Source organism: Colius striatus, chromosome 17, assembly GCF_028858725.1.
Source record: "Colius striatus isolate bColStr4 chromosome 17, bColStr4.1.hap1, whole genome shotgun sequence".
NCBI lineage: Eukaryota > Metazoa > Chordata > Aves > Coliiformes > Coliidae > Colius > Colius striatus.
In genome coordinates, this window is record NC_084775.1 from 2,975,627 (window position 1) to 3,028,972 (window position 53,346).

General features: G+C 59.8%; 4 protein-coding genes across 9 annotated transcripts; 3 read left to right on the forward strand and 1 right to left on the reverse strand.

The window, feature by feature from the left end:
* The first annotated feature begins 7,760 nt into the window (after positions 1-7,760).
* Positions 7,761-11,693, forward strand: RNF215 (ring finger protein 215). The gene is given in 11 exon segments (XM_062010085.1): positions 7,761-8,018; positions 8,439-8,567; positions 8,854-8,925; positions 9,004-9,089; positions 9,835-9,889; positions 10,093-10,158; positions 10,160-10,198; positions 10,309-10,425; positions 10,946-11,083; positions 11,287-11,389; positions 11,497-11,693. Coding segments are annotated over 11 exon segments (1,086 nt in total). The 3' UTR covers positions 11,520-11,693.
* Positions 11,694-12,861: 1,168 nt separating this feature from the next.
* Positions 12,862-21,567, reverse strand: CCDC157 (coiled-coil domain containing 157). 5 transcript variants are annotated; one of them, XM_062009906.1, is made up of 11 exons: positions 21,244-21,567; positions 20,524-20,695; positions 18,255-18,957; positions 17,894-17,971; positions 17,595-17,785; positions 17,283-17,450; positions 16,797-16,965; positions 16,537-16,676; positions 15,713-15,786; positions 15,177-15,637; positions 14,696-14,780 (listed from the first exon to the last, which is right to left on the reverse strand). In XM_062009906.1, exons 1-10 carry the CDS (start codon positions 21,489-21,491, stop codon positions 15,427-15,429), a joined length of 2,154 nt encoding a protein of 717 aa, XP_061865890.1. In that variant the 5' UTR covers positions 21,492-21,567; the 3' UTR covers positions 14,696-14,780; positions 15,177-15,426. The 5 variants fall into 5 exon arrangements, with proteins under 5 accessions (XP_061865893.1, XP_061865892.1, XP_061865890.1 ...); XM_062009905.1 differs by having other exon boundaries at positions 18,255-18,960; XM_062009909.1 differs by lacking the exons at positions 15,177-15,637; positions 15,713-15,786 and adding an exon at positions 12,862-12,893 and having other exon boundaries at positions 14,629-14,780; positions 18,255-18,960.
* Positions 21,568-21,658: 91 nt separating this feature from the next.
* On the forward strand, positions 21,659-38,351 carry SF3A1 (splicing factor 3a subunit 1). Of its 2 annotated transcripts, none has more exons than XM_062010008.1 (16): positions 21,659-21,815; positions 24,620-24,732; positions 27,490-27,694; positions 29,496-29,753; positions 30,166-30,240; positions 30,942-31,092; positions 31,563-31,756; positions 32,410-32,527; positions 32,642-32,827; positions 33,184-33,305; positions 33,474-33,716; positions 34,330-34,540; positions 35,289-35,443; positions 36,403-36,504; positions 36,723-36,794; positions 37,689-38,351. In XM_062010008.1, the coding sequence occupies exons 1-16, from the start codon at positions 21,750-21,752 to the stop codon at positions 37,788-37,790; spliced, it is 2,373 nt and encodes a 790-aa protein (XP_061865992.1). In that variant the 5' UTR covers positions 21,659-21,749; the 3' UTR covers positions 37,791-38,351. The 2 variants fall into 2 exon arrangements, with proteins under 2 accessions (XP_061865992.1, XP_061865993.1); XM_062010009.1 differs by lacking the exon at positions 21,659-21,815 and adding an exon at positions 22,742-23,421.
* A 2,152-nt stretch (positions 38,352-40,503) lies between these two features.
* On the forward strand, positions 40,504-52,554 carry TBC1D10A (TBC1 domain family member 10A). The gene is made up of 9 exons (XM_062010006.1): positions 40,504-40,740; positions 43,576-43,675; positions 46,425-46,532; positions 47,276-47,382; positions 48,092-48,206; positions 48,447-48,512; positions 49,529-49,718; positions 51,024-51,178; positions 51,295-52,554. The coding sequence occupies exons 1-9, from the start codon at positions 40,535-40,537 to the stop codon at positions 51,685-51,687; spliced, it is 1,440 nt and encodes a 479-aa protein (XP_061865990.1). The 5' UTR covers positions 40,504-40,534; the 3' UTR covers positions 51,688-52,554.
* The last annotated feature ends 792 nt before the right edge of the window (positions 52,555-53,346 follow it).

The window sequence follows — 53,346 nt, forward strand, 5'->3', positions numbered from 1 at the left end:
TCCTGGTCTCTGCCTCTATCCCTGTCCCAGTGCCAGTGTTCATCCTGGTCTCTGCCTCTATCCCTGTCCTGGTGCCGTTTATCATCCCAGCCCTTGTGCCTGTCCTTGTGCCAGTCCCAGTTCTCATCCCTGTCCCTGTCCCGGTGCTGTCCCTGGCCCTGTCTGTGTCCTTGTCCCGGTTCTGATGCCGGTCACTTGCCCTGTGCCTGTCCCAGTCCAGGCTCTTGTCCCCGCCTCAGCCTCGATCCCTGTCTCCATCCCGGTCCCTGCTCCCTGTACCCTGCTCACTCCCAGTTCCAGTCCTCGTCTGGTCCCTGTCCCTGTCCTGGTGCGGGTGCTCGCCTCGGTCTCTGCCCCCCATCCCAGTGAGATTCTCGTCCCTGTCCCTGTCCCTGTCCCTGTCCCTATCCCTATCCCTGTCCCTATCCCTATCCCTATCCCTGTCCCTGTCCCTGTCCCTATCCCTGTCCCTATCCCTGTCCCTGTCCCTGTCCCCGTCCCTGTCCCTATCCCTGTCCCGGTCCCGGTCCCCGTCCCTGTCCCTATCCCTGTCCCTATCCCTATCCCTGTCCCTGTCCCTGTCCCTATCCCTGTCCCTATCCCTGTCCCTATCCCTATCCCTGTCCCTGTCCCTGTCCCCGTCCCTGTCCCTATCCCTGTCCCGGTCCCGGTCCCCGTCCCTGTCCCTATCCCTGTCCCTATCCCTGTCCCTGTCCCCGTCCCTGTCCCTATCCCTGTCCCGGTCCCGGTCCCGGTCCCCGTCCCTGTCCCTATCCATCCCTATCCCTATCCCTGTCCCTGTCCCTGTCCCTGTCCCTATCCCTGTCCCGGTCCCGGTCCCCGTCCCTGTCCCTATCCCTGTCCCTATCCCTATCCCTATCCCTATCCCTATCCCTGTCCCTGTCCCTATCCCTATCCCTATCCTTGTCCCTATCCCTGTCCCTGTCCCTATCCCTATCCCTATCCCTGTCCCTATCCCTGTCCCTATCCCTATCCCTATCCCTGTCCCTGTCCCTATCCCTATCCCTATCCCTATCCCTGTCCCTATCCCTGTCCCTATCCCTGTCCCTATCCTATCCCTATCCCTATCCCTGTCCCTATCCCTGTCCCTATCCCTGTCCCTATCCCTATCCCTATCCCTATCCCTGTCCCTGTCCCTGTCCCTATCCCTGTCCCTATCCCTATCCCTATCCCTATCCCTGTCCCTGTCCCTGTCCCTGTCCCTATCCCTGTCCCTGTCCCTATCCCTATCCCTATCCTTGTCCCTATCCCTGTCCCTGTCCCTATCCCTATCCCTATCCCTGCCCCTGTCCCTGTCCCTATCCCTATCCCTGTCCCGGTCCCGGTCCCAGTCCCTGTCCCTGTCCCTGTCCCTATCCCTATCCCTATCCCTATCCCTATCCCTGCCCCTGTCCCTGTCCCTATCCCTGTCCCGGTCCCGGTCCCTGTCCCTATCCCTGTCCCTGTCCCTATCCCTATCCCTATCCTTGTCCCTATCCCTGTCCCTGTCCCTATCCCTATCCCTATCCCTATCCCTGCCCCTGTCCCTGTCCCTATCCCTATCCCTGTCCCTATCCCTGTCCCTGTCCCTATCCCTATCCCTATCCCTGCCCCCGTCCCTGTCCCTATCCCTATCCCTGTCCCTGTCCCTGTCCCTGTCCCTATCCCTGTCCCGGTCCCGGTCCCCGTCCCTGTCCCTGTCCCTGTCCCTGTCCCTATCCCTATCCCTGTCCCTGTCCCTGTCCCTATCCCTGTCCCTGTCCCTGTCCCTGTCCCTGTCCCTGTCCCTATCCCTATCCCTGTCCCTATCCCTATCCCTGCCCCTGTCCCTGTCCCTATCCCTATCCCTGTCCCTGTCCCTGTCCCTGTCCCTGTCCCTATCCCTATCCCTATCCCTATCCCTGTCCCTTTCCTTGTCCTGTCCCTGTCCTGTCCCTATCCCTATCCTATCCTTGTCCCTATCCCTGTCCCTGTCCCTGTCCCTGTCCCTATCCCTGTCCCTATCCCTATCCCTGCCCCTGTCCCTGTCCCTATCCCTATCCCTGTCCCTATCCCTGTCCCTGTCCCTATCCCTATCCCTGCCCCCGTCCCTGTCCCTATCTCTATCCCTATCCCTGTCCCTGTCCCTGTCCCTGTCCCTGTCCCTATCCCTATCCCTGTCCCTGTCCCTGTCCCTATCCCTGTCCCTGTCCCTATCCCTATCCCTATCCCTGTCCCTGTCCCTGTCCCTGTCCCTATCCCTATCCCTGTCCCTATCCCTGTCCCTATCCCTGTCCCTGTCCCTATCCCTGTCCCTGTACCTGTCCCTGTCCCTGTCCCTGTCCCTATCCCTATCCCTATCCCTGTCCCTGTCCCTATCCCTGTCCCTGTCCCTATCCCTATCCCTGTCCCTGTCCCTGTCCCTGTCCCTGTCCCTGTCCCTATCCCTGTCCCTGTCCCTATCCCTATCCCTATCCCTATCCCTGTCCCTGTCCCTGTCCCTATCCCTGTCCCTGTCCCTGTCCCTGTCCCTATCCCTATCCCTGTCCCTGTCCCTGTCCCTATCCCTGTCCCTGTCCCTGTCCCTGTCCCTGTCCCTATCCGTATCCCTATCCCTGTCCCTGTCCCTATCCCTGTCCCTGTCCCTATCCCTATCCCTGTCCCTGTCCCTGTCCCTGTCCCTGTCCCTATCCCTATCCCTATCCCTGTCCCTATCCCTATCCCTGTCCCTGTCCCTGTCCCTATCCCTATCCCTGTCCCTGTCCCTATCCCTGTCCCTGTCCCTGTCCCTGTCCCTGTCCCCGTCCCCGTCCCTATCCCTATCCCTATCCCTATCCCTATCCCTGTCCCTGTCCCTATCCCTATCCCTGTCCCTGTCCCTGTCCCTATCCGTATCCCTATCCCTGTCCCTGTCCCTATCCCTGTCCCTGTCCCTGTCCCTATCCGTATCCCTATCCCTGTCCCTGTCCCTATCCCTGTCCCTGTCCCTATCCCTATCCCCGTCCCTGTCCCTGTCCCTATCCCTATCCCTTCCCTATCCCTATCCCTGTCCCTGTCCCTATCCCTGTCACTGTCCCTGTCCCTGTCCCTGTCCCTATCCCTATCCCGGTCCCCGTCCCTGTCCCTATCCCTGCCCCTGTCCCTGTCCCTATCCCTATCCCTGTCCCTATCCCTGTCCCTGTCCCTATCCCTATCCCTATCCCTGCCCCCGTCCCTGTCCCTATCCCTATCCCTGTCCCTGTCCCTGTCCCTGTCCCTGTCCCTATCCCTGTCCCGGTCCCGGTCCCCGTCCCTGTCCCTGTCCCTGTCCCTGTCCCTGTCCCTATCCCTATCCCTATCCCTGTCCCTTTCCTTGTCCCTGTCCCTGTCCCTATCCCTATCCCTATCCCTGCCCCTGTCCCCTATCCCTATCCCTATCCCTGTCCCTATCCCTGTCCCTATCCCTGTCCCTGTCCCTATCCCTGCCCCCGTCCCTGTCCCTATCCCTATCCCTATCCCTGTCCCTGTCCCTGTCCCTGTCCCTGTCCCGGTCCCGGTCCCCGTCCCTGTCCCTGTCCCTGTCCCTGTCCCTGTCCCTGTCCCTATCCCTATCCCTGTCCCTGTCCCTGTCCCTGTCCCTGTCCGTATCCCTATCCCTGTCCCTATCCCTGTCCCTATCCCTGTCCCTGTCCCTGTCCCGGTCCCGGTCCCCGTCCCTGTCCCTATCCCTGTCCCTATCCCTATCCCTGTCCCTGTCCCTGTCCCCGTCCCTGTCCCTATCCCTATCCCTATCCCTGTCCCTGTCCCTATCCCTGTCCCGGTCCCGGTCCCCGTCCCTGTCCCTATCCCTATCCCTGTCCCGGTCCCGGTCCCCGTCCCTGTCCCTGTCCCTATCCCTATCCCTTCCCTATCCCTATCCCTGTCCCTGTCCCTATCCCTGTCACTGTCCCTGTCCCTGTCCCTGTCCCTATCCCTATCCCGGTCCCCGTCCCTGTCCCTATCCCTGCCCCTGTCCCTGTCCCTATCCCTATCCCTGTCCCTATCCCTGTCCCTGTCCCTATCCCTATCCCTATCCCTGCCCCCGTCCCTGTCCCTATCCCTATCCCTGTCCCTGTCCCTGTCCCTGTCCCTGTCCCTATCCCTGTCCCGGTCCCGGTCCCCGTCCCTGTCCCTGTCCCTGTCCCTGTCCCTGTCCCTATCCCTATCCCTATCCCTGTCCCTTTCCTTGTCCCTGTCCCTGTCCCTATCCCTATCCCTATCCCTGCCCCTGTCCCTATCCCTATCCCTATCCCTGTCCCTGTCCCTATCCCTGTCCCTATCCCTGTCCCTGTCCCTGTCCCTGTCCCTATCCCTGCCCCCGTCCCTGTCCCTATCCCTATCCCTATCCCTATCCCTGTCCCTGTCCCTGTCCCTGTCCCTGTCCCGGTCCCGGTCCCCGTCCCTGTCCCTGTCCCTGTCCCTGTCCCTGTCCCTATCCCTATCCCTGTCGCTGTCCCTATCCCTATCCCTGTCCCTGTCCCTGTCCCTGTCCCTGTCCGTATCCCTATCCCTGTCCCTATCCCTGTCCCTATCCCTGTCCCTGTCCCTGTCCCTGTCCCTATCTCTGTCCCTGTCCCTATCCCTATCCCTATCCCTGTCCCTGTCCCTATCCCTGTCCCTGTCCCTGCCCCCGTCCCTGTCCCTATCCCTATCCCTGTCCCTGTCCCTGTCCCTGTCCCTGTCCCTGTCCCTATCCCTGTCCCGGTCCCGGTCCCCGTCCCTGTCCCTGTCCCTGTCCCTGTCCCTGTCCCTATCCCTGTCCCTATCCCTGTCCCTGTCCCTGTCCCTGTCCCTGTCCCTATGCCTATCCCTATCCCTGTCCCTGTCCCTGTCCCTGTCCCTGTCCCTATCCCTATCCCTGTCCCTATCCCTGTCCCTGTCCCTGTCCCTATCCCTGTCCCTGTCCCTCTCCCTGTCCCTGTCCCTATCCCTATCCCTATCCCTATCCCTGTCCCTATCCCTATCCCTATCCCTGTCCCTGTCCCTGTCCCTGTCCCTATCCCTATCCCTGTCCCTATCCCTATCCCTGTCCCTGTCCCTATCCCTGTCCCTGTCCCTGTCCCTGTCCCTGTCCCTATCCCTATCCCTGTCCCTGTCCCTGTCCCTGTCCCTGTCCCTATCCCTATCCCTGTCCCTATCCCTATCCCTGTCCCTGTCCCTGTCCCTATCCCTGTCCCTGTCCCTATCCCTGTCCCGGTCCCGGTCCCCGTCCCTGTCCCTGTCCCTGTCCCTGTCCCTATCCCTGTCCCTGTCCCTGTCCCTATCCCTGTCCCTGTCCCTGTCCCTATCCCTATCCCTATCCCTGTCCCTGTCCCTCTCCCTGTCCCTGTCCCTATCCCTATCCCTATCCCTGTCCCTGTCCCTGTCCCTGTCCCTGTCCCTATCCCTATCCCTGTCCCTGTCCCTCTCCCTGTCCCTGTCCCTATCCCTATCCCTATCCCTATCCCTGTCCCTATCCCTATCCCTATCCCTGTCCCTGTCCCTGTCCCTGTCCCTATCCCTATCCCTGTCCCTATCCCTATCCCTGTCCCTGTCCCTATCCCTGTCCCTGTCCCTGTCCCTGTCCCTGTCCCTATCCCTATCCCTGTCCCTGTCCCTGTCCCTGTCCCTGTCCCTATCCCTATCCCTGTCCCTATCCCTATCCCTGTCCCTGTCCCGGTCCCGGTCCCCGTCCCTGTCCCTGTCCCTGTCCCTGTCCCTATCCCTGTCCCTGTCCCTGTCCCTATCCCTATCCCTGTCCCTGTCCCTCTCCCTGTCCCTGTCCCTGTCCCTGTCCCTATCCCTGTCCCTGTCCCTATCCCTATCCCTGTCCCTGTCCCTGTCCCTATCCCTGTCCCTGTCCCTGTCCCTGTCCCTGTCCCTATCCCTGTCCCTATCCCTATCCCTGCCCCTGTCCCTATCCCTATCCCTATCCCTATCCCTATCCCTATCCCTATCCCTGTCCCTGTCCCTGTCCCTATCCCCATCCCTGTCCCTATCCCTGTCCCTGTCCCTGTCCCTGTCCCTGTCCCTGTCCCTATCCCTATCCCTATCCCTATCCCTGTCCCTGTCCCTGTCCCTGTCCCTGTCCCTATCCCTGTCCCTATCCCTATCCCTGCCCCTGTCCCTATCCCTATCCCTATCCCTGTCCCTATCCCTATCCCTATCCCTGTCCCTGTCCCTATCCCTGCCCCTGTCCCCTATCCCTATCCCTATCCCTATCCCTATCCCTATCCCTGTCCCTATCCCTATCCCTATCCCTGTCCCTGTCCCTGTCCCTGTCCCTATCCCTATCCCTATCCCTATCCCTATCCCTGCCCCTGTCCCTATCCCTATCCCTATCCCTATCCCTATCCCTATCCCTGTCCCTGTCCCTATCCCTATCCCTGTCCCTCTCCCTGTCCCTATCCCTGTCCCTGTCCCTATCCCTATCCCTGTCCCTATCCCTATCCCTATCCCTGTCCCTGTCCCTGTCCCTGTCCCTATCCCTATCCCTGTCCCTATCCCTATCCCTGTCCCTGTCCCTATCCCTGTCCCTGTCCCTGTCCCTGTCCCTGTCCCTATCCCTATCCCTATCCCTATCCCTATCCCTGTCCCTGTCCCTGTCCCTGTCCCTATCCCTATCCCTGTCCCTATCCCTATCCCTGTCCCTGTCCCTGTCCCTATCCCTGTCCCGGTCCCGGTCCCCGTCCCTGTCCCTGTCCCTGTCCCTGTCCCTATCCCTATCCCTATCCCTGTCCCTGTCCCTATCCCTATCCCTGTCCCTGTCCCTCTCCCTGTCCCTGTCCCTGTCCCTGTCCCTATCCCTGTCCCTGTCCCTATCCCTATCCCTGTCCCTGTCCCTGTCCCTATCCCTGTCCCTATCCCTGTCCCTATCCCTATCCCTGCCCCTGTCCCTATCCCTATCCCTATCCCTATCCCTATCCCTATCCCTATCCCTGTCCCTGTCCCTGTCCCTATCCCCATCCCTGTCCCTATCCCTGTCCCTGTCCCTGTCCCTATCCCTGTCCCTATCCCTGTCCCTGTCCCTGTCCCTGTCCCTATCCCTATCCCTATCCCTATCCCTGTCCCTGTCCCTGTCCCTGTCCCTGTCCCTATCCCTGTCCCTATCCCTATCCCTGCCCCTGTCCCTATCCCTATCCCTATCCCTGTCCCTATCCCTGTCCCTGTCCCTATCCCTGCCCCTGTCCCTATCCCTATCCCTATCCCTATCCCTATCCCTATCCCTATCCCTGTCCCTGTCCCTGTCCCTGTCCCTATCCCTATCCCTATCCCTATCCCTATCCCTGCCCCTGTCCCTATCCCTATCCCTATCCCTATCCCTGTCCCTGTCCCTGTCCCTATCCCTGTCCCTGTCCCTATCCCTATCCCTATCCCTGCCCCTGTCCCTATCCCTGTCCCTGTCCCTGTCCCTATCCCTGTCCCTATCCCTGTCCCTGTCCCTGTCCCTGTCCCTGTCCCCGTCCCTATCCCTATCCCTATCCCTATCCCTGTCCCTGTCCCTGTCCCTATCCCTGTCCCTGTCCCTGTCCCTGTCCCTGTCCCTATCCCTATCCCTGTCCCTGTCCCTCTCCCTGTCCCTGTCCCTGTCCCTGTCCCTATCCCTGTCCCTGTCCCTATCCCTATCCCTATCCCTGTCCCTGTCCCTATCCCTGTCCCTGTCCCTATCCCCGTCCCTGTCCCGGTCCCGGTGCCCCCGCAGTGCCGCCCCGCGCTCTGCGGCCGGTGGTGCGGTGTGTCCTCCGGGCCGGCAGGGGCGCTGCGGGCGCGGGGCGCGCGGGGCGATGGCGGCGGTGCGGGCCGCGCTGCTGGCGCCGCTGCTGGCGCTGTGCCGGGCCGGGCCGGGGCCGGGGCTCGCCGCCCGCGTCGAGGTGGCGGTGGCCGGGCCGGGGCCGGGGGCCGGGGCCGGGGCCGGCGGCGGGGCGGGGGCGGCCGCGGGGCCCGGCGGCACCTACACGCTGCGCGGGGCCGTGCTGGGCGCGGGGGGCGGCCGGGCCCCGCCGCGGGAACGGGAGCAGGAGATCCGCGGCCGCCTGCTGCTGGTGAGCGCCCGGGTGCGGGGGCAGCGGAGCGGGGCGCCGGGGCTGCGGGAGCCTGTTCCGGAGAAGCTGCGGGCGATGAGGGAGCGGGACGGGGGCAGCTGGGACAGGCTGCGGGTGATGGAGGCCACTGGGGGCATTGCGGGGCGGCAGTGGAACGAGGGGCGCTGGGGGTGGGTGGAGAGGCCGGGGCACGGGAGTCAGGGGGCTGCAGGAGGCAGCTCAGGCAGCTGCCCTGCGCCGAGGCAGGGGAGGGAGCAGGACCATGTCCCGTCCCCTGTGCCAGCCTAGCCTCTGTCCGTGTCCCCACGCGGTGCTTGGCTCCCCAGGGCACCCAGGAACACGGGGGTGCTTTGGGGATGCTCTGAGCCTCGGGGATCCATCCTGGCTCTCCTCTGCCACTGACTCTGCTGTGCTGCCCAGGTGGGTGATGCAGAGCCCGAGCTGAGTGCCGAGGACGGGTGGATCGGTGTGGTGCCCGTGGGTGAGGAGCCGGCCGAAGTGCCCCGGCGTGCCAAGGAGGAGTCCTTCACTGCCACCGTCGTCAGCAAGGTGACTCTGCCCAGCCCAGGGTCCTCTCTGCCCGGCCCAGGGGCTACTGTGGCACTTGCTGGTCACAAGCCCGCTGGGCACCTCCAGAGGTGGCATGTTGGGGGGCGTTGGCCTGTGCTTGGTGACAACGGGGTCCCTGGCAGTGCCAGCCCCTTGGGTTCCTTGTGGCACCTCAGCCAGGGCACAGAGGCGCCGGGTGCTGCTGGCTGCCTGCAGTGGGACAGGAGCTGCACAAGGGCCCAGCTGCCCGTCCTGCCCTCTGAGGCACTGCCCCGTGTCTCTGCAGATGAAGCGAGCGCTGGTGCTGGGGGCCTCAGCCCTGCTCATCCTGGCCCTGAACCAGAACGCCATCCGTGAGGTAGGAGCGTCCCGCTGGCGGGTCCCCGAGGCAGCCTCGTGCCCCCCCTCACTGCTGTTGCTTTCCTCTCCGGTGCAGCTGGATGTTTCCCAGCTTCTTGCCAAGCCTGTGATCGTCATCCAGTCCTCGGACAACGTCACCAAGCTGCTGGGAGCGCTGCTGCGGTACGGGCTGTGCAGCAGGACAGGCTCTGCACCCAGCCCCTGCCCAGCTCTGACAACCAGGGGCAGCCCAGGGGCCTCTCACGGCGTGTGCTGGGCTGGTGCGAGCTGGCGCTGTGTGGGTGCCAGCTGGGGCTGAGACGTGTTCCAGGGAGGGTTTGAAGTGGGATCCAACCCTTCCTCGAGGCTTGAGCCATTCACAGACTCTCAAGGGTTGGAAGGGACCTCGAAAGCTCATCCAGTGCAACCCCCCTGCCAGAGCAGAACCACCTAGAGCAGGGCACACAGGAACTCATCCACCTGGGGTTGAATGTCTCCAGAGAAGGAGCCTCCACAGCCCATCTGGGCAGCCCCTTCCCAGGGGTCTCCAAGTAGTGCCAGGGGCTGGCAGCAGCCTTGGCCAAGACCTTTAGGACTCTCAGTGTGAATCAGGCAGATGGGCTGTTTGTCAGCACATTCCCGCTGCCTTTGTCAGTGTTTGCCCCCAGTGCCCACAGTGCTGGGGCCCCCCAGTCCTTCTGACACACAGGAACTGGGTGTCGCTGCTCTGCTGCCAACTGAGGCACGGTGCTGGGAGGAAGAAACCTACGTGGGCCGGTCATGATGGGAAGGGGGAGCCTTGCTGTCACCTCCCTGGGTGTCCCTCTGTGTCCCTGTGGGGAAAGGGGTGCCCCCTGCCACTGGGGTGCTGTGGGCTGCATCCTGCTGTGCCCGTGGGACTGACGCTTCTCTCGTCTTTTGCTCACAGGGGGCTCCGGGCTACGGCGAAGATCACATACCAGGCGGTGCTGCTGGAGAACCTGGTACGTCGGTCCTGCTCCTCCTCCTCCTCCCTGGCCTGCTGGGAGGGCAGGGGCACGGCTGTGCCGAGCCACATGGGCAAGCTGAGCTGCAGGGAGCAGCAGCCAGGCCTGGGAAGGCCGCTGGAGCTGCGGGTGCCTCGGTTTGCCCAGAGTCGCTCCATGGGAGCGGGACAGCTGCGGCAACAGAGGCTCCTGCCTTGCAGGGGGTGACCCTCACACTGTGGTCGACCTGTGGCCTGTCCCGAGGGGGCCTCTACGGGGAGTGGCAGGGGGGTCATCTGCCCTGGGGAGAACAGCTCGCAGGTCCAGGTATGAGCGCCGTGTAGCCGGGCTCCTGGCGGGAGGGGGCGGCGATGGCGGGGCTGGGGGCAGCAGGGAGGGCTCAGGTTGGTCCCCAGCCCCTGACTGTCTCCCTGCAGAAGTACCTGCAGCAGCTGTGGAACACCATCCTGCTGATCGCCCTGCTCCTCTGCACTGGGGTGATGGTGCAAGCCCAGCGGCAGTCGCGGCAGGACCCGTCGCAGCGGGATGCTGAGGTGGGAAGGTCACAGATTCACAGGATCTCAAGGGTTGGAAGGGACCTGGAAAGCTCACCCAGTGCAACCCCCCTGCCAGGGCAGCACCACCTAGAGCAGGGCACACAGGAACTCATCCAGCTGGGTTGGAATGTCTCCAGAGAAGGAGCCTCCACAGCCCATCTGGGCAGCCCCTGCCAGGGCTCCCTCACCTCAGCAGGGAAGAAGCTTTTCCTTGTGTTTCTTTGGAACCTCTTCTGTTCCAGCTTGTGCCTGTTGCCCCTTGTCCTATCATTGGCCATCCCTGAGCACAGTCTGGCTCCAGCCCCCTCACACCCACCCTTGATGGGTTTGTAACATGAATGAGGTCACCCCTCAGGCTCCTCCAAGCTGCAGAGCCCCAGCTCCCTCAGCCTTTCAGCACAAGGCAGATGCTCCACTCCAGCATCTCTGTGGCCCTGCACTGAACTCTCCAGCAGCTCCCTGCCCTATCCTGCAGAGGCTGCCTGCTGGGCTCTGAGCCTCTGCTCTGCCTTGGCAGCTGGACCTGAAGCAGCACATTCGGCGGCGGCTGTCGGCGCTGAAGACCCGGCGGTACCATCCCGGCAAAGCACCGCGGCGATGGGCCTGCGAGATCGACAGCTGTGCTGTCTGCCTGGACCAGTTCCACAAGAGCCAGGTAGGGACTGGGGGGACTGGAATCCAGCCCAGTCACTGCATGAGGCCACCCGTGCTCGTGCCATCCCTCTGCAGCCCCGTGCTGAGCCTCCCCTCGCGTGCCAGGGCCGGGGTGTCCCTGCCAGGGAGCTGCTGGTGGAGGATGATCCCCATGCCGGCCCCTCGGGCACTGTTCTGCTCACATCGGCTGTCCCCTCCCTGCAGTGGCTGCGGGTGCTGCCCTGCTCCCACGAGTTTCACCGGGACTGCGTGGATCCCTGGCTCCTCCTGCAGCAAACCTGCCCTCTCTGCAAGCACAACATCCTGGGTGAGGCACACCAAAGTGCAGCCGTGCCCCGGGGCGAGGCCTGGGGAGGAACCAGAGCTTCCCCAGCCTTCCTGTGCTGTGACCTCCCCCACCCTTCTCCCTTGCAGGGAACTGCTGCACGGAGAGCTGAGCGCTGCGAGGGACACGCAGGGACAGACCCAGCGCTGCTCTGGGGAGAGGGAGGGCCAGGGGGTGCTGGGCACACGGTGCTCTGCTGGAGCGGGGCCGGGCTGGCTGTGCCTCACACTGCCCAGCCAGTCCCAGAAGGAAGGATTTCGGGGCTCTCCCTGTGGGGTACGAGTAGAGGGGGTGGGAGGGGCCAAACAGCTGTTTCTGGGGGGCTGGGGGAATGGGTGCTCTAGGGGCACCCATGGGTGTAGCGGGGTGGGGGCAGGGAGGCTGGAGGCAGGGGCAGCCCAGGCCTGGCTGCGCTCTTTCCCTGCTGAGAGGCATTTTTCTAAGTCCTTTTTTTCCCCCCCTCTTAGAGTGGCCATGGCAGGGTGGGCAGAGCCCTGGGGAAAGTGGGCAGAGCCCTGGGGGAGTTGGCAGAGCCTGTGGGGGGTGGGCAGAGCATGGTGGGGTTTGGGCAGAACCCCGGGGGGAGTGGGCAGAGCCTGTGGGGGGTAAGTAGAGCCCCAGGGGAACTGGGGCTGGAGCTGGCAGGGCTGCTGGGCGACCTGCAGCCTTGCTGTGGGAGGGCAGGGAGGGGGAATGCTTTATTTATACTAATTTATTAGGAAGGACAGCATGAGTCAGCTGCAGACACCAGGCAGGGGGTGTGTTTGGCTGCCCACGGGGTGCTGCAGCAGTCGGGACTCGCCCGGACCGGGCCGGGCTCGCAGGGCTGTCTCTATTAAACAGAGCAAGGACAGGCTGCCGTGTCCTGTGTCAGGCTTGTGTGGCTCCCACCACCCTCCCAGGCTTGTCAGGGGGCTCAGGGCCAGCCTGAGGGAGTGGCTTGGTGGTTCCTGGCCTCTCTGGCTGCTTGCAGGGGGACCTGCATTCCCAGGCTGGGGCTGTGCTGGTTTGTTCAGGGAAGCCAGCACTCTTCTGAGCCCAGCTCTGCCTTCCTCTTCCCCTCCCAAGCATGGTGTCCACATCCCCCTGGGGGAAGGGTTCCTGGCCTGGATGGCTCGTGCTCTGCCCAGGCTGGTGGCATGGCTGGGGCTGGACCAAGGCCTGCAGCAGCAGCTTGGCTGTGGGAAGCCGAGCTGCAGGGCCCAGGACTGTCCCTGTCCTGCTCAGCTCATGGTGCAGGGGCTGCACTTCCCTCCCTGCACAGGGACCTCTGGCCTGTGTGTGGATCAGGCCTCTGGCTGGGGAAAGCCACTCGAAGCCCCAGCCCTGCATCAGGGCTCCTGGTGCTGAGGAGGGAGAAGGGCACAGCCCAGCCCAGCCCTTGGCACTGGCACCGTTGGCCTTACCACAAGCCACAGCGTTGCCCAATGGAGCCACGAAACTGCACAGACCTGTGAGGTGCTGCAGAGATGTTTATTTGTGGTGCCTGTAAACAAAAAGCAACATCCTTGCAGCAGGAGCCAGAGCTCAGCCCACTGCTGCTGCCTGCTCTGCGCTGCTGGCAGCTGGGTGCCAGACCATGCCAGCTGAAACCCTGTGGGCAAACAAAGCTCTGGCCCTGCTTTAGCTCCTGCCCTACAGGTGGGATGCCCCACAGCTGGGAGGGGAGTTCAGCTGGGAGCAGCTCAGCACAGCCCAGGCCCTGAGCCATTCCTGGCTACAAGTGATGGAGAAGGAAGGGAGCCAGCAGGATCTCCTGCCAGCTCTGGGAGACCCCCAAGGCACAAACCCCACTGCAGGGAAGGCAAGTGCTGCTGCCCACTCCCTTCACAGAACCACAGGGATGGTGGAGGTTGGAAAGGCCCTCTGGAGCTCCTCTGTCACTGGCATCAGGAAGAGTGGCCCCAGTGCAGCTCTGAGCAGCAGCAGTGCTTCACTGCATTGCACTCCCAGCAATGAACAAACACTCCTCATGTACCTCCCAGAGAAATGAGGCAGTTCCCGCCCTTGGGGCACTGGGGCATTGCTCAAACTGTTTTGAAGTTTGTCTGCACAGTCTCATGGCTTCAGGCTCCCTGGATGCTGATTTGGAAGGCCTCCTCCTCACAGGTGTGTGCACAACAGATAAGCAAGTGCTCTTAATTACTTTTAACCCCTTGCTTGCCATTCTCTCATCATTCCTCACTGACAGTCCAAGCCATGCTTGTATGAAACAGCAAATGAGGACAGAGATTTGGGGGTCTATCAATGACAAATCTCCCAAGTCTGGTCTCATTTTCCCCCTTTGGAAGAAGTTGTTTTATTAATTGCAACTACTGCCCACGCTCTCACTTGTTTTCTTGCTGCATCCCACGCTTATGGTTAGGACAACAACAAGGATGAAGGCTCCAGCAGCATGGCTGACCTTCCTTTTAATGAGCATCCGCCCATCCATTCTTGGCATTCCTGTTTGCTTTGCTCTTGGCTCTCCTCCCCCTCTGCTCTGCCCTCCTGAGACCACATCTGGAATATTGTGTCCAGTTCTGGGTGCCTCAGTTGCAGAAGGACAGGGAGCTGCTGGAGAGAGTTCAGTGCAGGGCCACAGAGACGATGGAGTGGAACATCTGCCTTGTGCTGAAAGGCTGAGGGAGCTGGGGCTGTGCAGCTTGGAGGAGCCTGAGGGGTGACCTCAGTCATGGTTACAAACCCATCAAGGGTGGGTGTGAGGAGGCTGGAGCCAGGCTGTGCTCAGGGATGGGCAATGACAGGACAAGGGGCAATGAGGAGCTGGGGAGCCCAGAACTGGACACGGGACTCCAGATGAGGCCTCAGCAGGGCAGAGCAGAGAGGCAGCAGAACCTCCCTTGACCTGCTGCCCACACCCTCCTTGATGCCCCCAGGCTGCCATTGGCTCTTGCCCACGAGGGCACGTTGCTGCTCATGGTCGGTTTGTCACTAACCAGCACTCCCAGGTCTCTCTCCTGGAGCTGCTCTCCAGCAGGTCACCCCCAGCCTGTGCTGGTGCAGGGGGTTGCTCCTCCCCAGCTGCAGGACTCTGCACTTGCCCTTGTCGAACCTCAGCAAGTTCCTCTCTGCCCAACTCTCAAGCTGGACAAGATCCTGCTGAATGGCAGCACAGCCTCTGGGGAATCAGCCAGTCCAGTGCAGCCAGTGCACTTGCTGAGGGTCCCTCTGTGCCCTCATCCCAGTCACTGATGAAGATGTCAAATAAGACAACTTACTCTCCAGCTGCGTCTCAGCAGGGACGTGCAGCTCGGGGAAGAACACCAGGAGCCTCTCCCGCTCCTTCAGCTCCTGTGCCTCCTGCTGCAGCTCTGAGCTTCACCTGCAGCTCTGAGACAGACTGCTCCAGGCTCAGCTTCTCCTGCAGCTCCTGTGGGACACAGCACAGAGGTGAGAGCTTTGCAGAGCAGAGAGCTCTCAACCCTTGGGACAACACAGGCTGGGGAGAGTCCCACGGGAGTACTCAGACCCCCCCCAAGGAGCACTTGGGGAGATCCCTTGTGTGCCTGGGGGTCCCAAGAGGAGGTGGCCAGGTGGCAATGAGCTACTGTCTCCCAGGGCCCCTTCCTGAGGAAACTCCTGGGGGCTGGGGGAGGCTCCCACTCAGTGCAGAGCTGAGGTGCTGGTGAGGAAGCAACATCCAAACCCTTGGGCTGCACTCAACGGGCCACACAGACACCATCCCCTTCCCTCTGAGGGGAAAGGGCCACTCTGCCAGCCCAGCTTCTCTGCAGAGGGGTGGCTGGGGCTGGCTCTGCCTGCTCACCTGTCCATCAGCAGCTCCAGCGGCACCACATGGGAGTGCTGGGTGGACTCAGGGCCCTTCTCACTGTGTCGGTACCGCTGCAGCTGCACCTCCAGGCCCGGGAGGACACCTCAGTGACGGCGGCCTGCAGGTCCCTCAGGTCGGCCCGAAGGCTCCCCCTGCAGCCGGGCTGGCCCAGCAGGTAGCCGGGCAGGTAGGGGGCTGGCTCAGGCCCGTGCCCAGTGGCCTGCTCCAGCCTGCTGGCTGCTGCTCATTTGCGGAGGCCGGCGCCGGGGGGAGCAGAGGGGAAACGGGCTCTGCTCCTCCCTCTCGGCACGGGCGACCTGAAGTGCAGGGCCGCAGCCGGCAGCGGGAGGAAGGCTCCAGCCCTGCGCCCCGGCTCTGCCGCGGGCGGCTTTGGCCGTGGGCTGCCGGGAGCAGAGTGCCCGGGCTCCCCGGCACGGCCCCGGCCGCTCGGCTGCCTGCGGGGGAGAGCGGTTAGAGGGGAGGAAGGCGGGGGAAAGCTCCACAGCCCCTGCCCCCGGGGTTCTGCTCACCCTGCATCCTGCCTGCCGGCCGCCCTGCTCTGCTGCCTGCTGAGCTGAGACTGCAGCTGGGCCTGTGGGACGAGCTGCAGGAGAGGGAGAGGGGCTGCAATTTCCTTTGGCTGCAGGTGCAGACCCTGGACAGCCGTGGCACCATGGTACAAGGCCCATGGTGGGGCCCACGGAACCAACCCTGAGCACCTTGGCCAAGCCACCTTCCCAGCCAACACCACGTCAGCCAGACCCATCTGCAGATGGCACAGGAGCTGGGGCCCTGGCTCCAGTGGGCTGAGCACACCCCAGAACCGCTCCAAAGCTAACAGGGCTGAGCTGGACCCATCTGCAGATGGCACAGGAGCTGGGGCCCTGGCTCCAGTGGGCTGAGCACACCCCAGAACCGCTCCAAAGCTAACAGGGCTGAGCTGGAGGGGCTCAGGGTGTGGAGTTGCAGGGTGTGGAGTCTGGCTAGTGCAGACCCTGGGGCTGCCCAGCCCTGGCTCAGAAACCATTAGGTGGGAGCAGCCGGGACAGGGGCTCCAAGGCTGGGGTGGGCTCCCAAAAGCAGCAGCAGGGCCCAGGACAGACAAGGCTCAAGGCCCAACTCCCTGCCCTTCTGTGTCCAGCCCCATGCCTCAAGGCTGGGGAAGCAGCTGCTGAGGTGCAGCGGACAGGCTGTGAGCTGCCCCACGGCCTTTTGTCACCCAAAGCCTGCAAGGGGACACAACCAGAGAGCCAAGGACAGTGCCAGGGGCCGTGGGATAGTTTTGGAGTGTGCAGCACTCTGCTGGCATCTGCACCCCACTCCCCCAGGGCACTGAGCTGGGGTGCAGCCTCACCTGCAGCGTGCCCTGCTCAGCAGCTGCCTTCACCTTGGCAAGAGCAGACCTGAGCCGTGTGTTCTCCTGCTCCAGGGCGCTGATCCGGATGCTGTTGGCCTGCAGCTGCTTCTCCATGTCCTCGGTCAAGTTCCCGGTGCCTGTAAATGAAATGCAGCAGGAGCCAGAGCTCAGCCCCAGGACCCTCTGCCAGCTCTGGGAGAGCCCCAGGGCACAAGCCCCACTGCAGGGAAGGCAAGTGCTGCTGCCCACTCCCTTACTCTCCAGCTGTGTCTCAGCAGGGACGTGCAGCTCGGGGAAGAACACCAGGAGCCTCTCCCGCTCCTTCAGCTCCTGTGCCTCCTGCTGCAGCTCTGAGACCTTCACCTGCAGCTCTGAGACAGACTGCTCCAGGCTCAGCTTCTCCTGCTGCAGCACATCCAGCAGCTCCTGTGGGATGCAGCAGAGAGGTGGGAGCTTTGCAGAGCACAGAGCTCTCAACCCTTGGGATGGGACAGGCTGGGGGAGTCCCACAGGAGTACTCTGACCCCCAAGGAGCGCTTCCTCCCTCCTTCCCTCTCTCTCTCTCATATGCCTGGGGGTCCCAGGAGGAAGGTGGCCAGGTGGCAACGAGCCACTGGCTCCCAGAGTCCTGCAAAAACTGGCCATGGCTGGGGAGAAGGCAGTGGGAGGCTCCTGCCAGCCTCAGGGCACAGCCAGGGCAGCTCCCCTGGAGCCCCCACTGCATGCCAGGGGCCAGCACTGACCTGCTGTGCCCGGAGCTGTTGCCCACTCTGCTCCTGGCTCTCCTCCAGCTGCTCTGCCAGCCTGGCCTTGTCCTCCTCAGCCTCTCCCAGACTGGCTTGCAGCCCCTCACGCTCCTGGTCCATGCTGTCCAGCTGCTGCAGCAGGAGCTGCTGCTTGGCCTGCAGGGACTGCACAGGGCAGGCAAGTGTGTGTGTGGCTGCTGCAGCACCCACTCACCACTGCCCTGACACCAGGCAGCAGCAGCAGCAGCCACCAGCTCAGCCCAGTCCTGCAGTGTGCCACAGGGCAGGGGAGAGCTGGCTCACACGTACCTCATGGTGCCTCAGCACGCTCTCCACTTTGGCCTTCTCCTTCTCCAGCTGCACAGTGGTGGAGCTCAGCTCTTGGCCCAGGCTCTCACGATGAATGCTGAGCTCCTGCAGCTTCTCCTCCAGCTCTTCCACCCGGCTCTTGGCCACCATCGTGCTTCTCATCCTCTCCAGCAAGGTCATCTTGGTCTCCTCTGGGAAGACACAGCACCTTTAGCCCAGGCTCAGCAGGAGGGGAAGCTCCCACATCAGGTCCCTTCAGGGGGCCCCAGACCTGAGATGTGAGCCCCAGGGGTCCTTACCCAGCTCCTGCACAGCAGCCTGCTTTGCAGACAGCTCTTCCTTCAAGGCAGAGATTTGCTCTTCCAGCTGAGCAGCTCCTAAATCAGCACAAAACTCCTCAACTACCATTAAACAGCTCCTCAAAAAAAAACAGAGCTAAAACAAGGAGGCAGCCAACAGCTGCACTAGAGCTTTTTGCATCCATCCAGTGATTGTATCCTGCTGGGCTTCAGCAGGGAGGAGGCTGTGAGGGAAGAGCCTCCAGCACCCACCCAAACCACTGGTGAAAGACCTGCCTGGGCTGGTGGGACCAAGGTTTGACCAGGGGCTCTGGGCTTCTCCTGCAGACCCCCACAGCCTGGGAGGAGAAGTGCACTGTACCTCTCCGGAGCTCATCCTTGTCCTGCTCCAGCCTGGCTACAGCCTTCGAGTGCTCTTGGATCTTCGCTTTGAGTTTGTGCTCAGCCTTCTTCCTCAGCTGTGCCTGGGCCTCCTTCTCTGCCTGAAGCAACTGAGAAAATTCCTCCACCTGCTTCTGCAGCTTCTCCTTCTCTTTCCCCGACTCTGCCAGCTCAGCCTTGAGAGGTTTGAGCTGCTGCAGCAGCAGCTGGAGGTGTCTGCTGATGCGGGACAGGTCCTTGCTCTGCTCCGAGGCCCAGCAGCTGACATCCCTTGCACAGAGGGTCCCTGTCTCTGAGGCAGCCTCCACGCTCTCCTGGAAGCTGCCCAGGGCCGAGGGGATGTTCTGGCTCTGGCAGATGCCGGCGATGGCTTTGCCAAGCTCACCCAGGCCGGCCTGGGCGGCGGCACAGGCGGCACAGGCGCCCCGAGGCCCGGCTGGCGGCGGGGGGCTGCAGGGGCTGCTCAGGGCCGTGCTGCCCACAGCCCCGGGCACGGGGCTGCCCCAGGCCTCGCTGCCTGCTGCTGCAGCACCTGAGGATGGGCATGGAGACGGGCACTGGGCAGCTGCCCTGGAAGGCTGCAGCTCCAGAACGTCAGGCATGCTGTCCTTCACGGGCTGCTGCTCAGCTCTGCCAGCCTGGGCAGCGGCTTGCAGCGTGGAGATCTCCTTCCTGCAAGCTTCCTTCTGGCAGAGAGAGCACACAACAAAAGCAGGGCCCAGGTCACACCAAGTCACCTGCAAGACATCCCTAAGAGCCCAGGCACAGAGCCATGAAGAGTGGGGACAGGACACTAGCACAGCCAAGGGAAGGCCAAGGGCACCCTGGCCTGGATCAGGAACAGTGTTGTCAGCAGGAGCAGGGAGCTGATCATTCCCCTGCACTCGGCTTTGGTGAGGCTGCACCTCCAATACAGTGTCCAGGTCTGGGCCCCTCTCTACAAGATGGACACTGAGGTGCTGGAGAGGTTCCTGAGGCTACTGCCAAGCCAGGAAAGGATTTGGAGCACGTCTCAGCTGAGGAAGGGCTGAGGGATCTGGGGCTGTTGAGCCTGGAGAAAAGAAGGCTCAGGGGAAACCTTCTCACTCTCTACAGCTACCTGAAAGGAAGCTGCAGCGAGGTGGGGGTCGGTCTGTTCTCCCCAGGGACAGGCAACAGAAGCAGAGGAAATGGCCTCAAGTGTCACCAGGGGAGGTTCAGGCTGGATGTGAGGAGGAATGTCTTTGCTGCCAGGGCTGTCAGGCATTGGAAGGGGCTGCCCAGGGAGCTGCTGGAGTCACCGTCCCTGGAGGGGTTTCAGAGCTGGGTGGGTGATGCACTGAGGGCAATGGGCTGGTGGGTGATGGGGCTGGGACAGAGGCTGCATTCCATGAGCTTAAAGGGCTCTGCCAGCTTGAACTATTTTATGGTTCTATGGTGAGGGCAGCAAGCCCTTGTCTTGAGAACTTCCCAGAGCTTGGAGAACAGCACCAAGCACTCGAGTTCTCTCTTCACTTACAAAGAACTTCCTTCTCCATGACAACCAAGGCACGTGCCTAACAAGCCAAATGACTCTACTTCCCGCTCTCTGATGCGGGGCACGGGGGATCTGAGTCTGCCCAAGCTGCCAGGCAGCTCTCCAGCCGCCTCCACTTCAGTGGAGCTGTGGTTTCACAACAGGAAGCCTCAGCAGGGAAGCCTGTTCCTGCTTGGGAGCGTCCCTTCCTTCCTACCTCCTGCGCCATCTCCCGGTCATACCAGGCGAATTACCGTCAGACTTTTCTATCAGAAGGATCGTTTGGGGAAAATAAAATGCAGGGATGGAACAGTGTTTGTACCACACAGTGTTTCACTCAATCGAGCCAGCTCGGCCCCACAAACAGGGGACTGGGCAGAGCTGCAGGGGCAGCACATTGGCAGCAGGAGAATATTTTTGCAAGCAATAAGGACGGCCAGGCTTGCCCATGGTGAGGTCCTGGTGCAGGCCTGCAGGAGGATGGATCCACAGCACAGCTGGGAGCTGTGGTTAGAAGAGGGAAGGGACTCAGGTCAGGAGGGGACACTGAGGGACATGTGTCTTGTCTGACACATGTGACAGCCCTCAGAGGAGCTGGGAACTCATCAGCCACGGCCACCATGTGCGTCATGGGGATTCCCCAGAGAAGGACACTGACCTCATCGCAGTCCAAGCCACGGGAGCTGAGGCAATGGCCATTTCTGTGACCTCTGCACTCCGCTCTTGGGGCATCAGGGTCCCCCAAATGTCCTACCTCAGCCAGGAGCTGCCTGTAGGAGGTTCCCAGTTTCAGCATGCTGCTCCAGTACCTCCTCACCGTCAGCCCCGCGGACATGACGGGTCCCAGTGTCTGCACCGCAGGGATGTCTCGCTCACTGAGCAGCAGTTCTGTGTAGCCTGTGAAGCTCTGGAGCAGCAGCAGCAGCCTTTTTGGACAGAAACGAAGCACAGCTTAGAGCAACTATTTGTGGTGGGAGAAGGGCCATTGGCACTTAACAGCACAGTGAGCCCCAAGGGCCAGTGCCCAGGCAAGGAGGTTGTCCCCCATCCCCTGGATCACAGAATCACAGAATGGTGGGGGTTGGGAGGGACCTCTACAGATCATCCAGTCCAACCTCCCTGCAGAAGCAGGGTCACCTAGATCAGGTCACACAGGAATGTGTCCAGGAGGGTCTTGAAGGCCTCCAAGGAAGGAGCCTCCACAGCCTCCCTGGGCAGCCTGGGCCAGGGCTCCCTCACTCCAACACCGACACAGTTTGTTCTTGTGTTTAAATGGAACGTTTTGTTTGGATAGTGCAAGTTTGGCAAAGGAGGCCGAGGTGCTCAGGTGCTGGTGGGGAAGCAGCATCCCATCCCTCGGCCTGCACTCGGCAGGCCTCACAGCCACCATCCCCTTCCCTCTGCAGGGACGGGGCCGCCGTGCCAGCCCAGCTTCTCTGCAGAGGGGAGGCCGGGGCTGGCTCTGCCTGCTCACCTGTCTATCAGCAGCTCCAGCAGCACCACATGGGAGTGCTGGGTGAACTCGGGGTCGCCCTCGCTGTAGCCGTACCGCTGCAGCAGCGCCTCCAGGTCCAGCTCACAGGACACCTGACCCGGGAACTTCCACGAGGGGAAGCGCACGGCCCCGGCCCGGGAGGACACCTCGGCGATGGCGGCCTGCAGGTCCCTTAGGTCTGCCCGCAGGCTGTCCATGCAGGCGCGGCTGCCCAGGAGGAAGGCCATGGCGCAGCGCCGGAGCGGCCCAGGCCCGCGGCCCGGGCCCAGGAGCCGCTGAGGGGCAACGGCCGCGCTCGGTCGCGGTGGCAGCGGCGCCCCCTGGAGGCCGCGGCGGGGGCCGCTCACCGGCCCGGGGCGCCGCGTGGCTTCCGGCGCGCATGCGCACGGCCTCGCGCGCCGCCGCCATTTGCACCGCTCGCTCGCGGCTCGGCCCGGGAGCGGTTCACGGCGGGACGGGCGTCCCCGCCGCCCGCACGCAGCACCATGCCGGCCGGACCCGTGCAAGCCATGCCTCCGGCGCAGCCCGCGCCTCCTGCGGAGAGCAAACCGGTGCGGGCCGCGCTGAGCGGGGGAACAGGCCGCGCTGGGGGGGGAACAGGCCGCGCTGAGGGGAGGGGGGAACAGGCCGCGCTGAGGGGAGGGGGGAACAGGCCGCGCTGAGGGGAGGGGGGAACAGGCCGCGCTGAGGGGAGGGGGGAACAGGCCGCGCTGAGGGAGGGGAACAGGCCGCGCTGAGGGAGGGGGGAACAGGCCGCGCTGAGGGAGGGGGGAACAGGCCGCGCTGAGGGGAGGGGGGAACAGGCCGCGCTGAGGGGAGGGGGGAACAGGCCGCGCTGAGGGAGGGGAACAGGCCGCGCTGAGGGAGGGGGGAACAGGCCGCGCTGAGGGAGGGGGGAACAGGCCGCGCTGAGGGAGGGGGGAACAGGCCGCGCTGAGGGAGGGGGGAACAGGCCGCGCTGAGGGAGGGGGGAACAGGCCGCGCTGAGGGAGGGGAACAGGCCGCGCTGAGGGAGGGGAACAGGCCGCGCTGGGGGGGGGGGGGGAACAGGCCGCGCTGGGGGGGGGGGGGGAACAGGCCGCGCTGGGGGGGGGGGGGAACAGGCCGCGCTGGGGGGGGGGGGGGGAACAGGCCGCGCTGGGGGGGGGGGGGGAACAGGCCGCGCTGGGGGGGGGGGGGAACAGGCCGCGCTGGGGGGGGGGGGGAACAGGCCGCGCTGGGGGGGGGGGGGGAACAGGCCGCGCTGAGGGGAGGGGGGAACAGGCCGCGCTGGGGGAGGGGGAACAGGCCGCGCTGGGGTGGGGGGGGGGGGAACAGGCTGCGCTGAGGGGCAGAGGAACAGGCCGCGCCGGGGGGGGGGGGACAGGCCGCGCCGGGGGGTTGGGGGGGGGGTAGTACGCGCTGAGAGGGAAGCGGTGGAGAGGCCGCGCTGAGGGGGGCCTGGGCACGGCTGAGGAGGCGGGCAGTGAGCTCTAGAGCCGCTGCCGCGGGGCCTGGGCACGGCTGAGGAGGGGGCCGGTGGGTTCGGAGCCGCTGCCGCGGGGCTTGGGCACGGCTGAGGGGACGCAGGGTTTGGTGTCTGAGGCCATCCACTGCCGTGTGTGTCTGCTGCTGGGCTGCGGGACCCGGAGACATCGCCCGCGGCTCCGCTTTCCCCCGCAGCCAGGCCGCGGAGAGGGGGGTGCAGCGAGTGGCACGCTCGGGCATGAAGCCGAGTCCTCTCTTGGAAGCGGCCCAGGGCTGGGATTGTGAGCGAGCGAGGGTTTGCCGTAAGCCATGGCCGCGGCCCCACCAGCAGCTGCAATGTGTGCAGGGAGTAAAAGCCCCAGAGCACTGGCGAGAGCGCAGCAGCCGTGGGTTTCACGGTGTCTTCCTCGGTTCTCATCTGCCTTGGCCAAATTCACCTACTCGGGAACTGCTTCCCAAAGTGGGAGTAAGCTCTGATGTACCTGGAGCTGCTGGCCAGAAAGATTGATTGTAGCTAGCACAAGTAGGAGGACAACCATGATTCCTCTGGGAGCACCTCAGAACGTCATGTTGATGTATATAGCAAGGCAATCCTGCTTAAAGTCCTTCTCCAGCGTGATGTTGCCTAATCCTTCAGCTCCTCAAGATGAAGTTTGGAGGGAGTGAGAATGAAAATGAAAGACATTTATGGTATCTTTTTCTTGTTTAGAGTAGCTTTTTCTTATGTATAGTTGTATTTGACTCGAGAGTGTTTTCTGCCTCAGAGTCCGCATGAATTTTGCACAGCAGGTAGCTTTGCTGTTAACATTTCCCTGCCTGTTCATGTGAGGATTATAAACAGTTCCAGTAGCCCTGTTCTCTTCTGTAACAGCTTTTGTGGGTGTTGCTTGGTGAGGAAAGAGGAGCAACATCTTTAGAATCCCACAAAGAGCAGCAGCTGCTCTGGCTGGAAGACAAAGCCATCCACAGGGGGTTCTGGGATCCTGCTGGAATACCAGTGAGAAAAAAGTCCAGGGGAGTTTTTCGCTGTGAGACAGTTTTTGATGCAACCACAATAGAGTTAAAAATGTGGAGTTAATAATTCAGATTCTACTTTCTTATAGTCCCACAGGCTTCTGGGAACATTCATAACTTCCAGACTTGTTTAGGGATGCTGAGTTACTCCTCCATGTGGTGTTACAGACATTCCCCTACCTGTCTCTTGGCTCAGCATTTTTTTAACCTACTCAGGGTCAAGGCTGTGACAGTAAAAAGTAGCAGGAGGATTTGTTTTGTTTACCATATGGAGCCCTTCCTCCTTGTCTTGCTGTGCCTTTCACATGCAGACAAACCCTTGTCTCCCACCCTGAGGAGCTGAGGAATTTGTTTGTGGGCATCAGTATTAAACCAGGGCTTTGTGTCAGGAAAAATGCAGTGGCTTGAAGGCTGAGGAGGAGAATAGGTGGTCCTGTGTGCTGTTTGGCTTGCTGTTCGGAGTGCTTAGTTCTTGCCTAGCATTCATTAAGCACAGGATTACTGAACAATGTGTTATGGTGTGTGAGGATTGTTACTTCCAGTAAGGAAAGTGAAGGGAGGTGATCTTTAACGTAATTTCCAACCATAAGTATCTTTTGATGCTACAGGTTTTCCAGTTCAGCCACCTGGAAATAAACCTTGTCTGAGTTTGCAGTCTACCAGGCTGTTTTGTCACCCCTTGATGCTGGAATATAGCTGGTTACTCAGTGTTACTCCTTATCTCATTTTTGGCTTTGATTTAGGCAGTTTGAATTTAGTATCTTGACCAATTGCAAACATCACAATGAAAAATGTCTTCTTGTGCCATTACCCCTTCACCATTTGAATAGTACAGAGGATTGCATATATCTGTGTATGTACTTCTTTATTACAGCCAGAAGAGGAGCCAAAAGAGGAAGCAGCACCAGCCAAGCCTGTGGTAGGAATTATTTACCCACCTCCAGAGGTCAGGAATATCGTGGACAAGACTGCCAGCTTCGTAGCCAGGTAAACAACATTGCCGTTGGCTCATCCTGCTGAGGATTTTCATGCTTCTCCTCAGTTCTAGTGTCTGCACAGCTTTAGAAACTCAAGCAGATCACAGGCCAGTGGCTTTATGTGAAGGATTTTAAGGATTGAGTCTATAGCAGTGAGACTGTGGAAGAGAACAATATTGTACTTAAAAGGTGTAAGACACATTTTGCTAGAGAAACTGTGGTAGTAAATGAAGTTCTTGGCAAAAATTGTAGCATGTGCTCTGGTAACCAGGTAACAGTTCCTGTCCTAATGATCTGAAGGGAAAACAAAATTCCATGTAGAGAGGGAGCCTTGTTACAGGTGCTCCAGTGAGGAGCCATGCCTGTGTGTACAGCATGTTGGCAAACAGTGATGAACTTTCCAGTGCAATTGTGCTCATTTGCTCCCTGAGCCCTGAGGTGAAGTCCCATCCCTGTTTGTGTGCGGCTTGTGTGCTGGGACATGTCTGCCCATGCCTCAGTCATCTCTGCTTTGGTAGCCAGAGGGAGGGGAGCGTGCACCTGCAGAGCGTGGTCTGACCTTTAGGATGAGTGAGCTGCCCGTGATGTGTGTGGGATTCTGTCCTTGGCTGACTGTGGCCAATTGGTGAGCATGAGTATAGATGGCAAATTGATGAGAGGACCCTGAAGGTTGAATATATTTTACTGATTGGGGCTTTGTCCATTTGCCTAATGACATCACTCTACAAGTGCAAGCTGGTAGTGCTGCCTGGGCCATCTTCCTCTCTTGCTTTTTAATGCTTTAGTATTTCTGGCTGTCTTTTTACTACATGAACCCAGTCTTGGTCTTCCTGGCAGTGTGTGAGTCTCACAGGAGGTAAATACCCCTCAGCTGGCTATGTGAATCCTTGCCCTGCAGGGCATCCAGGCAAGCTGAATGCTGCAGACTTTCACCTCACTAACCCAGGATGGTCCTTGTTGTGGGTTTAAGACAATCACTAAATGCTGATCTAGGGAAAGACACTTTCAGTGAAAATGATCTCTGAAGTGCTGCGAAGGAGCATGGGCTTCGACTGACGATGAGGAGTGGGCTGTGTTTATTCCTTAGTGGTGTAGAGACCTCCTCTTTTGGAAGAGACAGAGTGTCTGAACAAGACTTAAAGGTATCCAGAGAATATAAAGAAAAACATGCTGTGGAAGCTCTTAACTTTCTCAAACTACCCTGAAACAAGTGGCTTGCACTTTGGAAGGGAGGAATGGACACGACCTGAACTAAAACTTAGGCCTCCCCTAAATGTGGTGCTCTGGTGTGGTCTGGCTCTGCACAGGCTGGTAATTACCTCCTTACTTCCTTATGTGAACTTTCTGGCAATTAAACTAGACTTAAAAACCTTGTTGTAGAGCAAATATACTTGGTCTAGTAAGTCACTTAAACTTCATCCATAAACTGTCTGATCAAGAAAGTGGCCTCGCATTTGGCCATGAGATTGTGGAATGCTTGGGAGTTTTTAACTGGTTTAAGAAATCCTTGCTTTGAAACATTCTAGACTTTTCTTGGCTTGGATGGGTTGACACTTTCCTGGGTGAACAACTGGTGAGTTGGTTGAGTCCAAAGAGTCGTGGTCAATGGAGTTAAATCCACTTGGGGCCAGTCATGAGTGGTGTCCCCCAGGGCTCAGTGCTGGGGCCACTATTAAACATCTTTATCAATGATCTGGATGAGGGGATCGAGTGCACCCTGAGTAAGTTTGCAGATGACACCAAGCTGGGTGGAAGTGTTGATCTGCTTCAGGGTACAGAAGCTCTACAGAGAGATCCAGACAGGCTGGATGGCTGGGCCAAGGCCAGTGCCATGTGTTTCCATAAGGCCAAGTGCTGGGTCCTGCACTCGGGCCACAAGAGCCCCCGGCAGTGCTACAGGCTTGGGGAGGAGTGGCTGCCAGGCAGAGAGACTCAGGAGTGCTGGTTGAACACGAGGCAGCAGCGTGCCCAGGTGGGCAAGAAGGCCAAGGGCATCCTGGCCTGATCAGGAACAGTGTTGTCAGCAGGAGCAGGGAGCTGATCATTCCTCTGCACTCGGCTTTGGTGAGGCTGCACCTCCAATACAGCGTCCAGGTCTGGGCCCCTCTCTACAAGAAGGACACTGTGGTGCTGGAGAGGTTCCTGAGGCTACTGCCAAGCTAGGAAAGGATTTGGAGCACATCTCAGCTGAGGAAAGGCTGAGGGATCTGGGACTGTTGAGCCTGGAGAAAAGAAGGCTCAGGGGAAACCTTCTCACTCTCTACAGCTACCTGAAAGGAAGCTGCAGCGAGGTGGGGGTCGGTCTGTTCTCCCCAGTGACAGGCAACAGAACCAGAGGAAATGGCCTCAAGTGTCACCAGGGGAGGTTCAGGCTGGATGTGAGGAGGAATTTCTTTGCTGCCAGGGCTGTCAGGCATTGGAAGGGGCTGCCCAGGGAGCTGCTGGAGTCACCGTCCCTGGAGGGGTCTCAGAGCCCGGTGGGTGATGCACTGAGGGCAGTGGGCTGGTGGGTGATTGGGCTGGGACAGAGGCTGCACTCCATGGGCTTAAAGTGCTCTTCCAGCTGGAATGATTCAGTGAAATGCCCTTAACTTGTGTGGTACAGCTGCTGCCTTGGGTGTGGATTACTTAGAGGTAAACTGCTTACACATTAGGGAGAAAATTTTCTTCTGAGGGACTGATGTATCAACAGATCTTACTGTGAAGGAAACATTTACACTTGAGGTGGTTCCCGTTCATCTAAACAGTTTCTCTTTTTCCTCCTTAGAAATGGTCCAGAATTTGAAGCTCGAATTCGTCAGAATGAAATAAACAACCCCAAGTTCAATTTCTTGAATCCCAATGATCCCTACCATGCCTACTACCGGCACAAGGTCAGCGAGTTCAAAGAGGGCAAAGCACAGGAGCCCTCGGCTGCGATTCCCAAGGTTATGCAGCAGCAGCAAAGTGCTCAGCAGCAGCTTCCCCAGAAGGCAAGTATTCCTTTCACTTTGGTCCAGAACTTGTCTTCTAACAGATTGTGCCACAGCCTGGCATTCAGCAGGAGGTCTGTAAGGCAGGGGGAATGAAGGTCATACTTGTGCCTGTGCAGAAAAGACAACTCTGAGATGCTTGGAAGTCTGGGACTTGGTTTTCAAGCAGACCTGTATCCCCCAGTGACTGGTAACTCCTAGTGATATGTTTTTCTGTTTGATCCATTCTAATTATGTTTAGTTGTTATGTTGGCTAATCTGGGATGCATCAAGGAGAGTGTGGGCAGCAGTGCCAGAGAGGTTCTGCTGCCCCTTCTGCTCTGCCCTGCTGAGTCCTCATCTGGAGTCCTGTGTGCAGTTCTGGGCTCCCCAGCTGCAGAGGGACAGGGAACTGCTGGAGAGAGGCCAGTGCAGGGCCAGCAAGATGCTGAGGGGACTGGAGCATCTTCCTTCTGAGGAAAGGCTGTGGGACCTGGGGCTGTTTAGTCTGGAGAAGAGAAGACTGAGGGGATCTCATTTATACTTACAGGAATTTAAAAGGTGTTAAGAGAACGGGGCAGCACTTTTTTCTGCAGCATCCAATGACGGGACAAGGAGTAACGGGCATCAGCAGGAACACTTAAATATAAGGAGAAAGTGATTTGATGCTGAGGTGAGGGAGCCCTGGCCCAGGCTGCCCAGGGAGGGTGTGGAGGCTCCTTCTTGGGAGGTTTCCAAACCCACCTGGACACATTCCGGTGCCCTTTGAGCAGGAGGAACCTGCTTTAGCAGGGGGTTGGGCTGGATGAACTCTGCAGGGCCCTTTCAACACCCACCATTCTCTGACTTTACTGACACTAGTGATTGCTCAGGCTTAAGCGAGTCTAGTTCTCCTACCACAAAGCAACAGTTCGGAATCCCATGGGGTTCAGTTTGGGCTTGTTGCCTGCACTATTTTGTAGAAACACTTCCTCTTTTTTTTTTCTACTGAACAAATCAACTTCCCCTGGAAATGTGGAGGACAGTGTTGCTAATCTAGTTTAGTTGTGCCCTTATACATGTTGAGTGGAAGAAAGGCACTGACCCATCCAAGTCTGTTACATGCTTTGCACGGCCACCAGTAGTTCTGTTTGGTATTGGAGAGGATCTGGAGGCTGCTACCAAGCTAGTGAAGTATTTGAAGCACATCTCAGCTGAGGAAGGGCTGAGGGATCTCGGGCTGTTGAGCCTGGAGAAAAGAAGGCTCAGGGGAAACCTTCTCACTCTACAACTACCTGGAAGGAAGTTTTGGTGAGATGGGGTCGATCAGTTCTCCCTAGGAACAGAACAAGAGGAAACGGCCTCAAGTGTCACCAGGGGTGGTTCAGGCTGGATGTGAGGAGGAATTTCTTTGCTGCCAGGGCTGTCAGGCATTGGAAGGGGCTGCCCAGGGAGCTGCTGGAGTCACCGTCCCTGGAGGGGTTTCAGAGCCGGGTGGGTGATGTACTGAGGGCAATGGGCTGGTGGTTGAGGGGGCTGGGACAGAGGCTGCACTCCATGGGCTTAAAGGGCTCTGCCAGCTGGAATGATGGTTCTATGACTATCTGGGAGGATCAGAGCAGAGTCCTGATAGTTTCCAGTTCTGCTGGAGCAACGTTTGGTTTATAGTGGGTCTAAATACAGATCTCCAGGTATGTCTCGGTACTAGTTTTTCTCAGCCTCGCGGCTACCTGGATATCTTGGCTGGTGTCGCTTTCCCACAATAGCTTAAGGGAAAATGAACTCTCCCAAGTCTTTGGTAACAATATTTTCCCTCGTTCACTGAGCCATCTCTGCTCTGCAGGTGCAAGCCCAGGTGATCCAGGAGACGGTTGTTCCGAAAGAGCCACCCCCAGAGTTTGAGTTCATTGCAGATCCTCCCTCCATCTCAGCCTTTGACTTGGATGTGGTGAAGCTCACAGCCCAGTTCGTGGCTCGCAACGGGCGGCAGTTCTTGACTCAGCTGATGCAGAAGGAGCAGAGGAACTACCAGTTTGACTTCCTTCGCCCCCAGCACAGTCTCTTTAACTACTTCACTAAGCTGGTTGAGCAGTACACAAAGGTACTCTTGGCAGATTGATTTTTGAAGGCTATTAAATCCCAACAAAACAGCCAGGCTACAAATATCTGCAGGTCCAGGAGTGTGTCCTTTAGATCTTGCTCTTTAATTCCAGTGGATGCTTTGTGTGTTCTTGGCACTGAACACAGTGGGCTGTTCCTTAAATGTGACTCTACTGTAATAGAAGTTAAAGTTGGCATTTTTTTAACTCTGGAGGATAGTTGGCAGGTCAGGAGTGCCTGCTTTTAAGTGCCAGGATGAGCAATAACTAACAAGAGGTTTGCCATAGCATTAAGTGGAATGTAGCCCCAGGGGTCTGCTGGTATTTTTGTCAGTGTGGGAAGAGAACAATTGCTTTTAAGGGGGCTTTGGCAGAAAGAATCAGTCATTAACTGTCATGTGCAATACGTTTCAGATCTTGATCCCACCTAAAGGCTTACTGCTCAAACTGAAGAAAGAGGCTGAAAATCCCAAGGAAGTCCTTGATCAGGTATTGCATGAAGACTTTGCAAAATTGATGAAGCATTTCACTTTTTCATTTGCATTTTTTTCTGTTTCTGACTTATTGGCAGCTAATACAAACATACAGACAATGAGACAGACATGTCTCCCGTAGTCACTTGAATCCAGGACACCCAGGCCTGCCTTTAAACTATTAGCAAGTGTTTGCTCTGGGAATGGTTTGCATCTGGCAGCCATAGAAGCATAGACCCTGCATGACACCCTTCCCTTCTCTACTTTACAGAGTAGAATGTTTCCTTCTCAGACAACTTCAAGTGGCACCTCAGTCCTTCCAAGCTGTTCTTTCTTACTTTGACTTGTGTCTTCATCTCAAGAACTGCTTTGGCTTTGGAAAGGTGACATTGCAGAGCTGTAGTAAAGTAACTGAAAGTTGTTTGCTGGCTGTGAATCTTTAGTGATAACTGAGTCATGTCATACCTGGATGGCTTGTTCTCATGAAATCTGCAGTTCCAGTGCAGGAGAGCACTTTACAAAGCTGGTGTGGTACATTGCTCAGTGGGCAGATCTCTATTTTCTAAAGGAAATCCAAGTATTCTTTGTTGTGCCAGGCCTCTGAGGTAGTGCTCGTGGAACTGCCCTCAGAGGGTTGTTGGCATCAACTTCTGGACACTGAGAAATGACTGGGGTGTGTTTCGTTTCTGACATTTGGTACTTGCTCTGCCTGTGCAGGTGTACTACAGAGTGGAGTGGGCCAAGTTCCAGGAACGAGAGAGAAAGAAGGAAGAGGAGGAGAAGGAAAAGGAGCGTGTTGCTTATGCCCAGATTGATTGGCACGACTTTGTGGTCGTGGAAACGGTCGACTTTCAGCCCAACGAGCAAGGTACTGGAACTAAGTGTTGTAACCTCTATGAAACTGCACCCTTGGAGCGAGAATCTGTCCTGAAATGCCCTTTTCAGGCAGATGTTGGCCTTTACAGCTGCAGGTCCTTCAAAGATGGAGAATGCTGCCTAGTGTCAGTGTGCAGGGCTGGTTTTTTTCTCGAGTCAGTAGTATTCTCCTTGCACAAAGGCCAAGACTGCACTAGTGACCTCTTTTCTCACTTCCACCAGGACTGTAGAACTTGTCCCTCTTTGTAGTGGTGCTTTCACCTGCAAGTCCCTTCAACTTCATGTGTTGTGCTGGTGGATAGACTCCACCTATTCCTTTGTACATACTGGGGCTCCCAGGGGATTTTCATGCCACTGCTTTGTGAAGAAACTGCTTTTCATTCAAAAAACTGGTATTTCTGTCTGTGCACTGAGCAATGAAACGGGACAGAGAAACAGAAGCTCTTGTTTTCTGCCTTGCAGGGAATTTCCCACCTCCCACCACTCCAGAAGAGCTGGGAGCTCGAATCCTGATCCAGGAACGTTATGAGAAGTTTGGGGAAAGTGAGGAGGTAGAGATGGAAGTAGAGTCAGATGAGGAAGATGAAAAGCAAGAGAAAACAGACGAGCCCCCAGCCCAGCTGGATCAAGACACACAAGTGCAGGATATGGATGAGGTGACAGAGAATCGGCATTGCTTTTGTCCTGTAAAGTTTGGGTGGTTTGTGATGCCCTTTGTTTTCAGTGTGAGAAGTTCCTCAGTTTCTTGAGGAAATGAGATTCCCTTCTGAAAGAATTTCATAACAAACTCTCTGATGAAATGCTGGAATATACTATTTTAAATGATTTCTGTGAGAATACAATTCCCAAGAGAGAAATGCAGTAATTTTGTCACCTAATGGTGTGGGTTTTGTGTTTCTGTGATCAGGCCTTTTGGGCTCTCTTCTGCACAGAGCCTGGAATGCTGAAAGATGACTCCTTTTAAACTCTTCCTCTCCCCACTGTATGTGAGCTGTTTTTTCTGGTAACAAGGAACAAGAGCCACAGTTAACCATAAACCCCTGCTTTCTGTGCTGTGGTAATGTGGAAGCTGAGGAGTACTCGCTTCCTCTTCTATGTCCACTGAGTTTCTGAATCATGGTTAGCCAGAGGAACCACTGCAGTGTAGGTGTGCAGAGACAAAGTGGCTCTGTTGCTTCGAAGCTCTGTAATCATCTCTTCCAGCACTGTGTAGGATTTTTGTGCCTTTCTCAAATGGTGTGTGTGTTGATACTCAGCTACAGGAATTTGATTATGATGTTATGGGGTTGGTCTTTTTCACCTAAATAAGGGCTCAGATGATGAAGATGAAGGCCAGAAGGTTCCTCCTCCTCCAGAAACCCCGATGCCACCACCTCTTCCTCCCACGCCAGATCAGGTCATTGTGCGGAAGGATTATGATCCCAAAGGTAAGTCAGGCTGGTGAAGAGCAACCTTAATTTTTCCTGAGTCATCCCAAAGGCATTTGTTTCTCTGCTCCATCCTCTGATGTGTTTTTTAACAGCGTGGTTTTGTTTTTGTAGCCTCAAAACCATTACCACCCGCCCCGGCTCCAGATGAGTATCTTGTTTCTCCCATCACTGGAGAGAAGATTCCTGCCAGTAAAATGCAAGAGCACATGAGGATTGGGCTCCTGGATCCTCGATGGTTGGAGCAGCGTGATCGATCCATCCGTGAAAAGCAGAGTGATGACGAGGTCTATGCCCCAGGTCAGCTCGAGCACCTGCCACTGCTCGCAGACCCCAGCTGCAGATGAGTTCTGGGCACTCAGAGCACACCCCCTCACCCTCCCCAGCATCCTCTGATAAGGACCATCTGAAACATTAGCTTTCTATACCGTGACCTTAGCGCACTGATAATGAGGGTACAATTGTCATGAGTCTCTTGAAGCCTCTCAGTGAAGTTGAAGGCCAAGAGGATTAGTTGCTGCTGACCAGTGCCTTTCTGAAGAGAGCAGCACTTGGCCATTAGGAACAAAGTGATTCAAAAGATGATTAACAGAGGCTTGATCATACTGGGCTTTGATTGTATCACTTGAGATAAGAATTTGTCTTTTTGGCTGCAGGTTTGGATATTGAAAGCAGCCTGAAGCAGCTGGCAGAGCGCCGTACCGATATCTTTGGTGTAGAAGAGACTGCCATTGGTAAAAAGATTGGCGAAGAAGAAATCCAGAAACCAGAGGAAAAGGTAGAGTGCAAACTATTGCAGTGTTGTTTCTGACAGGTTCTGGTAGTATTATGTGTGCTCAGAGACATGAGTCTCTTGAGCTTTGTTGCTGCTGTAAAGCTGCTCTCCTGATGTATTTGCAGCTGCCATGACAGTCTGGAGTTCCTCTGATTTCTTTTATCCTCTCAGGTGACCTGGGATGGCCACTCAGGCAGCATGGCCCGCACACAACAGGCTGCTCAGGCCAATATTACTCTCCAAGAGCAAATTGAAGCTATCCATAAGGCCAAGGGACTGGTGCCAGAAGATGACAGCAAGGAGAAGATTGGTCCCAGCAAACCCAATGAAATGCCCCAGCCACCCCCTCCTTCATCAGCATCAAATCCCCCAGCTAGTGCTCAGCCTATCACATCCGTGCCTCGGCCACCCACAGTGAGTGTTCAGGCTTCCAAAAGCAAATTAGTGTGGCTGCAGAAGGGAGTCCTGACAGAGATCCAGGATTGTAACAACAGAGGAACACTATTGAACTTGCTGTTAAAAATAGAAAAAGAGGACTTGGATGGAGTTTATTTTTGTCCTTAGCAGTGTCAAAAGGGCTTGTTGAGCTGGGCAGGGGTGGAACTGGGCAGTGAGATCTTGGAGGGAGGGAGTGGGGCTAACAACGAAAGGAATGGTGAGGGGGGCTGGGTTTAGGTGCAGAAAGGTGTGGTGCAGAAAGGTGTAGCTGCAGGTAAGAAAGGTTCCCAAGTGACTCACACTGCATTCCTGCCCCAAGGGTTTGGCCTTGGGGCTCTGAGATGCCCCTTGCACATCACTAGCCAAATGGTGAGGGGAGAACTGTTTAATCTCTTAATGAGGCTTCTATGCCTGTTTACAGACAGCTTGGGCTGTTACAGACAGCTTGGGCAGGGTCACTGAGGTTCCCAGAGAGTCTTTGGCCTGCAGAAATCCCCTGTGCACTGCCCTGGTTCTTGTAATCAGGATTGTGAGCAGCACTGAGCATTCCTGCGTGGATCTGCTAAAAAACATGACCCTCTCTCTGCAGATGCCCCCTCCCGTCCGTGCTGCTGTTGTTTCTGCTGTTCCAGTCATGCCTCGTCCCCCGATGACTCCTGTGGTCCGTTTGCCTCCGGGCTCTGTCATAGCCACCCCCATGCCCCCCATCATCCACACGCCACGGATCAACGTGGTGCCCATGCCCCCCTCTGCTCCGCCCATCATGAGCCCCCGCCCGCCTCCCATGATAGTCCCAACAGGTCAGTAACTCCGCCTCTTTCTGCTTGGTTATCAGCTGATTCATGGATAATGTGAGCTTGAGCTTTGATTCTTTTCCCTCCTGTGGCTCTGATGATGACCTGTAGTTGGGATTGCAGACCCCGAGTCTGGTCCTTAAGAGTTTGGAGCTGTTTGATATGACTTAGGAAGCAGGTCTGCTTTTGGGCTCCAGACTCTTCCTCCAGCATGAAAGACAGAGTTCTGTCTCACCCAATTAATGTCTGTGGCCCTGGGAGCCTGCCCAGGTGAAGAGGAAGAATCCACACTGCTTTCCAAGGTGAACCAGAGGAGGAGAAACTGCCAGCACCTCACTGGGAGTTACAGCTGGTTACAGAAGTTGCCTGCCTCTTTCCTCATGGCAGACTGATTGCATTAGGTGCTTTTAAGATGAAAAGCACAATGCAAGAAACAATTCTTTTTTAAAGTCATTTTTCTTTATGATTGCTTTAAACCCAGGTGCTGGCAGTGCCAGCCAAACTGAGAGCAGTTTGTTTTTTGCAAGCTCTGCAGGAAGCTCTTCTGCTGCTTGTCTCTTCCTGGACTGTTTCCCAACAGAAAATACCATCTAACGTTTGAAGCTGGCACGTTCCTGGTGGTTGTCTGAACTTCCTCCGTGTGCCCTGGTGTTTCTTTTCAGCCTTTACTTGCCTGCTCACAGAGGTTTTGTATCAGGGACTGTGTGCTGGGTGCTCAGTGGGTGACTCTAGGTTGTGTTCTGTGTTCTTTCAGCCTTCGTTCCTGCACCGCCGGTGGCTCCCGTCCCTTCCCCAGCGCCGATGCCCCCTGTGCACCCCCCACCCCCGATGGAGGATGAGCCAGTCTCCAAGAAACTGAAGAGTGAGGACAGCCTGATTCCAGAGGAGGAGTTCCTGCGCAGGAACAAGGTGAGTGTGGGTGGGGGGGGGCTGGTCTGGACCCCACTGAGCTGTTTGGAATCCTCTGCCTGAAAGGGAAGCATCAGAAGGGAGCTGAGAGGCAGAAGCACTTCACAAGGGAGTGACTTCCTGAGACTGCTCCTTCCTGCTCTCATTCCTGAGCAAACCCAAGTGCTGTGGAGATCCTTGGAAGGAGCCACACAGTGCTGCACACACCAAGATAGTGCTCTCGGTAATTAAGGGTGGTGAAAGGTAGGTTTAGAGTGCTGTAAAGAGGAACTCGAGCTGCTAATAAGCAGAGAATTGCTAAGCTGGAAATGCAAGGAGATATAATATATCAGTGTCAGCATCATAGTATGGTAGTTTGGTATGTTCTATAACAACAAAGGAGGCATTTGTTGCCTGCAAGGGCTGTCAAGCATTGGAAGGGGCTACCCAGGGAGGTGCTGGAGTCAGCGTCCCTCGAGGGGTTTGAGAGACAGGTGGATGAGGGAAATGGTCTAGTGGTTGATAGGGCTGGGACAAAGGCTGCACTTGATCTTTAAGGTCTCTTCCAGCTGAAAAGATTCTGTTCTGTTCTAACATGGTCTGTATGTCAGACTGGCTTCCTTCTGAGGAGGGCCATCATCATGGGATGGGTTTGAAGGCCTTCCCTGCATATCTACACAGAGCAGCTCACTCCTGTTTGCTTCATGTGTTCACTGTCTAATGCAGTGTGTGTGTGGTGCTTGGTGAATAAGGCACCAGAGAGAAGCCCAACGACATGTTTTATTTTGGTAGCAGTGAAGTAACATTCTCAGGCAGAGAACATTTCTGTGCCTTCACTGGGGAGTCGAGATAACGTGACTTGTTTTGGAAATAAGTAATTTATTTGCTGTTGCATGCCTATAAATAATTTGCCTGCTGCTGTTTTATCACAGTCCTGAGGCTCCTTGTGTAAGAAACCTTGTTATCTGTCTTTCCTCTAGGGTCCAGTCACGGTCAAAGTCCAGGTTCCCAACATGCAGGACAAGACAGAATGGAAACTGAACGGCCAAGTGTTGGTGTTCACCCTGCCCCTCTCCGACCAGGCACGTAGCTTATCGACCTGCCCTGGAGCCCATTGGGCTTTGCCACTGAGTTTCCTTGCTTTGAGGAACTTTACATGGCAGGAACCAGCAAACTCTGGGTGTTCCTCCCACCGTGGCCTCTTGCCCAGTGGGATTGCGTGGCTGGAGGAGCGGTGCTGGCTGTCGGTATGAGTTGGGGAGGAAAAAGTCTGAGTAAGCACTTTGCTGCTTCTTCCTAGGTGTCTGTTATAAAGGTTAAGATCCACGAGGCCACGGGGATGCCAGCAGGGAAGCAGAAGCTGCAGTATGAGGTGGGTAAAAGCCCTTCAAACACTGTTACTTCAGCACTTTCTCAAAACACAAGCTGGCTTCTTCCAAGAAAGAGTTGTAAAGTACCCCCTGAGGTGCTGGGAAACACAGGGAACTGTTCTGCTATCCCTACAGCACATTTGGCTACAGAGCTGCACATTGCAAGAGCAGCACAGGCCTTTCACAGGTGGCATCAGTGGGGCTGCACGTTGTTGCTGCTGCAGCAGATGAGATGGCTTTCTCTGGAATCACATGGTGATTTTCTTGGGAGGTTTTGACACATTGCAGCAGTCTGCTCCCACTGATCTGTCAGGTGTGCTTCTGGGAGGTGGGCGAGAGTACCTTATAACCCTGGCAGCTTTGAAAAGACTCTCTCCAAAACAAGGAAGGGAGGAGATCTCTCTCTCTTCCTCTCAAGTCTGGAGCTGTCAGAAAGGCACCCTTCCTTTTTCTTAACAACTTGTTTCCAGTCATGCGTGTGCAGGGGCACAACCTGCTGCCTAAGCAGTGAACTTTGTGCACTTACCTCCCCAGGAGTTCATCTGTGGGCAGAGCCTCTGTTAACCCTTAGTGAGAAAAGAAGCTTCCCTAGTTTTATATTTAAGGGAGCAGGGGAGAGGAGGGAGCAGTGTAGCCTAAATAACTTCACTTGTGGTGACTGGCTCTGTCTGTAGAGGTGTGTAGTGTATATTGTGTGGTTGTACTCTTGCACTGTTGCCCCATGCCAACCTCTGGTGCCCATCTTCTGACACACCAGGGTCTCTGGGGTGTTTCAAAGCTTGCAGCAGCCTGTTCTGAGAGTACAACCGGGGGGGCTTTGTCTGGAGGGGGTTTGTTGGAAGGAAGCAGTAAGATTTCTGCTGTGACTGGTTTCTTATCTTTCCTCCTCCCTTCAGGGCATCTTCATCAAGGATTCCAACTCCCTGGCTTATTACAACATGACGAGCGGCTCTCTGATTCACCTGGCGCTCAAAGAAAGAGGAGGCAGGAAGAAATAGAAGCCTGGAGCCTTACTACTTGTGTAACCCCAACCCTTTGAGTCCTCCAACCTCCTGCAGCAGCCTGCCAGCTCTAGTTTGAAAAGAGACTGTGACCCCTGTGTTTGTGTGGCTGGTGAAAGAGGGGAGGTGGTTAGAGCCCCAAGATGTGTAAATGTAGTGACCTAGTTTGTGACTGCAGCAGTCAGTCAGTGACTGGTGCTTTGAGTGCTGGGTCTTGCCTGAGTTCTGTCTAGAAATAACATCGAGGTTGTGCCCAGCTTAGTCCAGATGCATCTTTGAGGGATTTACACTGAACATCATCAGTGCTTGCTGCTTCTTCTGATCTTCTTCTAATGGAAACTACTTCTCAATGTAGTATTAAGCTCCTTGTTCTTGCTGTGTCTTGCATCTATCTGCAAGAGCCTCTTGCCCTGACCTTGAATTGCAAGTTTATCCTCCCTCAGCATGAGTGTGTGCAGCTACTCCCCTGATAAAGGCCGTGAGGGTCTGTGTGTGTGAACAGCTTCATGCCTCCTCTGCACAGCCTGGGATTTGTTTGAATAAACACCCGTCCCGGTGCACAGTCTGTCTGCCTTGGCTTTGTGGGGAGTTAGGTGGGAAAGTACCTGGCTTCAGAGCACTCAGGATGCAGGGAAAGACTTTAGGGCCTTGTAGTGCAGCAAGTGCCTGTAAGAAATCCTTGTTTTGGCTAGGAAAGGCTGGAAGAAAAGGGGTTTGTTCACGTTTCCCCAGTGCCGCAGTTACTCCTGAACGTAAAGACTGTCTGTACCAACACTGATGTCTGTGGCTGGGGGCAAATGACTACTTGGGACTTTAAATGTTATTGGAAAAGGTGTTGTACACTGTATACCGTGCAGCTGCTGTCTCTTGGCTCTGGAGAGAACAGAGATGCAGAACAGAAGCTACTCCTGGCCCCTCAGTCAGCTATGCTGCTGTTTGATGGAGACACAGCACAGGCAAAAGCAAGGAGCAGAGCTTGTTCCCAAGAACAAGAGGTGGCTCTGTGCTTTGGTGCTGCTCTTTTGGGATAACCCAAAGCTAGGGATTTAGTATTTTATATTTTAGTGGTGGTCAGGTATTACAGGAACATCCTGTTTACTGTGTTCTGCACTGAGGGGGAGAGGGATGGAGCAGGAGGGAAGAGTCAGCATCCTCCTGCACCACCGTGCTCCTCTCCAGTGCAGGCACGTGGCAGGAAGCCCTGTGGCTGGCAGGAAGGTGCCTGGGCACTGGCCCAGCCCTGGTGGCCAGAGCTCCCCCAGCTGTGTTGGCCAGCTGCTCTGACAGATGTCACACAGGCAGCCTGCTCCCGCCCCTATGCTCAGACACAGATTGGGAGCAGCTGGGCTGGTGTTGGGTGTGCAGTGGGTGTCGGGTGCTCCTGCCTCACAGCAAGGTGCAAGAATGGCTTTCCTTTGCTCCAAGATTGTACCTAGGGTATATTTTTTTAAAGCCAAACACAAGTGGGCCACACTGGTGCTTTCCAGAGCTGGGATAAAAAAAATCTGCCATGAAAGCTGTGAAATGGAGAAGTCCCGTGTTGCCAGCTGTGGGGCTGGGCTGGAGCTCACCCAGCTTTCCTTCCCCAGCTCCTCTGTGAGCTGCTCTGCATGGGCTGCCCAAGGAGCTCCCCCATCTGCACTGGTGCTGAGGTGACACTCACCCAAAACTCCTTTCACCAGATGGGTACAGCTTGAGCTCCTGTCTCCATGCTCCTACAGGAAAACTTGTGTGGAGTAGTGGCAGCCCTTCACTGGTAATAGAAACGTAACACTGTGTGGGTACAAAACAACTGTTCTTACAGCCTTCCACTTCAGCAGGGGCGACCCACGAGCCTCAGCCTGCCAGAAACGTCTGCAGGTGGAGTTGCTGAGTTGTTTCCATGGTCCTGGGGCAGTTTAGCCGTGCTGAGAGGGGTCCTGGCTCTGACGAGACCCTCCGTTGCTGTTCAAAGGAGAAGGAGCACTGGGCTCCTGCTCTGACACAGCGGGGGAGGGGACGGAGCCCAGTGCTTCCTCCCTCCCTCCTGCCCTGCCCCTGCAAGGCTTCCCCCAGAGCAGGTCCAGACAGCTCCCAACCCTGCCCCTGTCCTCGCTTCCCTTAGAGGTCTCTTGCTGCTTTATTTTCCCGGCCGGGGCCGAGCCTGTTGGTGCTGGGAGTGAGGCAGAGGTGGTGCGGCTGGGGGATGCAAGGGGCTGGGGCAGGTTGGGGCTGGGAGGTGCTTATGAAAGGAACGACGTCTGTGCCTTTGGCTTCAAAGCAGCCCCCTAGGCTGGAGCAGGGGCAGCCCGAAGGGGAAAGGGCTCCTCCCAGCTCCCCATCCCGCCGTGTGCCCAGTGCAGCCGTGCCGCAGTCCCAGTACACACGAATACAACCTCCCGGCAGTCCGCGTGCCCTCCCCGTGCCGCCCCGCTGGGGGCTCGGCCCGGTCCCACTGTAGTCCCAGTCCCAGCCCGGCCGCAGTTACCGCCCCGGTCCCAGCTCGGCCGCGGCCCCAGCGCTGCCCCCGCCCCGCCGCTGCTCCCCGCCGGGGGCGGAGCCAGGCCCTGACGGACGGCTCGCTGGCCAATCGCCGGCGGGGGCGGGCCGTCCGCGTGGCCGTGCCTGCTGCCGATTGGCCGGGCGCCCGCCCCCGCCCGATGGCGTCAGGGCGCGGGGGCGCGTCCCGGCGGGCAGGGGCGTGGCCGCCGCCGTGGCCGCGGCGTGGAGGAGCGGCCGCGCCGCCGCTGAGCCGCGCCGCCATGGCCAAGAGCCGCGGGGGCGGCGGGCCCGGCTCGCCCGGCAGCCGCCACCACAGCCTGGCCGGGACCCGCGAGAGCCTGGCCGAGCCGGGCGCCGACGAGCTCAGCTCCCTCGGCTCCGACTCGGAGATTAACGGCGGCGGCCCCGAGGAGCGGCGCGTCGACAAGTTCGGCTTCATCGTGGGCAGCCGCAGCGCCGAGGGGCCGTGAGTGGGGCCGGGGCGGAGGGAGCAGAGCCGCGCGGCTCCGGTGGCCGCGGGCTCCGCGGAGGGGGAGGGAGGCCTGGCCGAGGCTGCCGCCGGTCCCGCAGCCCTCACGGGGCCGGGCCGCCGGGCCTCGGCTGCCGGGCCGGGCCGGCAGCGGCTCTTCCCGTCCCGGGGGAGCGTCCGTCGCGGCCCCCGGCCCCGCGTCGCGGCTCGGCGGCAGCGCCGGGGGCGCGGGTGGGTGCCCGTCTCGCCGCTCGCAGGCCGCCTCGGCTCCGCGGGGCCGCTGAGGAGGCGGCGCGGGCCCGCCCGGGCCCGGCGGGGTCCGCGGGGTGGGCGGCAGCTGCGCCGTGCCCGCGGCCTCGGTCCGTGCGCGGGCTGCGGCAGCCGGGGTGCCCGCGAAACGTCCCGCTTCCCCCGCCGCGTCTTCCGCGTCTGGGAGCGGCTGCGGAGCCGCGGGAGCTGCCGGCGGCGCCCGGGCCTCCGCGGCAGTGTCCGGTTACCTCCGGGCACCTTCTCCTCCAGGCGCTGGATTCCAGCGTATTTTTGGCCGCCGTGGAACGGGGGAGGCCGTTGAGTCGGCGTCCTGCCGGGGCAACGGGCGCCGGTGGCCGTGCGCGGGGCAGGGGCGCAGGGAGGAAGCGGCCGGCGGCGGCCCCGCGGCCGTGCGGGCCCGACGTGCCGAGCCCCAGGGCGGTGCCGGCGCCCAGGAATGCGCTCCGTGCTGCCCGAGAGCTGGTGCCGCCGCCCGCCTGCTGGTTACCTTGCTGCCCGCGCTTGGCGGCGGGGTCGCGGTGGGGACAGCGTGTGGCAGCCGCTGCCCTCCGGCTGCACCGGCACCGCTGTCTCCTGCCGCTTGCCCCTCTGCTCGCTCCGGTGTTGGTTGCGCTCCGTGCCTCGGTTTCCCTACCTATGAGGAGCAGATTCTTCCCTCGCATGCCTGGGGGTGTTAGTTGGCTGGTCTGCAGGGAAAGGAGGCACCGTGCTTTGGTTGCTGGCGCTGGGCAAGGTGCAGCACTGGGTGATAAACCCCATCCCTGCCCGTGGGGCTCACGGCTGTAGGAACAGGGTACCCTCTGCTACACCCTGTCCCAGCCACACGCTGCAGTCTGAGGACACCTCACTTGTCCCTGGGCACTTGATGCGTCTGTACCTTGTCCCTTGTCCACCTTCAGGAGGTGGCAGTTCTCTGGGCTTGAGGTCCTGATGCCAGAGGCGAGTGGCTGCTCCTGGTGCTGCCAGCAGCATGTTGGCTGTGCTCCCTGGGGACTGAGCCTCCGTCCTGTGCCCCACAGACGTGCTGGGGCCCAGTCCTGCTCTCCTCTGGGGCTTTTGTCTGCTCTCATCTGTCTGGGAGGGTATAAATAGGGGTGCACAGACTCCCTTTGTGGCCAGCAGAGTTGTAATCCCTCTGCCTGCAAGGGGTTTGGAGAAGCACAGGGAGGGCAAGCAGGGTGTCCCAGCACCCACGGGGGATCAGGGGGCAGTGGGAAGGGTTGTCCCCAGCAGCGTGGGTGCAGAGGAGCACTTGGGGCATCTCCCAGCATGGGATGCTGCCACCCCATCCTCCCCGCCTCAGCCATCTGAAATGCCTCTGGTCCTTGCTCTGTGCCCGCTGCCAAGCAGCCATCAGCTGGTAACAGCTTCCAGTCTGGGCTGGCTGGGCTCCAGCAGGCCCGTGGCCAGCTCCTGGATGCAGCATCCAGCGCTCCCGAGCTTCCCACGCCTCGGCCAGCCCCAGCTTCTCCGGCAGCCCGGGCTCCCCAGCGTGGGGCCAGACAGTGCCGCTGCCTGGGGAGCTGCTGGCCGTGCCCAGCCTGTGCTGGGGACAGTGGGATGGCTGCTCACAGAGAGCAGAGCCCTTTGGAGCCTGTTTGCTCGCAGAAACAATCACGCTCAGCCCTGCCTGAGCCGCTGCGGTGGGAGGGACGGGCAGAGAGCAGGGCAGGGCTGGATGTGGCCCTGGGCTCTCCCTGCTGCTCACTTTCTAGCTCCTAATGCTGAGAGGTCTGGGAGGAGGCAGGGCCCGTGTGTCCTGTGCTGGGGCTGGGTGCTCTGCACCTCCCTGGAGGGACCTCGGCGCCCAGACCTTGGGTCCTCAGAAAGGAGCTCCCGGGGCTGGCATGTGGAGACAAGGCCAGGAAAGCATCGAGTCTGATGAAATCAGTCCTTCTTCGCTGACGGCTTGGAGGAGCTTCTGCTCCCCCTGGGATGCCGGTGCAGAGGCCTGGCCGAGCTGTCACCCAGCTCCCTGCTGATGAGAGGCAGAGGGGAGCCGCAGCCTCCCCATGGCTGCCAGCTTCCTCGGGGTTAAACGGGCTTCCCTGGCTGGGCTGGGCCAGCAAACACTCCCCTCTGTCCTGGGGGACCCTCGGCACGGGGCCTGGAGCTGCGCCAGGCGTTGGGGCTGCGAGCGTGGCTGGGGCCGTGCGGATGACACGATGCTTATGGCTCCCGCTTTGTCTGCAGCCAGCCCTCGCTGCGGGGGATCGGCTCTGGCTCAGCTCGTGGCTCTGCCTGTGCTCCCCCGGGCCCTCACCTCCCTGGCGTGCCCTTCTCTCCGGGCACAGGTCCCCAGGGATGCCCCAGAACAGGGCAGGCTGCTCCTGAGAGGGTTTGCAGAGCCTGGGGAGCTGGGGCTCGCTGGCACCGCGATTTCACGGCTGCTGAGCCGAGCAGCTGCCGAGACACCGGCGCTGTGGAGCGTGTCCCGGGGGGAGGGAGGGCAGCCAGGCGGCCCTGGGGGCACCCAGGGTGCTGGGGAGGACGTGGAGGGGAGCCCTGTGCCGCAGGGAGGGCTTGGCACTGCGCTGACCGCCCCTTCTCCCCGTCCCCCAGGCTGGAGGAGGTGCCTTTGGAGGTGCTCCGGCAGCGGGAGTCCAAATGGCTGGATATGCTCAACAACTGGGACAAGTGGATGGCCAAAAAACACAAGAAGGTAAGAAGTGGCCTTGTCCCCTGGGGCTGCCCCCAGACAGCTGTGCCTGCAAGAGGAGGTCCCCTGGGGGCTTGGGGGCAGCCCGGGTGTCACCAGGTCCCCACAGCAGATGAGTTGCCTGTGGGTGAAGCTGTTGGCTGGAATGAGCTGTTGCCTCCTGTTCCCTCCCTGTGACGCTGCTCAGGGTGGGAGGGAACTGGGAGCGTGAGGAGGGGGCTGAGCCAGAGCCTGCTGTCCCCGAGCCAGCCCGCTCCTGCCCCCGTCTGCTCCCCACTGGCCTGGAGCCTTCCTAGGGCTGCTCTGGCTGCCTGCAGGCAGCCCTGGGAATTGTTCAGTCGTGGAAACTTCTGTTCTGAGCATCTTGTAGACCAAAAAAAAGCTCAGGGTAGGAACTGTTTGAGCCTGCCGTGCGTGACGCTGGGCTGCAGGCCGGGGTCCCCGGAGAGCCGCAGTGCTGCGTGCTGGGCGGCCCCGGGGCTCGCTCTGACCGTGCTCCCTGACCTGCTGAGCCTGTGAACGAGGCAGGGACGGGATGCAGCCAGTCCCAGGTTGCTGCCCTGTGTCTGCTGGAAGCGACAAGGATGCTGGCTTGGGCCAGCAGTGCCTGAGAGCAACCCAAGGGCCTCCTCCTCCTCCTCCTCCCTCTGCTGCTGGCACTGCCCCCTCTGCTGCTCTCCCATCCCCACTTGGTGCCTGGTGAAAGAGGGAGGAATCCCTCGTCTGTCTCTTGGCTGCTTGCAAAGGCTTTGGGAGAGCTTTTCTGGGGCTGTGGCAGGCAGGGGCTTTGTTGGGCGGGTGGTTTCCGCTGCTCTCCGGCCGTGCCCCAGCGTGGCCCCGCTCTGCTGAGCGCTCTGGCAGCCACACGCCTGGCACAAGACCTCCCTTGTGCCTGGGCTCGGCTCCCGGGGGTCTCCAGGGACCTGGTGTGCTGTATGCTCTGTTCTGCAGCAAAAAAACCCCCATTCCCAGAGCCTCTGAGGCTGCTTGGGGAAGGGTGCCAGGCCTGGCCTGGCCCTGCTCTGGCAGGAGCCTGGCTGCTTTGGGACGGGGCTGTGCCACGTGGCTTGAGCCTTGCTGCTTCGGAGCAGCTCCCTGGGCCTCAGAAAATCCGGTGCTTTTCTGGCTGCCTCGCTGGCCTTGGCTCACAGCCCGGGGATCTCTTGGGCTCGCTCACACCTGCACTGCTCCAGGATCCCAAAAGGCTCCCTCCCTCCCTCTCCTGCCTGGCGCCGATCCCGGTGACCCCAGGTCCCTCACGGTGCTGAGCTGTGCCAGCTCTGCCTGCCGCTCCCTGCGCTTTCCAGCCAGACTGAAGGAGCACAGATGCCTGGGCAGCTCCCACTGCTTTTGGCTTGCAGCATCCCTCAGCTCAGAGCTGCTCCCACTGCCCTGGGAGGGGATCCCAGGGCTCAGGTACCCCCAGCATGGAAACGATGGCAGGAGCCGGTACAGAGCCAAGCGGGATGAGATGTTTGAGGGCTTGGCTGCAGCTGCAGTGAGCGTGGCCAGCTGGAGGGGCTGCCAAACCGAAACCCAGCGAGGCAGCTTCCTTCCTGGCAGTTTAGGCAGCAGGAAGGGCAGCCTGCTCGAAAAGGGAGCTGTCAGCAGCAGGGAGCTGCCCCTGGGCATCGCCCGCGGCGTTTCCTGCCCGCGGGTAAACACGCGGCGCTGGGCAGGGAGCAAACGCTGCCAGGGACCAGCCTTACCCCGCTGGGCTGCCTGGAACACGGCTGCCTGCCCCGGGGTGACAGCAGCACACGGGGGGAGAGGGCTCTGGGCAGGCAGGAGGGGCCTGGGGAGCCTTTGGGAGCTGTTGGCTGTGGCTCCCGGAGCCCTGGCACCCCTCTGGCAGTTGCCGTGTGCCACCTGAGTGGGGTGTGGAGGCTGTGTGGGTTTTTGCAGGGCTTTGTGTGGGGTAACTGGGGTGGAGGCACTGGTCTTGTGTGGCTCCCCCTGCTGTGTGCCCTGGCTGAGGAACCTGGGGAGATGGTGCTGCTGCTTCCCCAGGAGCCAGGGGGGTGGGGGGAGTCTCTGGTTTTGGTCCCTGCTGGGTGCTGGCAGTGGCAGGGTTAAGCTGGTTTGACTCCCTGGTGTGGGGTAGGTACCAGTGCTGCCTGGACTTTGGTCCTGGCTGGTGCCCCATGGCAAGGAGACCAGCAGCTGACTGTGGGCACGGAGCTGACGGTGCAGGGAGCTGGGGCCAGGCCTGCCTGGGGTGAGCAGGCAGGACTGAGATGCTCAGCACATGCAGCCCCTGCTCTCCATGGCCCTGTGGGTGAGCAGGAGGGCTGGACTGGAGGCTGGAGAGCCCTTCCCTCTGTCCCCAGTGCTTCCAGTGAGCCGTGCTGGGTTGGGGTAGCCACTCACTCCCCACCTTGGCTCAAGCCTTTGCTTTCCCAGCTCCCAGCAGGATCCTGCTTTGAGGCAGAGCTGGGCTTGTTTGGAGCTGTTTGCAAGCCCCAAAGCCTTGGCTGGGCTCCTGGCAGCCACCAGCAGCTCCATCATCCTGGCACAGCACTGGCTGCCACCTGAGCTGACCTCTGAGGTGGGGAGAAGGGGATGAGCAGGATTTGGGCTGCAGGTCCTGTAGCTCTGTGTGCCGCCATCATGGGACGTGTGTCTGGGCAGCCTGTCCCCAGGGGTGCAGGGAGGCAGGAGAGGACCAGCCTGCGGCCACGGTGCTGGTCTTGGCTCCCATTGTGCCCAGAGGCCTCTCTGCTCCCTGTCAGGCCTGTGCCTCTCCCCCCAGATCCGGCTGCGGTGCCAGAAGGGCATCCCCCCGTCGCTGCGGGGCCGTGCCTGGCAGTACCTCTCCGGGAGCAAGGTCAAGTTGGAGCAGAACATCAGCAAGTTTGATGTGAGTGCTGCTGGGGCCCTTCCTGTGCTGCTGGGGAGGGTGTGCTGCTGGAGAGGGGCACTGCTGGGGTGGCTCCTGCTCCCCACAGGGCTAGACCATCTGTTGGGGTCCCAGATGCTGCTTGTTCCCACTAGATATGAGGGTCAAGGGTGTCAGTGTCCCAGGCAGCATGGGCTGACCCATGAAATCATAGAACAGTGGGGGCTGGAAGGGCCCTGCAGAGCTCCTCCAGCCCAACCCCCTGCTCAAGCAGGTTCCTCTCCATCAGGGGACACAGGAACGTGTCCAGGTGGGGTTGGAAACATCCTGAGGAGCCTCCACACCCTCCCTGGGCAGCCTGGGCCAGGGCTCCCTCACCTCAGCACCAAAGGACTTGCTCCTCCTGAGCCAGTGGCACTGCCTGTGTGCCAGCCTGTGCCTGTTCCCCCTCGTCCTGGCACTGGCCACCACACAACAAACACTGGCCCCATCCTCCTGATCCCCACCCTTTAGGTACTCATTAAGTGTTAATGAGGTGTCTCCTAAGTCTTCTCCAGGCTGAACAGCCCCAGCTCCTGCAGCCTTTCCTCATAAGAGAGATATTTCAGCCCCCTGGTCACTTTGGTAGCCCATGATCCAAGGGAGCTCACGTTCAGAGCCAAGTGCAGCCCTGTGGCTGCTCTGCTGGCTCCCTGGGGCTTGTTGGGGACTCCAGTGCACCATGTCAGTGTGGGGGCTGCTGACCCTAACCCTCTGCTCCACAGGAACTGGATCTCCTCCCAGGAGACCCAAAGTGGCTGGACGTCATCGAGCGTGATCTCCATCGGCAGTTCCCCTTCCATGAGATGTTCGTCTCACGTGGAGGCCACGGGTACGTGGGGCTGCTGCAGAGCCACAGGGCATCCACACACCCCACAGGGCATCCACACACCCAGCACACCCCACAGGGCATCCAGGAGTGAGCTGGGAACAGGGTGGCTTCCCAGGAGCTTGAGGTGTGGGGTGGGAGTTGACATGACAGGTTATCATGGAATCACAGAATCATTTTGGTTGGCAAAGCCCTTTCAGCTCCTGCAGTGCCAGCCCTCCCCTCTCCCTGCCCAGCCCAGCAGTGACCCAGGGCCCTCAGCACCTCAGCTCCAGGGCTTTGGGATCCCTCCAGGGCTGGGCACTGCCCCAGCTCCCTGGGCAGCCTGGCACAGGGGCTGACACCCCTCTCAGGGAAACAGTTCTGCCTCAGCTCCAGCCTCAACCTCCCCTGGGGCAACTCCAGCCCCTTTCCTCTTGTTCCTGGGGAGCAGAGCCTGGCCCCCAGCTCCCTGCAGGCTCCTGTCAGGGAGTGTCAGAGAGTGCTGCTGTCTGCCCTCAGCCTCCTCTTCTCCAGGCTCAACACCCCCATTCCCTCAGCCCCTCCCCAGCCCCCTTGTGCCCCAGCCCCTTCCCCAGTTCTGGGTCCCCAGGAAGGATGTCCCAGCCAGGGGCTGACGCAGCCTGTGGTGCCAGATGCCCAGTGCTGATGTGGGAGGCTGCTGGGCCGTGTCTGTGGCCTCCCTGCAGCTCTCCCCCCGGGCTCTCTGCAGGCAGCAGGATCTGTTTCGGGTGCTGAAGGCTTACACGCTGTACCGCCCGGAGGAGGGCTACTGCCAGGCCCAGGCGCCCATCGCCGCCGTCCTGCTCATGCACATGCCAGCCGAGGTACGAGCACACAGCCAGGAGGGCAGCAGGTGCAGTGGGCTGGCACCACTGGGAAGCTGTTGGGGCTCATCGGGGTGGTGCTCAGCTCACAGCATCTTTACAGCAGAGCTCAGCTGGTGCAGGAGGTGCCCTTTACCCCAGGCGTGCTCCGCTGCCTCCCGCCCGCTCCCTGGGTCTGTGGGAGCAGGGGGTACTGCAGGGACACACCTGGGCACTCACCTGCTGTCCCTTGGCTTGCAGCAAGCATTCTGGTGCCTGGTGCAGATCTGTGAGAAGTATCTCCCCGGCTACTACAGTGAGAAGTTGGTGAGTGAAGGGGCTGCAGTGTCCTGGGTTGTGGCAGGGACCTGTGATGGCTCCAGGCTGAAAGCTCCCCAGCTTCTCCCTCTGGAGATGGGAGCTTCAATCATGGAATCATTCTGGTTGGAAAAGCTCTTTAAACTGGCACAGGGACTGACACCCCTCTCAGGGAAATAGCTCTGCCTCAGCTCCAACCTCAACCTCCCCTGGGGCAGCTTGAGCCCATTTCCTCTTGTTACTGGGGAGCAGAGCTCAGCTCCCTGCAGGCTCCTGTCAGGGACCCCCAGCTCCCTGCAGCCTCCTGTGAGGGGGTGTCAGAGAGTGCTGCTGTCTCCCCTCAGGCTCCTCTTCTCCAGGCTCAACTCCCCCATTCCCTCAGCCCCCTCCCCAGCCCCTTGTGCTCCAGCCACTTCCCCAGCTCTGTGCCCGGCTCTGGCCACGCTGCAGCCCCTCAGTGTCCCTGTGGCAGTGAGTGAGGGGCCCAGCACTGAGCACAGCCCTGGAGCTGCAGCCCCTCAGTGTCCCTGTGGCAGTGAGTGAGGGGCCCAGCCCTGAGCACAGCCCTGGAGCTGCAGCTTCCCCAGGGCCCAGCACAGGGGACAATCCCTGCCCTGCTCCTGCTGTCACCCCAGTGCTGGTACAGGCCAGGATGCCCTTGGCCTTCTTGCTTACCTGAGCACGCTGCTGCCTCAGGTTCAGCTGCTGTAGATTAATACCCTCAGGTGCTTTTCTGCAGCACAACTTTCTAGCCACTCATCCCCAAGCCTGTAGCACTGCCTGGGGTAGTTGTGGCCCAAGTGCAGGACTGAGCACTGTGGTTTCCTTCTTGTGCCATGGCTCCAGGAGCATCCCGTGGTCAGGGATGGGGGGCTGGGAGCTTTACTGCTGTGGGGCACAGCTCTGCTCCTGTAGCCAGGGCTAGAGGGTGAGCTGTGCCTCCTCTGGGGCCGGGCACAGGGGAGCTGATCCGAGGCTGGGCTGGGGGAAGGTGCTCATGGCGACTCTGGCCCCTGTCCCTGCAGGAGGCCATTCAGCTGGATGGGCAGATCCTCTTCTCGCTGCTGCACAAGGTGTCCCCTGTGGCCTACAAGCACCTGAGCAAGCAGAAGATCGATCCCATCCTCTACATGACGGAGTGGTTCATGTGTGCCTTCTCCCGCACACTGCCCTGGAGCTCTGTGCTGCGTGTCTGGGACATGTTCTTCTGTGAAGGTAGAGGCTCCCCACTGCCCTCCTCTTCCTCCTGGGGTGTCTGCCCATACCCCCCTGTGCCACATGGATGGCTGCCACGGTTGTTTGCCTCTGCCTGGCACGTGAGACCTGCTTTGGGGCAGCCATGGGGAGGGTTGGAGACCAGGTTCTTGTCCTGGTGGGGTGGGAGAAGGGGAACCTAAATGCACCCTCATGTGTGTCCCAACTGCTAGTGAGACTGGGACTGAGACTCTCACTGAGAGCCTTGACCCAGTCTTCCCTGGGTGCTCCAGCCCTGGGGGTGGGTGCTGGGGAGGGTCCTGCTGGGCTGGGTCTTGTAGCTGTGTCCCCTGGCCCCTCCTTGAAGTGTAAATGGGAAGATGCTGAGCCCTGCCCCAGCTTGGGCAGGGCTGTGGGTGCCAGGCCCTGGGAGGTTGTTGTGGGGTGAGCTTTGCCCTGCCCCAGCTCCCCAACCTGCCCCCTCTCCCCTGTCACAGCTCCTGCAGCTGAAAGCAGCCCCAGCCCCCTAATTTATCCCAGAAAGTCACAGAACCATGTGGGTTGGCAAAGCCCTTTAAGATCATCGAGTCCAACCCTCCCCCTGCCCCCCCAGCACTACCCCACAGCCCTCAGCACCTCAGCCCCACGGCTTTGGGATGCCTCCAGGGCTGGGCACTGCCCCAGCTCCCTGGGCAGCCTGGCACAGGGGCTGACACCCCTCTCAGGGAAACAGTTCTGCCTCAGCTCCAACCTCAACCTCCCCTGGGGCAACTGGAGCCCATTGCCTCTTGTTCCTGGGGAGCAGAGCCTGACCCCCAGCTCCCTGCAGCCTCCTGTCAGAGAGTGTCAGAGAGTGCTGCTGTGTCCCCTCAGCCTCCTCTTCTCCAGGCTCAGCACCCCCATTCCCTCAGCCCCTCCCCAGCCCCCTTGTGCTCCAGCCCCTTCCCCAGCTCCAGTGCTCATCTCCTGTGGCACCCCAGCGCTCAGCTACACCCCACAGGATGCTGCTGTGTGCTCTCTGCCTCCCTCTCGCTCCTTGCTGTCAGGATTCTGCCTGAGCCTCCATTCCTGCTGCGCTGAGCTCCGTTTTCCCGGGGCCCGCAGGACGGGGCCTGTTCCCGGTGCTGGGTTGCCCCTTGCCCCGGCAGCCCCAGGCTGCTGCGCTGTGTTTGGAACCTGTGCAGTACCGGGATGGCTTGTTGTGGCTCAGCACCCCCAGAGGGGTGAATTTGGGACTGGCAGCTGGTGCCCCCCCAGCATCTGAGGGGAGTAGTGTCAGCATCACCCCGTCCCAGCGCCGCTCGCTGCCTCACCTCTCGCTCCCAGGCGTGAAGATCATCTTCCGCGTGGGCCTGGTGCTGCTCAAACACACCCTGGGCTCCTCGGACAAGCTCAAGTCCTGCCAGGGCCAGTACGAGACCATGGAGAGGCTGAGGGCTCTCAGCCCCAAGATCATGCAGGAGACCTTCCTGGTGCAGGAGGTGAGGAGCTGGGCAGGGGCCGGGGCTGGGTGTGGCGTGGGGCCAGGCGCAGCGAGGAGCCCGGGCCCCGGGGAGGGGGCTCGTCCCCGCACTGTGGGGGCTGCCTGTGCCCGCAGGTGATCGAGCTGCCGGTGACGGAGCGTCAGATCGAGCGGGAGCACCTGATCCAGCTGAAGAAGTGGCGGGAGGCGCACGGGGAGCTGCAGTGCAAGCCCCCCCCGCGCCTGCACGGCGCCAAGGCCATCAGCGAGGCCGAGCCCCCTCCCCGCAAGGCCCTGGAGCCCGTCCCCTCCATCATCCTCCCCCCCGGGCCCGCCCCCGTGCCCAAGGCCCGCAAGAGCAAGGAGAAGAGCCGAGACAAGAGCCCGGCCGGTCCCGCCAAGGGCCCCGGGGCTGAGGGCAACGGGGCGCCGGGCACGGCCCGCGAGCTGCTGCAGCCCCAGCTCTCCCCTCACCACCAGTCCAAGGAGAGCCTGAGCTCCCGGGAGAGCGAGGACACCTACTTGTAGGGCGGGCGCGGGGCGGGCGGCCGGGCTCAGCTGGGCTGTGCCCCGGGACGCTGCCGGGGGGCTGCAGGGAGGGGGGACAGGCTGGTGTAGGACACCTCGCTCCCCGTGTGCAGGGCTGAGGCTGAGGCGTGGCCAGGGGGGCTGCTTGGCCAGGCAGCGGTGACCAAAAGGCCTGCCCTGGGTTGGTGCTGGGTGCCCACCCCGGCAGGGTGCTGGCATCACGAGCTGTGGGAGCCCAGGCAGGGGGTGGCTGAGCCACCCGAGCTCCCTCCCCGTGGCTGGGGGGGCTGGGCTGCCCCTCGAGCCCCTCTCCCTGCCCCAGAGCCCCTCACCCCATTGTCCCCAGGATCCCCCCAACGCTCTGCCCTCCCTGTGCTGGCTGGGCAGACCCAGACCCAGTTCCCCAGCCTGGTGCCTGGCACAGGGGGACTGGGGGTACGTGAGGAGCTGGGGGAACCCTTCACCCCCCCACCTTTATCTAGTGAGGATATATCAACCTGTAGCCCTATATGTAGTACTGAATTTACCTACTCACTGAGCCTATTTATTATTCCCCCGTGGCAGGACGGGGCCTGGGGCTGGATGTGCCCGAGGCAGTGGGATCTGATGCCAGACCATGGGGCTAAAGCCCTTCCCCCACACCCAGCCCCCGGGCTCCCCACAGTGCAGGGGCGTGGGGAGTGATTGCCCTGCCTGGGCTCTGCCCCCTGCTGCCATCCCCCACCGAAGTGGAGGTGAGGTGGTGGGTGGTGGGGTCCCCTCTCTCCCCCCTCTGCGCTCCCCACGGGCCGGGGGCAGCTTTGTAAAATACAGCGGGGAAAAACAGTTTTGTACAAAGGGGTAAATAAAGCAGGATTGTGTAAAGGCCCAGTGCCTGCAGCTGCCTCTGCCTTCCCTCACCCCCTGGGCCCTGGCACGACAGGACCCATGGGCTGTCACCTACCCCTGCGCTGGAATTGGGGAAGTGGGGCACCCTGGCCTCGACCCGGCCCTGGGGGTGGGTGCTGGGGAGGGTCCTGCTGGGCTGGGTCTTGTGGCTGTGTCCCCTGGCCCCTCTTTGAACTGTAAATGGGAAGATGCTGAGCCCTGCCCCAGCTTGGGCAGGGCTGTGGGTGCCAGGCCTTGGGAGGTTGTTGTGGGGTGAGCTTTGCCCTGCCCCAGCTCCCCAACCTGCCCCCTCTCCCCGTCACAGCTCCTGCAGCTGAAAGCAGCCCCAGCCCCCTGATTTATCCCAGAAAGTCACAGAACCATGTGGGTTGGCAAAGCCCTTTAAGATCATTGAGTCCAACCCTCCCCCTGCCCCCCCAGCACTACCCCACAGCCCTCAGCACCTCAGCTCCATGGCTTTGGGATCCCTCCAGGGCTGGGCACTGCCCCAGCTCCCTGGGCAGCCTGGCACAGGGGCTGACACCCCTCTCAGGGACACAGTTCTGCCTCAGCTCCAGCCTCAACCTCCCCAGGGGCAACTGGAGCCCATTGCCTCTTGTTCCTGGGGAGCAGAGCCTGACCCCCAGCTCCTGTCAGGGAGTGTCAGAGAGTGCTGCTGGCTGCCCTCAGCCTCCTCTTCTCCAGGCTCAACACCCCCATTCCCTCAGCCCCTCCCCAGCCCCCTTGTGCTCCAGCCCCTTCCCCAGCTCCAGTGCTCATCTCCTGTGGCAC

Excerpts from the sequence above, each read along its gene's own strand:
- CCDC157 (XM_062009905.1), bottom strand. The coding sequence starts at position 21,491 with ATGGCCTTCCTCCTGGGCAGCCGCGCCTGCATGGACAGCCTGCGGGCA. Across the intron at positions 20,696-21,243 it reads CTGGAGCTGCTGATAGACAG|GCTGCTGCTGCTGCTCCAGA; the intron begins GTGAGCAGGCAG and ends CTGTCCAAAAAG. Across the intron at positions 16,677-16,796 it reads TGCTGAGACACAGCTGGAGA|GCACCGGGAACTTGACCGAG; the intron begins GTAAGGGAGTGG and ends TTTCATTTACAG.
- SF3A1 (XM_062010008.1), top strand. The coding sequence starts at position 21,750 with ATGCCGGCCGGACCCGTGCAAGCCATGCCTCCGGCGCAGCCCGCGCCT. Across the intron at positions 24,733-27,489 it reads ACTGCCAGCTTCGTAGCCAG|AAATGGTCCAGAATTTGAAG; the intron begins GTAAACAACATT and ends TTTCCTCCTTAG. Across the intron at positions 36,795-37,688 it reads AGCAGAAGCTGCAGTATGAG|GGCATCTTCATCAAGGATTC; the intron begins GTGGGTAAAAGC and ends TCCTCCCTTCAG.
- TBC1D10A (XM_062010006.1), top strand. The coding sequence starts at position 40,535 with ATGGCCAAGAGCCGCGGGGGCGGCGGGCCCGGCTCGCCCGGCAGCCGC. Across the intron at positions 48,513-49,528 it reads GCTACTACAGTGAGAAGTTG|GAGGCCATTCAGCTGGATGG; the intron begins GTGAGTGAAGGG and ends CTGTCCCTGCAG. Across the intron at positions 51,179-51,294 it reads AGACCTTCCTGGTGCAGGAG|GTGATCGAGCTGCCGGTGAC; the intron begins GTGAGGAGCTGG and ends CTGTGCCCGCAG.